At 38.5% G+C, this 72,089-nt stretch overlaps 1 long non-coding RNA gene and 1 pseudogene across 2 annotated transcripts; both read left to right on the top strand.

The window, feature by feature from the left end:
• LOC133290127 (uncharacterized) overlaps positions 1-3,229 on the top strand; it is an 11,939-nt pseudogene extending 8,710 nt beyond the window's left edge.
• A 42,121-nt stretch (positions 3,230-45,350) lies between these two features.
• LOC133290128 (uncharacterized) lies at positions 45,351-48,390 on the top strand. 2 transcript variants are annotated; one of them, XR_009748598.1, is made up of 3 exons: positions 45,351-45,638; positions 47,398-47,491; positions 48,073-48,390. It is a non-coding gene; the product is annotated as an uncharacterized LOC133290128 (long non-coding RNA). The 2 variants fall into 2 exon arrangements; XR_009748599.1 differs by having other exon boundaries at positions 47,986-48,390.
• Positions 48,391-72,089: the final 23,699 nt, after the last annotated feature.

Genomic DNA, 72,089 nt, shown 5'->3' with positions numbered 1-72,089 from the left:
GTGATCAGAAGATGTATTCCAGAGGAGGAGCAGAAGGATGTATTGTGGCATTGTCATGGTTCTGCTTATGGTGGACATTTTGCAGGAGAGAGAACCGCAGCAAAGGTGTTGATGAGCGGTTTTTACTGGCCAACTCTATACAAGGATGCCAAAAAGTATGTGGAGGCATGTGACAATTGCCAAAGGACTGGTAATATCTCCAGGAGACATGAAATGCCCTTGAACAATATACAGGAGGTGGAGATATTTGATGTTTGGGGTATGGATTTTATGGGATCTTTCCCTTCTTCCTAATCTAACAAGTACATATTGGTGGCAGTTGATTATGTTTCAAAATGGGTTGAGGCCATAGCCACACCAACCAATGATTCTAGGGTTGTGATTGCTTTTCTGAGGAAGAACATATTTTCGCGATTTGGAGTCCCGAGAGCTATAATTAGTGATGGGGGAACTCATTTTGATAATAGGATGGTGGAATATGCCCTTGCAAAGTATGGAGTGAGGCACAAGATTAGTACTCCGTACCACCCACAGACTTGTGGTCAGGTTGAGATTTCCAACAGAGAGTTGAAAAGAATATTGGAGAAGACTGTTGGGAATGCTAGGACTCAATGGTCCAAGAAACTTGATGACACTCTGTGGGCGTACCGGACAGCATTCAAGACTCCTATTGGAATGTCCCCATTTCAACTGTTGTTTGGGAAAGCATGCCATTTGCCAGTAGGGTTGGAGCACAGGGCATTGTGGGCTGTGAGGTTTCTGAACTTCGATGCAAAAGCAGCAGGAGAGAAAAGATTACTACAGTTGGATGAATTGGATGAGTTCCGTCTCTCTGCATATGAAAGTGCAAGCCTATATAAAGAGAAGACAAAGTTATGGCATGATAGGAAGATCACACCTAGGGATTTCAAGGTGGGGGATCAAGTTCTTCTGTTCAATTCCAGGTTGAAGCTATTTCCAGGGAAGTTAAAGTCTAGATGGTCTGGACCCTTTGTGGTGAAAGACATGAAACCTTATGGGGCCGTGGAAATTAGTTCTTTGGATTCAGACAGAAGTTTTACAGTAAATGGTCAGCGGTTGAAGTTATATGTTGGAAGTGCTGTGGATAGGCAACTACTGACAGTTGCCTTATTAGAGGTAAAATAGATCATACCCGTCAGGCTCGTGACGTTAAACACGCGCTGAGTGGGAGGCAACCCACTGTACCAGGTATGTAATTTCAGTGTTCATACCCCATTAGTAAAGTGAAGAAGGAAGGAGGGAAAAGTTTTGAAAATTTTAAGAGAAATTTTTGACAAGTGCTGGGCGCTAAAACCTCCGTTCTGGACGTTTTAGCGGTCTAGGAGTTGCATCACTATGAAACTCTCTGGCCATGAGCGCTAAAACGTCCATACTGACCGTTTTAGCGTTCACCCAATAACTCATTTACACACACTCTGGTCCAGCGCGCTAAGCCATCCCTGGTGACCGTTTTAGCGTGGTGCTACACACGAAGTGTGAACATTCTCTGGACCTGGGCGCTAAAACGCTTGGTTTCACCGTTTTAGCGCCTCATCACTTAACAGCGCGCTAAGACGTCCCTGGTGACCGTTTTAGCGTGGTGCTACACACGAAGTGTGCACATTCTCTGGACCTGGGCGCTAAAACGCTTGGTTTCACAGCAACTATTTTCTCTCTCTTATTCACATTCTCTACTCTTTCTCTCACTTTCTCTCACACTCAATCTTCCATTGTTCCATTGTTTGCACCGAAGACTATCATTTGATACCAAAGGTACGTTTTCTTTCTCTAACCATACATGTTCTCGCGTTTTTGTTTTCATGTTGCATCCACATGCTGCCATTTCATCTTGGGTTTCATCCTTTTTCGTTTCTTACACTACTCATGTAATTTATGCTCGAAAATGAGTGATCATGATATAAGATATTCTGTGTTTTCTGATTTTTGGGTTGGGAAGAAATCCCCATTAGCATAACACTTGCTGCTGCACACACGCACATAAGGTGTTTGCTAAAATGCCTGACCCAGAAAAGCCAGGACGCTAAAACGCTGGTCACCCAACGTTTTAGCGCTTGGCCAGTTTCTTACACGTTTAAGGCCAGGACTCTAAAACGCTCAGTGTGAACGTTTTAGCGCCCAGGCCCTGTTGCATGCATATTTAAAAGGGTCTACTCATGGGCATTGTGGGGGTGTTTGCTTGAATGTTTTGGAGCCAATTCCACCACTAATTCCATTCTAAATCTGGGAATTGGATCCACTAATTCAAATGCCATACTGACTCTTTATGTTGATTTTCAGGATTATGTCTACACCTCCCCCCAAGAAGTCTGGAAAGAAGAGTTCCAGGGAACCTCGGGCTTCTGCACCTACATCTCCACCTCCTACTTATGATGCGCATTTTTGGAGGAGTGCTGAGCATGAGGCTCGTTACACTGCCAAAACCTCTTCCAGACCATTCGTGAGGGAGAGGAAGTTCATCCTGGAGAAGGATGAATATCCTGAGTTCCAGTCCCAGTTGATAAAAAGGGACTGGGTTACTTTTTGTGAGATCCTGGTGAACAGCAGCCCTAATATAGCAAGGGAATTCTTTGCTAATGCATATAATGGTGATCAGGGTGGTAAGAGGACTTTCGCCAGCTGGGTGAGGGGCAAGAAAGTGAAATATGATGCCCACACCATACAGAAGCTTCTGAAGATCAGGCACTGTGATTATATTAACCATGCCAGCTGTGATTTCAAGAAGAACTGGCAGCAAATTGAAATACCACCTAGGAGAAAGGACCCAGAATTTGAAACTTGGACCAAGATGGGGGCAGCTGAGCCTATTTTGCAGACAATAGCTAAGCCTGGTGAAACATGGGATACAACCAAAGATAAGGTCAATCCTAAATTGTTGTGGTTGAGGCATCTAAATGGTTAGGCTCGAGTCTGGTTCCATTTTGTGGTTTCCAATGTCATGCCCTCTTCTAACCAGGCGGAGGTAATTTTGATGAGAGCTGTTTTAATCCATACCATCATGACTAAAGGGAAGGTGGAGCTACCCATTCTTCTTCAAGATAGTATATATGATATGGCCCATTCTGATAGCAGCACTTCTGCTTTGGGTCACTATTCTCTGATTCAGCTTCTGTGCCAGAAAGCTGGAGTGGATGTAACTGATAATGTCATGATTTGTAAGGTAGAGTTGATTGAGGCATTCTCTTTTGAACCAAATGTTCCCATTGCATGAAAACCTTGAGCCTAAGTTTGTTGTTGATAAAATCAAGAGCCTGTATCTATCCCAGTTTTCAAAATACATGATTCAGATAAAGGGTTAATGGATGAAAGTTCTGTATGGAGAAAGGTGTTTCTGCAATGTATAAAAATACAAAGTGTTGGAAATTTGGAGGAAAAGTAGAAGAAAAAGGGAAAAAGAAAGTAAAGGCACAAAGTGCTTGTTTGAGGAAAGGGAAAGAAAAGGAAACAAGGGAAAGGGAGAATTAAAATCACAAAGTGTTTGGAAGAAAAGGAGGAAGAAAGTTTAAGAAAAAGAAAAGTTGTAGAAAAGGTGGTGAAAAGAATGAATGAAAAGGAATAAGAGAATGAGAAGGATTAAGGAGCACATAGATAAATTCAATTGTGATCCTCCTCTTATCTGAATCTGATTCATCTAATCTGAACCCTTCTGCAACATTAAATCCTACCTTTAGCCAAACCACATGCCAAGACATTTCCCTCCTCTTATACAGAATCCTATTCCTAGCCAAGCCATACCACCAAAGTCTCTTTTGATCTACTTTATGGATCAGTGTCACTGTGGAAAGTGATAAGATGGGCAAGCTTATGGTAGTTTAAGTGCAGTAAAGGTCGAGTTATGAGTACACCCTTAGACACTAGAGTGCAAGAGAGTTTAATTCTCACAATTTTTGAGAAGTTCTGTAACATCTCGTTACGTACCGGTATTGTTAACATTAATATGATATTAAGCGCAGTTACAATCACAGCAATTCATTTATAAAAATACGAGTAAACTTTTTCCGATTATTACGCGTGTATTTAAAACAATAAAAGGCGTAATAATTAAAAGTTGTGACCATAACTGTAAACTCTTACGGAATATTTGTTTAACTACTTTTTACAACTCACTTTACTTATTATAAGTTACTAAGGGGTTCCCATAAACTCACTTAGCCTATTACTCAATTTTACGCTTTTACCTCTTTGAAAATGGTTCACTAATTAATTTTATGCGAACAAAGAGCTCACCACCAGGCCTTTTCCTCAGTATATATTTTTTTCTTACTTAATTCCCTTTCTAATAAACTATCACACGCTTTAATCGGAGCTCATTTGCTTCGGTTATCACTGTTTGAAGTTGGACAAGCAAAACAGCCAACCAACCCCAAAACCGCTCAAAACCACTCACACTTCTCGAATTACTGCACCCAATCCACTCATCCAATTGCTCTCAATTTTTTATCCTACAAACTAGACATCTCAAACTTCATTTTTATGTATCACACGCTCCATTTGACTGAGAGATGAAGAGGGAATCAATTTCCCAAAAACTGGCCAGAACAGCCCCTGCATCAGAGGTCCCTGGACAGTCCGAACTAAATAAATTCCACAGGGCTTCGTGCAGCCCAGAACTGGCTCATATTTTAACACCATAAAGGGGACATCTCAAGCTTCAAAATGGCGTATGGAACGTCCCTATCGGCAATCTGTGGACGGAGATATGTTCTTCCGAAGTTCACCTAAAATCTGCCAATTCTACAGAAATTTCGCCAGAGTTTCCTTTGTTTTTCCTTAAATCCCTAAATTTGTACAAGATCATTTAAGCCTCAAATGTACCTAATAATCACATAATGATACGGTAATAACCCAATGGGTGGCACACACAAGGACCAACAATGCCTTGAGGCACTTACAACCCAATCCAGTTTATAGTTATTAGACATATAGCTCATCTTAATCATTCTTAATTAGTTGCAATCACTAACACCATTTTCATGCACATTATCTTCATACATATAATCATAACCTACAATAGGCCTAAGGCCCTTCCATCATAAATAGACATGCATCAAGATACGATTACAATATTGCTTTACAACTTACAACTCCAAATGAAACTTAATTACAATCTTCCACTATTACAACATAAATACAAATGGTAAAATAAACTAAATGGCAAGACCACTAGACTTAGGCAAAATGACATGAACAAGATGCTAATGAAGCTCCTACTAAATACAAATGAGATGTCCATGCCCTAAGTCTAGCCTAGGCCGCATGGCCAACAAAATGCAAAATGCTAAAACTCCACTGAATCACTCTGCGGGCCTCTTGCCCGCTGCTCCAGCTCCGCTGCTACCTCTTGAAATAAATGCCCCGAGACGGGGTGAGATATACGAATATATCTCAGTAACCCAGAGGTTCTGGAGAAAACTCCGCCCAATGGTTCACTTTGATGCATATAAGCAGAATAAAACAACCACTTTGAAAAAACGGGATATAGCAAGGGATTTAGAGAAACTGGGGAATATTGGGATACAAAATACGACGATGCGGGATGGTAGCTACCAATACCACGCATGCCCTAGGCATATATAAGCCTATGGGTCCATCCAAGGTGTGTTCAAATAACCACCACCAAGGTACCCTTTCCATCCATAACACCCGAGATATTCCTAGTGTGCTCCTATCAGGATCAAACACTATGACCCTCGGTCAACTGGAACTCCCTCTCGGAGACCTATCCAGTGGAAGTCCGCACTGCTCGAAGGCTACACTATCTACTGGCCAGTGATCTGGTACATATAGTACCCTCATAAATGCTAATGCATGCTCATTGTAATAACCCAAAAATCTTGTACTCGAAATTAGCCTAATGAAATAAAATGAAAAGGGATCGAGTCCATATTCGGTGAACGAGTAGCTTTGAATAAGCAACATTAGTCCTAAGCTAAAACCCACTTTAAATAAGATAATTAATAACTTAGCCAATGTGGGTTAAAGCCCAAATAAAGTTAAAGCCCAACCTACTAAGAATATGACTAAGTTAAAGGATTTAAGCCCAAAGCAATGCAAGGCCATTTTATAAGAAATGGCCCAATTAGTATCTAGACCAAGATCCAAGCCCACACCACCTAGCCTTGACCCAATTACAAATGGTCCAACACTTATTAACTTAATGGGCCAAGACACTCACCAAGCCCAACCCAATTCAAAGGAACAACCCTAGATGAGGTGTCATCACATGATTGGAGGAATTTGAATGAGCTCCACCTCCCCTACAATAGCAAACTCGGCCATGACAAGAAGAAAAGGGAGTGGTGTTGCTTTCCACACTCCCTAGGCGCCACTTAAGGAAGGAATGGACAAGTAAGAGCTTGAGTAAGACACACTCCAAGCCTTAACCATGCATGTGATTTCCTTTCTCCAAAAGCAACTCTACTTTCCATACCCACCTTGGATGACGCAAAATGATGGAGAAAGGAAGATTGCTTCTTCCACACTCCAAGCCTTAACCATGCATGTGATCTTCTCCAAAAAGCAACTCACCTTTTCTCCTTACACACCTTGAAGGGCGCACTCATGACAAGGAAAAGGGAAACTTTCTTCTTACACACTCAAGCCATGCATGCCATCTTACAAGGTCAAATCTTCCTCCTCCCTAGGCATACACGGTCACCAAGGGAAGTCACATGACCAAATCCCTCTCACTCCTCACGGCCACATCACTCAAGGAGCCAAGAAACCCTAGTGCAAATTCACACTCAAACCCTCCTTGAATCAAGTGCCAAGTGGAACACATGCATCACCTCTCCTCCTTACACATTCGGCCATCAACAAAGAACAAGGAAAGATTGTTCACACTCCACACCCAAACACCATTCACCACCAATGCATGTAGATAACTTCCCCCACATTCACAAGTTACACTCAAGTACCCTTCACCCAATGCATGTAGATAGCTTTCTATACACTCACAAGTCATAACCTAATATCTCAAGGAAATGATTGCAAGACTTGAATAAAAGATCAAGCAAGGAGCTTCCTCCTCCCCCCTAAGGCCGTGAAGCACCAAGCAACAAGATAAAGGACTTCTTCCCTCTCCTTATTCCCTTAGCTTCAACCATCTCTCTCCTCATCAAGCCAAGCAAGTAAACACTCAAACACTTCATCTCCTTTACTCCTAAGCTCGGCCATAACAAGTAATAGGACCTAAGATCACCTTAAAAAATTTTCTGAGCTCTTCAAACACTCTTTCCATCACCCACATAGGTAAGGTAAAAGCTTCATCTCATTTTCGTTTGGAAGAAAGTAGAGATCTCTAAGTTCCCACTCTCTTCGTGTAGAGAGAAACCAAGAGGTTGTTGGAAGCCACTCCCAACCCTAGAGGACTCCTTGAAGATCAAGTTGGAGTTATATTTTAGACATCATCTTTGAGGTAAGATTTCATGAGCCCTTCATCCCTTCAAGTGAGTAGAATGAACTCTAACTAATTTATATGACTAGATCTTGGACTAATAAAGCCATGCATGCATCTTTCATCTTTAAAATCACCTCTTAAGTATATCATCTCTAAGTGGCCGAACCTCAATGGTATGCATGCACCCTCTAAATATTCACAATATTTACTAAGCAACCTAACCCTAAATGGCCGAATCTATATGTACCCTACTAGATATTGAATATGTTCTTTAAGGTAATATGAAAAGTGTTGAAGTAAATGTTTTTAAACAACATGTAGGAAAGCATTACTTGAAGAATCACCACCTAAATGGCATTAACCCTAAATGGCTGAACTTGATGAGTATTAAACCCATGAACATGTTATCAAAATTATCCCTAGGTATGCACCTTCTAAATGGCCGAACCCTAATAAGCCTAAAAGGGAAATATGTGAATGTTTTCTTAATACCATGATGTATGGCCGAAATGTATGCCATAGAATATGACTTATGCATGAAAACAATTAGTAAAAATTATCTCCTAGGCATTTTCATCCTTAGAGAGCCGAACCTATGACATGAAGGATATTAAAGTTTAGATCTTTTAATTTTAGAAACATGTACTAAGGTTGAATATGTGACTAGGACAAACCAAAGCTTGAAAAGAGATCCAAGATACTAGGACCTTCATTTGGCCGAATCCATCACCTACGGGAAGAATTTACAAAGCGAAAAAGTGTAAGTGATTTATGGTTGTTGAAGCGGCTACCCTATGGTTGCCACCCCTTTATGTTAAAGTGAGGTTTGGCTGCAATATGTTATATGATGCATTACATGATATGTTTGGTTGTTTGGAACTAATGTTTATTCATGCAAGTTTTGTAAGATGGCTTGTGCACTAATACCACAGAGGCAACCTGACGAGGACCCTGGGTATTCGTCCATAAGACCATGGAGAGTAATTGCCATGGCAGGATTGGTATGATGATATGAAAGCATGATTATTTTCCAAACTATGTTTCCAATGTTTTGCCATTCTATTATTGTACATGTTATTATGTGACTATTGCAGGAGTAAGCATCATGGTTTGGAGGTTGCTCCAACTGTGAGTCCTTACTGAGACCCCCAATCTCACCCCTTTTTGGGGAACCCACTTTCAGGAAAAAATGACTAAATGGGTAAGGCAGGGAAAGAGGTTGATACGAGTTGAAGAGGAACCTGCTCAGCCACGTGCAGTTCATGATGACTCCAAGCTATTGGAGAGATTTATGAACTTACTATCGGAAGGAAAACTTTTGGAGGAAGACTATATTATATCTGCTCTAGCTGGGCCCATGTGGCTTGAAGGTGCACCTTACTAAGGGTGTACCTAAATTCTAATTTGGGATGACTGTAATAGACTATTCCACTTAGACTATTTTAAACATTTTATATGCCTTTGAAGTACGATATTTTGGGATGTTTATGTTTTATGGACTATGAATTTAGTAGGAAAGATTAAGTAACATAAGTCATTATCCGCATAAGACACTTAAGTAACTACCTACTGGGTAGTAGTCAACACTAAAATTATGATCATGTAAGTGAGTCCCTAAAATAGCGCATAAGTATAAGCAGGGTAACCAAGTAGAGATTAACTTGTAAGTAGGCCGTAGACAAAGAAAAAGAGAAACTCATGACTAGAGGAATAGATAAGTTAGGGAAAAGAACGAAATTAATTCCCATTAGTAAATCTGAAGTTGACCACGCTTAAGTACATGGATTCCGCGCATTGAATGTCAAGCAATGTTACACCTTTGATGACCTTATTAAGGGTGTTACACTCATGCTGTTCTACACTACTCATACACACTTCCTACCGTTATCATCAACTGGCAAGGTGGAACAGAAAAGGGGAACAAGCCCCAGTACCAAGAGGTTACCTTAATTCGTTTTACCACTAGCTCCGCAGCAGCTTATCCCACAACTTGGTACACAGCAGAATGCCTACACAGAGGACATTCCCAATCACTTATAGTTCAACCAATACATGTTAATTTACAATTATACATGCATTGAACCAATTACTTACCTCAATCCACTTGGTCTCGGACCAAGGGCAACTCACTGATTCAAGATTCGGGATTCAGGTCGACGTACGGCAACCTATACAATCACGTACAGCCATCAGTACGCGTCAAATAGCATCAAAACGCAAAAACCACGAAATCTCCTCACCCACACATGGTAGGTTCGGCCATCCTAGGCTTAATCCAAATTTTATTTTTCTAAATTTTCTTTCTCATTTTATTACGCCTCAATAGGTTGCCAAGAGGCCAGTTCAAGTGCCGTTTCGCCATTTTCGCGTCGAATTACATCAGAACGCGAAAACCGCAAAATTCCTCCCTTCCTCCTTGAAGGTTCGGCCCTACATGTGTTAATTGAAGATTTATTTTTGTAAATTTTATTTCTCATTTTAGTACCCATCCTTGGGTTGCCATAAGTCCATTTCAACTGTCGTTTCGCCGTTTTACGTCTTTTAACCATCGTTTCGCTCAATAGTTCGCTCTAGGTTCATTTAGGTCCCTAAACACAATTCATTTTTTTCCATTGATTCAAACACTTTCCAACCACCACACAACCCATCTAATTACCTTTTTAACACATAATTCATCACTCAAACAATTTTCAACAACATCAATTCCCTAATTTTCCTTTAAAGGCCAAGTTGCAACCTAGGGCAATTCTAGGATTTCAATTCACTTTTAATCACTCCACACCTCACACAACCACATTATATCATCATATAATCATACCAAAATTCATCAAACAATGCCTCAACACAAAATTCCAAAATCCCAAAATCATGACCTCAAATCCACTAAGTTAAAAATCATCACTTTTCACTTAAAATTTTCATTGCATTTCTAACATTAATACATCATTCTAAGGCATTATCATCTAATAGACATTTTCCATTTGAGCTCTCTAACACAACACATCATAAAATCCCTCTTTAGGGTTCATAAACACAATTCAAAAATCAACCATTGAAATGTTGAAATAACTCACCCAAATGCAAGGTAAATGACTCATCCTAGGTATACTCCACCATTGGAGCATTTGAAAACACCATGGTCACTCTTTTTCCCAAGAAAACCGCAGCCTAAAATGGGAAGGATCTCAAAATCCACTCACTTTCAAGGTTAAACAAGGCCACCAATGGCTTTAGAAGACAATTTCCAACAAATTTCAAGTTAAACTTTGTTGGATTTGGTTAGGATTTGAGTGATTAAAGGAGAGAAGAAAAACATGCATGGAGAAGGGGGGAGGGGGGCTGATGCTCGGGTTTTAGGAAGAGGAGGGAGTGAGGAGATGATGAATAGTGGAGAGGATGAGGTGGCTTAAGTGACATGTGAGTGGGTGGGTCCCACGCGATTTAAAACTCATCCGAATTTCCCTCCGATTTCCACTAAACGTCCGTAAATTCAAAACCTATTTAGAAACTCTAATTTTTAACATTAACTATTCTCCTTTAATTATACTTGATCAGATGAATCCAGAGTTTTGCGGTCGTTAGGAGAAAACACTGTTTTAAGCTATTGCGCGCGCTGTTGGCACGCTTCCCCAAACTGTCTTAATTCCATCAAATATTATCACAAATCATATTTCCTAGCTCTATAGACCATTTTTAACTCATATTTGAAACCTAGAGCTCAAAACTCCACTGGCACGTTTTACGGTGCAATCGTATCGCGGTAGTTTTACCCGTGAAAAACACTATTCACTGATTTTTCTGAAACTTGCCTGTCCACTCAATTTTTCAGTGTGATTCCATTTCCAGGGTTATTTCTATCATTTGAGACATTCTACTCACTTTTTATCTTCCTAGGGTTGTGTGTTGGCTAATTACCGTTTTGCCCTTTCTTTGTATTTTGGCTTAATCTTTAGGATTTTCACTAATCCTTCACTTGATTGCTCACTTAATATTTTAATTACTTGATTTAAAATTGTGAAGTGTTATAAGTTCCTAGCGAGGGGGTGTTTTGTGTTGAAAGTATATGTATTTCATCTTTACTGATCTGTTGAAAGTCATATGATGAGGTTGGGCAAGTCATGGGAAATGATAGATTGCTTGGTTGTAAGATTGTATCATGGAATGTTGATCTGTCATAATTCAAATCCATCCTCATAAGTTTCATTTGTAAGGAATCTTAAGTCCTTCTCTATTTTTTTAAAGTTATTGCTGAGGACAGCAATATTCAAATCTGGGAATTGTGATAAACCCTTAGTTCATCAGGTTTTTCAGCATGAATTAGTATCAATTTGTGTGATTAAATGATGGAAAAAGAGGTTAATGTCCTAGAATGTCCTCAACTACAAGTTCAAGAAGCTTTATTGAAAATTTGCATTATTCTTGTAGGAAAAGGAAGTTGGGAGAAGGAAGAAGATTATGAAGAAGAGAAAAATTCTAAGTGTTGAGCGCTAAAATGTTTATCCAGAACGTTTTAGCTCCCTGCTGCAGAAAGAAGCCAAAACTTGCTGGTGCTGAGCAATAAAACATCCACACAGAACGTTTTAGCGCTCTGCTGCAATCCGAGGACAAAAAGTTGCTGGTCTTGGGCGCTAAAACTTCCTGATCAAGCATTTTAGCGCCCTGCTGTTGGAAAAGACTCTGGTCTGCAACGCTAAAACGTCCAAACCAAGTGTTTTAGTGCTGGAGTCAGTTTGAAGCAGTTGGGCATCCGTCAAGCATGGACGCTAAAACACTCCCTCCTGAACGTTTTAGCGCCCATGTTAGTTTTTCTGTTTGAATTTGTAAAACTATATAAGGCAAGGGCCTTCACTTTTTCAAAAAAAAGCTGGATTCTCTCTCTCTCTCTCTTACATCAGATTCTCTGATCTGACTTCTCTCTAAATTTCTTTAGGACTTAGTTTCTTATGTAATTGTACTTGGAGATTGAAGATTCACTGCATGGCAATGGAGTTTGATCTTTCTTCTCTTGTGTATTCTTTAGTTATGTCCGAGTAGAGTCATTGTGGTCTGAATTCAATGGAACTTAATTATAATCTTATGTATGTTTGATTAATATGACAACCAACACCAAAACATTGGTGAATGCCACTGCTGGTGGTTCATTGACCACCAAGACTCCTCAAGAGGCTTTGGATATTTTTGAATCATTGGCATCTCAGGAATTTGATAATGCCCCAGTGACTGACAGAAAGACAGGGATCGTTAAGCTGGATGGGTATGATGCTTTGTTGGCAAAGAATGACCAGTTAATGCAGACACAGAAACAGCAACAACAACAGTTGGATGCTCTCACTAAGCAACTATCCTCACAAAAGTTTGCTTCTGTGGATACCAATTGTGTGTGTGCTATCTGTGGCAAAGACCATGTGACAGAGGAATGTTACTATGGGGGATCACCAGAACATGCAGAAGTTAATGGAGTGTGTTATGACCATCACAACCAGAGGAATTACAACAACCAGGGGCGAAATTTGTATGTGCCACCATGGAAGAACAAGAATCAGCATCCAGGGTTTTGTTATAGTTCCAACCATCAGTTGAATCCTCCACTGCATCCTCCTCCAACATACTCATCACAGCCAAGTGATACTGCTGCATGGGAAAAAGCCTTTGCTCAGTTATCCAAGACTACTTAAGATTACATTCAGGGGTCTAATTCATTCAGAGAGGAAACATCTGTATTCATGCAATAGACAAAGACTTCATTCAGAAATCAGGAAGCATCTATCAGGAATCTGGAGACCCAGATTGGTCAGCTATCAAGACAGATATCTGAGAGACCACAGGGGAAGTTTCCTGGTGATACAATGGTGAATCCTAAGGAGCACTGCAAAGCAATCATGACAAGAAGTGGGTTGGTGCTTCAACAGGTGAAAACGAATGTGGAAGATAAGAAGAATGAAGAAGAGGTTGTGGTTGAAGATGTAGTCTCTGATGACGGAGTAGAAAAGGTGAGGGAAGTTGTTTTCTGACTACTTGTTTTAGTAAATCTTAATTCATATTTTAGCATTATATTCTGTTACTTCAAATCAATTTTCTGGTGACAAAACACTCATGATTTTTACAAACTCTTGTTTGATTCAAATTAGTTTTCTATGTTTAATTGGTGTTTGAATACAAATGTCTGTGGGAACGATCTTTACTCATCATTTTATTACTTGTACGACTAGTACACTTGCTAGATCCGCAACAACTTGGTATAAAGATCTATAGAGATAGATCCAAGAGGCTGCTGGGTATATCTCAATCCACGTTTGTTGACAAGATGCTAAAGAGGTTTAGCATGGAAGGGTCGAAAAAAGGTTTTCTCCCAGTCAGTCATGGGGTACATCTTTCCAAGGCTATGTGTCCTAAGTCACAGCCTGAGAAGGATCGCATGAGTGGAATTCCATACGCTTCGGCTATAGGATCCACCATCTATGCCATGATATGTACGAGACCAGATGTCTCATATGCTTTGAGCATTATGAGCAGATACCAGTCTGACCCTAGAGAGGGTCACTGGACAGCAGTCAAGACTATTCTTAAGTACTTGAGAAGAACTAAGGATGTGTTTCTCGTCTATGGTGGGGTAGTTGAACTATCAGTGAAAGGATTCACTGATGCCAGCTTTCAGAGTGACAAAGATGACTGCAAGGCACAGTCAGGATTCGTATTCACCTTAAATGGTGGGGAAGTGTCTTGGAAGAGTTCCAAGCAGGAGACTACAGCAGATTCAACGACAGAAGCTGAATACATAGCTGCTTCAGAAGCGGCTAAGGAGGCCGTGTGGATCAAGAAGTTTATATCTGAACTAAGGGTGGTTCCAAGCGTGGATGAGCCCATACAGTTGCTTTGCGACAACACAGGAGCCATTGCACAGTCAAAGGAACCTAGGTCTCATCAAAGATCTAAGCACGTGCTCCGCAGATATCACTTGATTAGAGAAATCATTGATAGAATGGATGTAAAGATGGATTATGTTCCCACAGATGATAACCTAGCCGATTCTTTGATGAAGGCTGTTTCTCAGAGAAAACATGATAGTAATTATGAGGCTTTAGGTATACGACTTAGGTCAGATTGGCTTTAGGCCAAGTGGGAGCTTGTTAGTATATGGATGTCCTAGAGACAATCTTTTGATTAGATTAGGACATATGTGGTCCTTTTTATATTGTTGCAAATAAATAATAAGCACTCATTATCCTATTTCATATTTTGTCTCAATATTATTGTTAATATATTATATGAGTAACTGGATAAACTCCTTGGAATAAAATAGGTATCTCTTGAGTATCTGTGATGAGATCACGATCATGAGGATTTAAGGATATCGGATGTTCATTCCTAATTTTATGTTCCTAGTCTAGAGACACTGAGAATGGGGATCAGTAATCTCGGGTAAGACTAGCACGACTTATCTACTTGTATTCGGATATAAGGTAAAGACCTCATGAGCTACAGATATGGAGATGTTTTAGCTAAAGTCGTGGGTGGACCTATAAGGGTATAGCTCGCACTGAACAGACCCACAAAGAGACCCTATGAGGAAATCTTACAAAAGTATCATTAGAGCAGTCTCTTAGTATTTGGGTATGTCTTTCCTTAGACCATAAGTTGTCACCCAGACTGTGTTCTAGAAGGCATGTTTTGATTGTATACCTCGTCTGCTTGAAACATGGAGACTCATAGGTACACTTTTGGGCATATCCTGAAAGAGCACAGGCCTAGAGTGATAAGCTGAAGGAATTCGTCAAATCTATGTAAGGGATTAGGTTATCTGTAAACCGGAGAAATCGGGATGACATTTACAGGACTCGGGAATCTATGCATAGTAAAAGAGATCATGAGATGATCTGCCTTTAGAGTCAGTAAATTAAAGATTCCCTATTTTGAATTAAAGCTTACCCTAAACCGCAAGGGTTGATACATTTCCTCACCCTAGGTTTAAAGGGAAGGTAACCATAACGAAAGCAAATACATACGGTAACAAAATATATGTGATAGGATGATCATGTCATTAACCTAACTAGCTCTGGGGCAACAAAGCATTGCTAGTGCTCTGTGTTGTCATTAAATGGGTTGTGGGCTTGTTGGGCCCAAGCCCATTTATGTCAGTGGCTATGTTGGGCCTAATGGGTCACACACTAACACCTTATTGTCTTGATGATATATAATTAAGGGTATTGGGCCTAATAATGGTTGTTAGCCGAAGAAGAAGTTTGGAAGCCCACCTAAGAGGGAAAGGGCGCATGGTAATTGTAATGGGCTTGGATGGTCCAAGACATTATTAATTAATTTAATTAGTTAAATTAATTATCAAATATTTAAATTTAGAATTTAAATTTTGAATTTGAATTTTGAACTTAAATGTTTGAACGTTTGAATTTAAATGTTTGAATTCGAATTTGAAATGACTATGAAAAGTTGTTTCATAACAAAAGGATAAGATAAGATCTTGTTGGAACAAATCCCTAGTATCAAGAGGAGATATTTGAGCATCATCCAAGTTTGTTTGGGGCGCTGATTTGGGTTGTTATGAGTGTTATTTAGTCAACCAAATAAGCTCCAAATAATATTTGGTCTGTTGAGAGATTAAGTGAGTAAGTTGGTTCAGATTTGAATGCAACTACTCAATGTATTTGGACTGCATTGTGGACCAAAGGGGCGCACCATATGGCTTGCCATATGATGGTCATTAGGTCAGAATTTTGACAAGGTTTAGACCTAGTCTCATGAGGATTAAAAGATAGGTTGTTGGGGAAATTTGAATTGCAACAACTCCATCTTTTTCTCCCTTGGTGTGCGCCACTTTGATCAGATTTTTAAGTGAAAAATCTGACTTGAATGCTTAGACTCTCTCATCTCCTTTGGTCATCCTTTTGTTAGGTTTTTCTTAAGAGAGTTTTGAAGAATATCCTAGCCACTTCTCATCAATTCCATGAGCCACTTTTGGGAAGTTTTAATTTGAAAATTTCACTCATCTAAACACATTAACCTTGCGTCCTCCTTCATCTATTGAACGCCTAGCCAGCCTTCTTTGTGGAGTTTAATTGGTGGCTTTTCAAGAAGGGTTCTTGCATCTGGACGTAGGGTGGTGTGGATCAACATTAGAGGGTTTGAACCCTTTCAAACCTTACATTGATCACCTTGGAGTTTTAATCATAAACAAGGTATATCATTACGTCCTAAAGTACATATCTTGATTGGCATGTGTGTTTCCGCTTTTGAAAAATTTTGTTTTCATCCTCACATGCCTACGACCTTCAAGGCCATTTTCTTTCACGTTGAAATGAAGGAAGAAGAGTGTGTAATGAAGAGAGGGTTGATAACAACCTAGGAAGAATCAAGATGAAGATTCCATCCTTCCAAGGAAGAAATGATCCAGAAGCTTACTCGGAGTGGGAAAGAAAGATGGAGTTGGTGTTTGATTGTCATAATTACTCAGAATTGAAAAAGGTAAAATTGGCCACTATAGAATTTTTTGATTATGCTATTGTTTGGTGGGATCAATTTGTGTCAAAGAGGAGGAAACATGATGAAAGACCCATTGAAACATGGGAGGAAATGAAAGCTGTCATGAGAAGACGATTTATTCTAAGTCACTACCATATGGACTTGTTTCAGAAATTACAAAGTCTCACACAAGGTTCTAAAAGTGTTGAAGACTATTTCAAGGAGATGAAGACAGCCATAATTCGAGCCAATGTAGATGAAGATCTTGAAGCTACTGTGGCTAGATTTTTGCTTGGCTTAAATCGAGATATTCCAAATGTGGTAGAATTACAACATAATATGGAGTTAGATGACATGGTGCATATGGCTATAAAGGTTGATAGGCAACTCATAGGGAAGGGTACCTAGTGTATGGGGCAGAATTCAACTTCATCTTCAAGACCAACATGGAATAAAAAAGAAGAGAAGCCTCATTTCTAATCTCGAAGTAGTTCCTCTAAAACCAACCAAGTTATAAACACTTCCGGCCAAGGTAAAATTGAATCTCAATCCTCAAGAAATAGAGACATAAAATGCTTTAAGTGTTTGGGAGGGGGTCATATTGCTTCTCAATGTCCAAATAATAAAGTCATGATTTTGAAAGATAATGGTGAAATTGAAAGTGAAGGTGAATTTGATAATGAATCCATGCCCTCTTTAGAAGATGCAAGTGATATTTAGTTACCAGTTGAAGGAGAGCTTTTAGTGGCTAGAAGAGCTTTTAATATGCAAGTTAAAGAAGATAAGGAGTTGCAGCAACAAAATATTTTTCATACTAGATGCAATGTAAGGGACAAGGTGTGTGCCATGGTTATTGATGGGGGAAGTTGTACAAATGTTGCTAGCACTAGTTTGGTGGAGAAGTTAAATTTAGCAACACCGAAGCATCCTACACTGTATAAACTACAATGGTTGAATGATTGTGGAGAAATCAAGGTGAACAAGCAAGTGGTAGTTCTATTTTCAATTGGAAAGTATAAGGATGAGGTTTTATGTAATATTGTGCCAATGCAAGCTTAGCATATTCTCTTAGGGCATCCATGGCAGTTTGATAGTCGTGTAATGCATGATGGGTACACCAATAGATACTCATTGGTTATGAATAACAAAATCATTACTCTTGCTCCTATAAGTCCAACATAAGTGTATGAGGATCAAGTAAGGTTGAAAAAAAAGAGTGACAAAAAAAAGAAAGAGAAAATCAAAGAGAAACAGAGAGTGAAAAACAAGTCTCAAGTGGTGAGCAATGAAAAGAGAAAAAAAAAAGAGAACTTCTTTGTGAAAGTTGGTGAGATTAATAAACCATTGGTCCTAAAACAACCTATGATTGTACTATTGTATAAGTAGGCTTGCTTTAACACTAATGACCACGCATGACCACTTGGTGCTCCAGGGTTGCCATGCAGAATTCTTACGATGACCACGCATGTAACACAAAGGAATGGGTTGATCAGACCCACACTAAGGAATCACATATGCAGTAATCGATAAGAATCTACATACAACTTTGCAGCACATAACACAACTATACATTATCAGAGTTCCCTAACAAAACTGCTCTGATACCATAAAATGTAACAGCCCGTTGTACACTGGTATTGTTAACATTAATTATGATATTAAGCGCAGTTACAATCACAACAATTCATTTATAAAAATGCTAATAAACTTTCTGATTATTACGCGAGCATTTAAAACAATAAAAACGTAATAATTAAAAGTTGTGACCATAACTGTAAATTCTTGCAGAATACTTATTTAAACTATTTTTACATCTTACTTTACTTATTATAAGTCACTAAGGGGTTCCCATAAACCCACTTAGCCAATTTGTCAATCTTACGTTTTTACCTATCCGAACATGGTTCACTAATTATTTTTCTGCGAACACACCGGACCAAATCAGACCTTCCTCTCTAGTTATCTTTTATTCTTATTTAATTTCCTTTCTAAAAAGCTATCACACTTTAATCGGAGCTCGTTTGCTCCGGTTATCGCCGTTTGAAGTTGGACAAGCAAAACTGCCAACCAACCCCAAAAGAGCTCAAAACCACACTCACCCCACGAATTACAGCAGAGAATACACTCATCCAATTTCTCTCAAATTTTTATGCTACAAACTAGAAACCTCAACCTTCAATTTGATATATTATATGCTTAATTTTCTTGAGACACGAAGCGAGATTTAATTTCCCAAAAACTGCTAGAAACAGCCCCTACATAAGAGGGTTATTGACAGTCAGTTTTCACTGGCTTCTGCAGGGCTGCTTGCAACCCAGAATGTTTTCATATTTTGACACATGTAGGGGACATCTCAAGCTTTAAAGTGGCGTATGGAACGTCCCTATCGGACCTCTGTGGAGGGAGATATACTCTCCCGAAATTCGTCTAAAATCTGCCAATTCTACAGAAAATTCGCCAGAGTTTCCTTTGTTTTTCCTAAAATCCCCAAATTTGCATAAGCTCACTAGTACCTCAAATGTACCTAATAATCCAATGGGTGGCACACACAAGGACCAACAATGCCTTGGGGCACTTACAACCCAACTCAGTTTATATTTATTACACAATATAGCTCACTTTAAATCCTTAAATGGTTTCAATCAACAAGGTCCCTTTTCATGCATATTTCCAACATACAAGTAATCATAAACCTACAATAGGCCTAAAGCCCTTCCATCATAGTATATCATGCATTTCTTGTACATTTACAACATTTAACTTACATATTACAACTTACAACTTCAACTTCAAATTACAACTTATAAGTATTACAACTTTAATTACAAATCGAAACATAAGCTTAAATGACACAAACTACTAGACTTAGGAAAAATGACATGAACAAATATGCTAATGAACTCATCCTACATACATATGAGATGTTCATGCCCTAAGTCTAGCCTAGGCCACATGGCCAACAAAATGCAAAATGGTAAAGGTGCTCCCACTAGTCATCCTACGGGCTTCTCTCTCGCCGCTCCATTGTCACTGCTACCTCCTGAAATAGTGCCCCAAGACGGGGTGAGATATACAGATATATCTCAGTAACCCAGAGGTTCTAGAGAAAACTCCGCCCAATGGTTCACTTCGATGCATATAAATAATATAAAACAACCACTTTCAAAAGGGATAAAGCAAGGTATTTAGAGAAACTGGGGAATATCGGGATATAAAATATGACGAAGCTGGAATGGTAGCTACCAATACCACGCAACGTCCTCGGCATATAAGCCTACGGGTCTCATCTAAGGTGTGTTCCAAGAACCACAACCAAGGTACCCCTTCCATACATATACACCCGAGACTTCCTAGTGTGCTCCTACCCGGATGACACACCACGACCCTAGGTCAACTGGAACTCCCTCTCGAAGACCTATCCAGTGGAAGTCCGCACTGCCCGAAGGCTACACTGTCTACTGGCCAGAGACTCGGTACATAAGTACCCTCATAAATACTACATGCATGCTCATGCTGTTCTACACTACTCATATACATTTCCTACCAATACCATCAACTGGCATGGTGGAACACACAAGGGGAACAAGCCCCAGTACCAAGAGGTTACCTTAATCTGTTCCTCCACTTAGCTCCACAGCAGTTTATTTCCCAAACTTGTTACTCAACAGAATGCCTACACAGAGGACATTCCCAATTACTCAAAATTCACACAACACATGCTAATTCATAATTATACATGCATTGATCCAATCACTTACCTCAATCCACTTGGTCCAGGACCAAGGGCAATCCACCGATTCACGGTCCGGGATTCAAATCGACGTACGGCAACCTACATAACCATGCACAGCCATCAGTATACGTCAATTCTATCAAAACACGAAAAACGTTAAAATCACTCCCCTCCCCTTGGAAGGTTCGACCAAACAAGGCAAATTATCAATTTTATTTTTCTACATTTTCTTTCTCATTTTATTACACATCCTTAGGTTGCCAAGAGGCTAATTCAAGTGTCGTTTTTCCGTTTTACGTCTTTTAAGCATAGTTTTGCTAAATAATTCACTCTAGGTTCTTTTTTGTCCCTAAATACAATTTATTTTTTCCACTGATTCTACCACTTTCCAACCAGCATACAACCCATTTTAATACCATTCAACACTTGATATATCATCCAATCAACACAAACAACCTCAACTCCCTAATGCTCCCTTTATGGCCGAATTACATACATGGAATTTCCAAAGGATTCTCACTCAATTTTCATCATTCCACACCTCTTACAACACCATTATATTAACATATAATCATCTTACAACTCACCAATAACATCTTAAAACATTTTTCCAAAATCCAAGTCATGACACTTCAAAAATATTCTAAAGTTACAAAATCACATTTTTCACCTAAAATTTTCATTGCATCTATAGTTAATACACATTATTCTAAGACACTTTCACGTACAAACTTTTCCCAATTGAGCTCTTTAACATCGCACATCAAAAAATCAAGGTTTAGGGTTCATGAATATCAACTACAATCAAACCATGTAAATGGGATGGAAATATACTCACAACCAAGGCTTGATGCTACCCCAAGACTCCTCCAAGCAATGGAAGCTCAAATGACTCCATGAACCTCCATTTTTTCCCAAAATTTGAAACTGAAAATTTCTTGGATCTCCCCTAATACACGGTTTCAAGGCTCAAGAGTGGTACCAATGTGTTTAGAAGGTGTTTCCCATCAAGATTCAAGACAAAAATCGATGGATTCGGTTGAGAAACGGCTAAGTTGTGATCAAATGAAATTTTGGATGCAAATGGTGATGGAGGGGCTTTATGGTGCGGCCAAGGAGAGAGAGAGGAGTGAAGGTGATGAGTGAATAGTGAGGGGTGAGGTGGCTTAAGTGAGGTTTAAGTGGGAGGGTCCCATGCCACGTCACGCGATTGAAATTTCATTCGAACTGTCACTAAACGTCCAATAATTCACCACTATGTAGAAACTCTAATTTTTAACATTAACTATTCTCCTGAGTTTTTTATTATACTTGATCAGATGAATCCTGAGTTTTCCAGTCGTTCGGAGAAAACACTGTTTTAATCTGTTGCGTGCGTCGTTGGCACGCTTCCCCAAACAGACTTATTTCCATCAATTTTTATCAGAAATCATATTTCCTAGTTCTATAGACCATTTATAACTCATTTTTGAAACCTAGAGCTCAAAACTCAATCAGCACGTTTTACGGTGCAATCGTACCGCGATATTTTGACCCGGTAAAACACTATTCACTGATTTTTCTTAAACTTGCCTATCCACTCAATTTTTCGTTCTGAATCCATTTCCAGGGTTATTTTTACCATCTGAGACCTTCTACTTAGTTTTTATCTTCCTAGGGTTGCGTGTTGGCTAATTACCGTTTTGCCCTTTCTTTGTATTTTGGCCTAATTTTCAGGAGTTTCACTAATCCATCACTTAATTATTCATTTAATATTTTAATACTTAATTTAGAATTGGGAGGTGTTATAGTAATCAGATTGAAGTTATAATATAATAGAGAGGTTTTTTCTCTTTGGTTCTTATCTAGAACTCTGAACTTATCAAGAAGCTTATTCTTGTGGCGTTCATAACAGAGTTAGCACCCACCTTCTTCTTTATTGAATGTGGCGTCTTTATCCTTCTTATACTTTTGGTTCTTATCTTCCATAGATAACGGGACAAAGTTCTTTATTTCTTGATTTAGAATCCTGATTGTAGAAACAATCCTATCTAAATTTGTCTTGGGTCTCACTATTCTTGGTGAAGTTCATATAATTTGGTATCAGGGCTTTATTTCTAAATCAGGTTTGATCTATCCTTATTTTATTTTTAACCATTTTTTTTCTATTTCATTCTCCTTCTTGTGTCAATCACTCCCATTGGTGTTGTTCAAAAAAAAAATCTTAGTATCTCCAGAAGCAAAAAAAAAAGGGAAGAAAAAAAATGAAAAAAAAAAACCGATCCAAATTCATTGAGGTAAAACTTGTCTCTTTGAATTCTTTTTAGTTTTGTTCTTTTCTGTTCCAGTGCGTACTCCTCTTCTTACTTAATTATAATTATTAGTGCTTAAATTTATTGTCATTCCAACCTTTCTTCACCCCTAATTCTTCATATATATAAAAAATATTCTCTTGTTCTCTTGTATCTTATTATTACATCTTGTGATCTGGTTGAATTTTTTCAAAAAAAACTTCAATTGAGTTCAGCAAAGAACTAAAAAGAGGGAATTCAAAAAGGGGGAAAAAGGCAAGAGTGTGTGAGCTTATAAGAGGGCAAAAGTCTACTTTTAAAACACGAGCGTGAGAGCTATTAATTGGGAGAGAAACATGTTAGGGTGTGTTTGTGAGAATATTTCAACTTTTGTTTTTTTGCAGATTAAAAAAAATGTCTCAAGAAGGTGATGCTCAAATTCCTAAAGATTTTAAATTCTACTTTGATGTCATGGCACAGAGATTTGAAAGATTAAACTTCAGGTTCGATGAAATGCAAGATAGAATAGAAAGAGTTGCACAAAGAGAGCAACAACCTAGAACACCAGAACATCAAAATGAAGATGAAACCAATTCTACGGTTGATATGAGGCAGAATGAGCGTCAAAACGAAAGAAGAAGAGTACGTAATGAAGAAAGGGTTGATAACAACCTAGGAAGTATCAAGATGAAGATTCCATCCTTCCAAGGCAGAAATGATTCAGAAGCTTACTTGGAGTGGGAAAGAAAGATGGAGTTGGTGTTAGATTGTCATAACTACTCGGAATTGAAAAAGGTAAAATTGGCCGCCATAGAATTTTTTGATTATGCTATTGTTTGGTGGGATCAATTTGTGTCAAACAGGAAGAGACATGGAGAAAGACCCATTGAAACATGGGAGGAAATGAAAACTATCATGAGGAGGCTATTTGCTCCAAGTCACTACCACGGGGACTTGTTTCAAAAATTACAAAGTCTTACACAAGGTTCTAAAAGTGTTAAAGACTATTTCAAGGAGATGGAGACAGACATGATTCGAGCCAATGTAGATGAAGATCGTGAAGCTAGATTTTTGCTTGGTTAAATTTAGACATTGCAAATGTCATATAATTACAACATTCTGTGGAGTTAGATGACATGGTGCACATGGCCATAAAGGTGGAGAGGAAACTCAAAAGGAAGGATACCATGTGTATGAGGCAGAATTCAACTTTATCTTCAAGACCAACATGGAATAAAAATGAAGAGAAACCTCATTTCAAATCTCTAGTTGGTTCCACTAAAACCAACCAAGTTGTAAACACTTCTAGCCAAGGTAAAATTGAATCTCAATCCTAAAGAAATAGAGACAAAATGTTTTAAGTGTTTGGGAAGGGTGACCTTCTTAATGTCCAATCAGCAAAGTCTTGATTTTGAAAGATAATGGTGATATTGAAAGTGAAGTTGAATTTGATAATGAATCCATGCCTTCTTTAGAAGATGCAAGTGATATTGAATTACCAGTTGAAGGAGAGCTTTTAGTGGCTAGAAGAGCTCTTAATGTGCAAGTTAAAGAAGATAAGGAGTTGCAGCGAGAAAATATTTTTCATACTAGATGCAATGTAAATGATAAGGTGTGTTCTATGATTATTGATGGGGGAAGTTGTACAAATGTTGCTATTACAAGTTTGGTAGAGAAGTTAAACTTAGCAACTCTGAAACATCCTAGACCATATAAACTACAATGGTTGAATGATTGTGGAGAAATCAAGGTGAATAAGCAAGTGGTAGTTCCATTTTCAATTGAAAAGTATATAGATGAGGTGTTATGAGATGTTGTGCCAATGCAAGCTGGGCATATTCTCTTAGGGCGTCCATGGCAGTTTGAAAGATGTGTAATTTATGATGGGTACACCAATAGATACTCATTGGTAATGAATAACAAAACCATTACTTTAAGTCCAATGCAAGTGTATGAGGATCAAGTAAGGTTGAAAAAAGAGAATGACCAGAAAGAAAAAGAGGAAACCAGAGAGAAAAATAGAGTGAAAAACAAGTTTCAGGTAGTGAGAAAAGAAAATAGAGAAAAAAAGGAGAATTTATTTGTGAAAGTTGGTGAGATTAACAAAACATTGGTACTAAAACAGCCTATGATTGTATTATTGTATAAGGAGGCTTGCTTTAACATAATGAAGTTGATTCTTCTTTGCCTAATGCAATTATTTCTATTTTGCAGGATTTTTAGGATGTGTTCCCTAAAGAAATACTTGATGGTTTACCACCAATAAAGGGTATAGAGCACCAAATTAATTTCATACAAGGGGCAAAAATTCCAAATAGGCCAGCATATACAACCAACCTTGAAGATACAAAGGAGCTCTAAATGCAAGTTAATGAGCTTATGCAAAAGGGGCATGTGCGTGAGAGCATGAGACAATGTGTTATTCCAGTATTGCTTGTGCTTAAGAAAGATGGTTCTTGGAGGATGTGCGTTGACTGTCGTGCCATCAACAATATCACTATGTAGATGTGAGGAGAAATCCTTTTGAAGTGTAAGAGAATGATATGAACAAGGAGACAACACCCAGTGATCCATTACAATATCCAAATGGACCAATCACAAGGTCAAGGACCAAGAAGTTTAAAGAAGCTCTTAGTGGGTTAATCCAGCAAATGTGGGCTAATCATGAAGACATCAAATCCAAATTAAATTATAATTAGAATTTAGTTAATGACATCAATGTAAGGGAGGTGGAATGAAATAATTAGCAATTTTCAATGTCACTAATGCTTAGTGAGGCTGATAGCATTTTCAATGTCATTAATGCTTAGTAGGGTTAATTAGCAATTTTGATGTGATTAATGTTTAGTGGGCTGATTAGAGTCTTTTCCTTTTTCCAAGTTGTCAACTTTAAATTAGTGTCTTTTCATTTGTTATTCTTTTGCTATTCTTGGAGGGATATTCCAAGTATAAATAAGGGAGGACACAACTCTAGTAATCAGATTTTGAAGTTATAATATAATAGAGAGGTTTCTTCTCTGTGGTTCTTATCTAGAACTCTGAACTTATCAAGAAGCTTATTCTTGTGGTGTTCAAAACAGACATATCACTCATATTCTTCTTTCTTGAGTGTGGAGTCTTCATCCTTCTTATACCTTTGGTTCTTTTATCTTCCATAGATAACGAGACAAGGTTCTTTATTTCTTGTTTTAAATTTCTAATTGTAGAAATGATCCTAAGTTGGTCTTGGGTCTCACTATTTTTGGTGAGGTTTATATCAATGTGATAATCTTAATCAATTCAATGGAACCTAAACAATCTCTGCACAACTTGCCATAGCTGCCAATATGGAACTTGCCTCCTTTCGAGCTCATCTTTCAATTTTTCAATCTTATTATTGATTATACATAAGAAAACTTGAAGGGTTATTCGAATATAATTATGTATTGACCATTCACCTCCTCTCAAGAAAATTTTTCTAGCTCTGCTGTAACGCCCGACCACTTGCAAGAATCAATGACTGTCCCCATACACTAACACGAGACTTTTCAGTGTGCTTTGTCCTCACTCGCACACTTCCCGGGAAAACTTCCCAAGAGGTCACCCATCCCAGAATTGCTCCAACTCAAGCACGCTTAACTGTGGAGTTCTTCCGACGGGCTACCGAAAAGTAGATGCATCTTGTTAGTATAGGTAGTACCAATTAATTCTTATAAGTCATTCCTAACTGTACTGTCCCATACCAGCACAGTCTCTGGAATCCCTCTCTTTCGGGTGTTGATTCGATTCATTCATGAACCCCCAAGCTGCAAGATTTGGCATGAGCCGCTCATTGTCCGTGCCCTTTCGCACCGGCGATCACTCCCTGCCCTTGCCAGCTCTTGGGATGTTACATCTGCTATTTGCTTGATCTGTTTCTAAGAGGGAAGATTATTGTCTACCTTAAGACATATTAAAATGCAAACAACTCCATATTTTCAAAGCTAAGTTGTGACTTTGATCCAAGCCAAGATCAAAAGCAGGGAACAAATTAATAATATTCTGGCAAGAGTATATATATAAGTTAACTCTAGCTGAACAAGCATATACAAGTATATAAATAATGTTCTTCTTTCTATTCTTTGTCCCTCCTATTTTTTATTGTAGCAAATCTCGCCATTTCTCTTCCTTTATTGCTTGCAGGCATAATAGTAACAGAATGATAACTTAGTCCAACTTCCATCTATGTATCCTCATTGTAAAAGTACTCCAAGAATAGGCACTTGAAATAAATAAGTAAATATATAAATATTTTTATCTCTCCCAAGGATTTACACATCAATATTATCATTAATCTGAGACATCATCTCCACCAAATCCAACTCCTTCTTAACTTCAATTCCCACCATGGGTGCTGTAACACTACGTTCACGACTGGCTTGTTAACATCACATATGTTATTAAGCCAAGTTACAATCACAATAGTTAAATTAATTCACGGATAAATTGTTCCTTTTCGTTTACTATCAATAATTAAATCCTTATACAATTTATTCAATTACAGTAATTATAACCAATATATGACTAGGAAGCGCTAATATTTATTTTTACAATCCCTTATTTGTTAATACCACAAACCCAAGGGCACGCTCCAACGCACTTAAACGCGCCCAGGCAGGGCCAAATGACCTTTTTCGACCACCAAGAGCGTTTTAGCGCCCTCTAGAGCGCTTAAGCGCGCTCTAACAGACAGAAACAAGTTTTTTTTTTTTGCCTAATTAAGGTACTAGGGATGTCAATTCCCACTTCTCTAACCTTCTTGATACCTAATGGACTTGAATGGCTATCACATGCCCAACAAGCATGGTTGCACTTACATCATCTCATATATGTCATCAAATCTATATTCTTTGTACATCGAGTTATTCATTCCTCATTATCTTTTCTTTCATGCATAACCTTGACACGTTCTCATTCCATATCTTACTGATATTGCATTAATGCATTTTAACCATGTATCCTACTATCAAGTAGGCTTACAAGCCACTTTCTCCAATTGATTCATACTTAGTATATCAAAATCCATAATGTCCAAAGTTCACATAAACACTTGCATATACATCAATGTATCAATATTATGAATTACATCACATGAAACTTAATTACAAAACATGATGAAAGTTTATCAACATGAACTATAACATTGCTCATAACTTAAGTCCCTCCATGCATGATCTATGCAAAGTAATCCATGTTCCAAGATACATAGCATCCTCATCAATATGATTGCAACATGTTATCAACAAAATGATCTATCTCTCCAGCATATAATCTCATGCAACTAGGTGGCTCCCTGGCCAATGGATGCAATCTTGCATCACTCGTGCCTGTACCTGAAAGGAGATCCCCACAACATGGGGTGAGATGAAAATCTCAGTAAACCAGGGCTCCTTAGAGAATTCCTCCACCCCAGAGTTCACTTACAACATAATAGCAATAAAAGTAAATAATTTAATACATACATATCCATGTAGTGTGTAAAAATCTCCAGGAGACATCCCTCGAGCTCTCTTACCGTCGTCCTAAGGATACTCAGATGCAAATAGTCCTACTAGCCAACTAAACTACCAAGTATGAATTGCGCATTATAACACCTCAGATTTCTAAATCATATATTAATATATTAAATGAGAATTAAAGGGATGGATTAGTGAAAATCTTGGAAATTAGGCTAAAATACAAAGAAAGGGTAAAACGGTAAATAGTCAAACACACAACCCTAGGAAGGTAAGATTGAGTAGAAGGTCTTAGATGATAAAAATAACCCTGGAAAAGGATTCATAACCAAAAATTGAGTGGATAGGCAAGTTTCAGAAAATTCAATGAATAGTGTTTTTACCGGGTAAAAATACCTTAGTACGATTGCACCGAAAAATGTGCGATTGGGTTTTGAGCTCTAGGTTTTGAATACAAGTTATAAATGGTTTATAGAACTAGGAAATATGATTTCTGATGAAATTTGACGGAAATTAGTAAGTTTGGGGAAGCGTGCCTACGGCGCACATAACAAGTAAAGGACAATGATTAATGTTAAAATTAGATTTTCTAAATAGGTTATTAATTCATGGACGTTTAGTGGAATCGGAGGGAAATTCGAATTAGCTTGAAATCGCGTGAGGTGGCGGAGGGGTCCACCTCACTTAAAATCCCTTAAGATACCTAAGCACTAGGAACTATTCATTATTTTCTCTCTTCCTCTCCATCACAAATCCGCGCCAGCCCCCCCCCCCCCCTGGACCATTTGTGTTTCAATTTTCTTCCTTACTAACTCCATCAAATCTTAACTGAATCAAGTGATTCTTGTCTTAAAATTTGTTGAAAATCACCTTCCAAACACATTGGTGGTATCTATTAGCCTTGAAGCCCTTTTATTTGTGAGAAAACTAACAAACACAGCCACCAATATCTTGGAGTTTTTGTGATTTTGGGATTGATTTCTTAAACCATTGCTTGTGGGGTGCTAAGAGGAGCCTTGTGACTTAATTGTGGGTAATTTTCAACACCTCTCATGGATTAATTTGATGATTTATTTTCATGAAAACCTAGAGCTTGTTTGGTTGATTTGTGTTGTTAGAGAGCTCAAATGGAAAATGTGTATTAGATGATTATGTCTTAGAATGATGTGTTAGAGCAATAAATGCAATAAAAATTATTGGTGAAAATATGATTTTAACTTGGGAAATTTTGGATGATGCCATGACTTTGTGATTTGGAAATTTGTTAGGATTGTGTTGGTGAGTTGTTGTATGATTGTATGATGTTATAATAGGATTGTATGAGGTTTGGAATAATTGAATTGGAATAAAAATCCCTTGGAGTTTGTCTATGTAGAATTCGGCCAAGAGAGCAAATGAGAGGTTGTAAAATTATTTGGATGATGTGTTGTGTATTGTATTGGATAGTGTAAAATTGTGGAATTGGACCTAGAGAAAATTATTAGGTAAAATGATGTTTGAATGATGTAGGATGCAAAGTGGAACCTAATATGGCATTTTGGTAACCTTGGGGTGCCTAAGAAAAATGAAAAGAAAATTTAGAAAAATAAATTGTAAAAATGCACTGTGATGGCCGAACCTCACTATGTGGGGGGAGGGAAAATTGTCGTTTTGTGAATTTGATGGTTTGTCGTATTCTGACGATCCGTATATGGTCGTGTAGGTTGTCGTACGTGGAGTTGAACCCCGAACCGTGAGCTCGGTGGGTTGCCCTTGGTCCCGGACCAAGTGGGATTGTGGTGAGTATTATGGAACCAGGCTTATAGAGTTAATCTCTTGCATATGTTTGTATGAATGGTGATTAATTGGGAATGTCCTCTGTGTAGGCTGTAACAGCCCGTTACGTACCGGTATTGTTAACATTAATTATGATATTAAGCGCAGTTACAATCACAGCAATTCATTTATAAAAATACGAATAAACTTTTCTGATTATTACGCGAACATTTAAAACAATAAAACGCGTAATAATTAAAAGCTGTGACAATAACTGTTAACTCTTGCGGAATATTTATTTTATCTATTTTTACATCACAATATACTTATTATAAGTTACTAAGGGGTTCCCATAAACCCGCTTAGCCAATTTCCAAACTTTACGTTTTTACCTATTCGAACATGGTTCACTCCTAAATTTTCTGCGACCACACTGCTCGCAACCAAACCTTCTTCTTAGATTATATCTTTGCCTTACTTAATTCCTTTTTCAACAAGTTATCACACGCTCAATTCGGAGCTCATTTGCTCCGGCTATCGCCGTTTGAAGTTGGATAAGCAAAATAGCCAACCAACCCCAAAACAACTCTAAACCTCTCTTACTCCACGAATTACTGCACTCAATCCACTGATTCAATTGCTCTCAAATTTTTACACCATAAACTAGACACCTCAATCTTCGATTTGATATATAATGCGCTTAATTTGACTGAGAAACGAAGCAGAAATTAATTTCCCAAAACTGGACCAGAACTGCCACAGATGCAGTGGGCACATGAGCAGTCTGCGTTCCTCTAATTTTTCCAGGTGGAATACCAACCCAGATTTTTTCCAAATTTTGACACAAGGTAGAGGAAATCTCAACCTTCAAAATGGCGTATGGCACGTCCCTATTGGACCTCTATGGAGGGAGATATACTCTCCCGAAGTTCGCCTAAAATCTTCCAATTCTACAGAAAATTCGCCAGAGTTTCCTTTGTTTTTCCAACAATCCCAAATTTGTACAAGATCATTTAAGCCTCAAGGGTACCTAATAATCACATGATAATACAATAATAATCCAATGGGTGGCACACACAAGGACCAACAACGCATTGGGGCACTTACAACCCAATCCAGTTTATAGTTATTACACAGTTTATACTATAGAGCTCACATTATTTTCCTTACTTGTTTCAATCACACAGGTCTCATTTACATGTAGTTTCACAATATAAGCATATAACCATAACTCTAACATAGGAATAAAATCCTTCCATCTTAGTACATCATGCATCTCTTTTACATTTACAACATATACTTAAATATTACAACTTACGACTTCAACTTCAAGTTACCCATTTACAATATTACGACTTCAATTACAATTTAAACATAAATTCAAATTATACAAACTACTAGACTTAGGCATGCCAACATGAACAATATGCCAAATACTGAAAATGTTCCTCTATCACTCTGCGGGCCTCTTGCCCGTTGCTCCAACGCCACTGGTACATCCTGAAATAAATGCCCCGAGACGGGGTGGGATATACGAATATATCTCAGTAACCCAGAGGTTCTGGAGAAAACTCCGCCCAATGGTTCACTTCGATGCATATGAATAGAATACAACAACCAATTTTTAAAATGGGATATAGCAAGGATTTTAGAGAAATAGGGAATATAAAGATACAAACTACGACGATACGGGATGGTAACCCCAATTCCACGTACGCCCTGGGCATATATAAGCCTATGGGTATCATCCAAGGTGCGTTCAAAAAACCACAACCATGATGCCCCAACCATCCAAAACGCCAAAGACATTCCTAGTGTGCTCCTACCCGGATCACACACCATGACCCACGGTCAACTGGAACTCCCTCTCGGAGACCTATCCAGCGAAAGTCCGAAACTGCCCGAAGGCTAAGACAAACTGTCTACTGGCCAGAGACTCGGTACATAAGTACCCACTGTAATAATGCATGCATGCTCATGTGTTCTACACTACTCATATACACTTCCTACCGTTGCCATCAACTGGCAAGGTGGAACAGAAAAGGGGAACAAGCCCCAGTACCAAGAGGTTACCTTAAATATTTTTCTCACAAGCTCCGCAGCAGCTTATCCCTCAACTTGGTACACAGCAGAATGTCTACACAGAGGACATTCCCAATCACTCAGAATTCAAACAATACATGCTAATTTACAATTATACATGCATTGAACCAATTACTTACCTCAATCCACTTGGTCCAGGACCAAGGGCAACTCACTGTTTCAAGGTTCGGGATTCAAGTCGACGTACGACAACCTATACAATCACGTACAGCCATCAGTACGCGTCAAATAACGTTAAAACGAAAAATTCGCAAAATCCTCCCCATCCTCCCTTGATGGTTCGGCCATTCAAGTGTTATTTGAAGATTTATTTTTCTAAATTTTCTTTCTCATTTTATTACCCATCCTTAGGTTGCCATAAGACCAATTCAAGTGCCGTTTTTACGTTTTACGTCTTTTACTCATCGTTTTGCGTAATAATTCACTCTGGGTTCATTTATGTCCCTAACACAAGTTATTATTTTTCCATTGATTCTAACGCTTTCCAACCACCACACAACCCATCTAAGTACCATATTACTACACAAATCATCATCCAAATCATTTTTCAACATCAATTCACTCATTTTTCCTCAAAGGGTCGAATTGTGTCCTATGACACTCCAAGGGGTTTCCAATCAATTTCAACCATTCAACACCTCAACCAATCACACTATATCATCATATAATCATACCACAACTCACCAATCAAAGCCCAACAAAATTTCAAAACTCAAAGTCATGACATTCCTCAAAATTTCTAAGTTAAATTTTCATAATTTTCATCAATAATTTTCATGGCATTTCTAGCTCTAACACATCATTCTAAGACATTATCATCTAATACACATTTTTCAATTGAGCTCCCTAACATCACCAATCATGAAATTAAGGTGTAGGGTTCATGAAAATAAACTACAATCAAACCATGTAAATGGGATGGAAATACACTCACAATCAAGGCTAGATGCTAACCCAAGACTCCTCCAAGCAATGGAAGCTCAAATGACTCCATGAACCTCCATTTTTCCTCACAAATTCGGAACTGAAAATGCCAAGGATCTCCCCAAATACACGGTTTCAAGGCTCAAGAGTGGTACCAATGTGTTTAGAAGGTTGTTTCCAACAAATTTCAACACAAAAATCACTTGATTTGGTTAAGAAATGATCAAGTTATGGTGAAATGAAATTTTGAATGCAAATGGGGTTTTTGGGGGAGGGGGCTGCGGGTTTCGTGAAGAAGGAGGGAATAGAAGATGATGAATAGTGTCCTAGGATGATGTGGCTTAAGTGGGGTGGGTCTCACCGCTACCTCACGCAATTTCAAACTCATTTGAATTTCCCTCCGATTCCACTAAACGTCCATAAATTCAAAACCTATTTAGAAACTCTAATTTTTAACATTAACCATTGTCCTTTAATTATACTTGATCAGATGGATCTGGAGTTTTCCGGTCGTTCGGAGAAAACACTGTTTTAAGGTATTGCGCGAGCCGTTGGCACGCTTCCCCAAAATGACTTACTTTCATCAAATTTTATCAACAATCACATTTCCTAACTCAATAGACCATTTGTAACTCATATTTGAAACTTAGAGTTCAAAACTCAATCGGCACATTTTACGGTGCAATCGTACCGCGCTATTTTTACCCTCGAAAAACACTATTCACTGATTTTTTTTGAAACTTGCCTACCCACTCAATTTTTCGTTCTAAATCCATTTCCAGGGTTATTTTTACCATCTGAGATCTTTTACTCAATTTTTATCTTCCTAGGGTTGCGTGTTGGCTAATTACCGTTTTGCCCTTTCTTTGTATTTTGGCCTAATCTTTAGGATTTTCACTACTCCTTCACTTAAATACTCACTTAATATTTTAAATATTTAACTTAGAAATGTGAGGTGTTATATAGGCATTTCTGTTGTGTAAGAAGCTCGAAATATATATTGCAGTGGAGGTACGTTGAGAGGATTATACATGTATCCTCTTGGTATTGGGGCTTGATCCCTTTGTGTGTTTCACCATGCCCGTTGAGGGTGATGGTAGGAAGTGTATGTAAGTAATGTAGGATAACATGATCATGCATATAGTATGTGTGTTGGTACATAGGATGTACCGTGAGGGACTTCCACTGGATAGGTCTTCGTGATGGAGTTCCAGTTGACCTGGGATCGTGGTGTGTGATCCGGATAGGAGCACACTAGGAAGTCTTGGGTGGTATTGGATGGAGGGTGCCTTGGTTTGATGTTCTGGGAACACGCCTTGGTTGAGACCCGTAGGCTTATATGCCGAGGCCAATAGGCTGGACGTTGCGTGGTTTTGGCATTGACCATTTCAGCTTCGTCGTATTTTGTATCCCTATGTTCCCCTATTGGGCGGAGTATTCTCCAAAACCTCTTGGTTACTGAGATATATACGTATATCTCACCCCGTCTTGGGGGATTTATTTCAGGAGGTAGTAGTGGTGCAGAAGCGGTGGGCAAGAAGCCCATGGGATGACCGAGACATAGGAGTATTTATTTTGCATTTTGGTGGCCATTGGGCTTAGGCTAGACTTAGGGCATGAACATTGCATATGTATGTAGGAGGAGATTTATTGTCATATTTGTTCATGCCATTTTTGCCTAAGTCTAGTTATATATGTCATTTTGAGGTTTATTCATTATGTTGTATTTCAAGATTATGGTTTGTAAAGTGTAATATTTCATTTGGAAGTTGTAATTTATACATGAATACTTGATGTAATTTGGAAGCATGTAATATGATGAAAGGGCAATAGGCCTATTTTAGGATTATGATTATGTGTATGTTTAGAAAATGCATGCAAATGGACCTTGATGATTGAAAAGTGTTAAGTATTAACAAAGTAAGCAATGTGATATGATTTAAGTAATTTAATATAAATTGTGATGGGTTGTAAGAGCCCCAAGGCATTGCTGGTCCTTGTGTGTGCCACCCAATGATTATTAGGTACAATTTGAGGTCATTGAACACTTGTACAAATTTGGGGATTATTGGAAAAACAAAGGAAACTCTAGCAAATTTTCTAGAAATTGGCATAATTTAGGCGAACTTCGGGAGAGCATATCTCCCTCCATAAAAGTTAGATAGGGACGTGCCATACGCCATTTTGAAACCCGAGATGTCCTCTATCTCGTGTTAAAATTTGAGAAAAATTCTGGATTGGGTGTCTGCCTGTAGGAGGTAGAGAACACGGACTGTTCAGTGGGCTACTGCACATTGGGCAGTCCTGGACCGAATTTGGGGAATTTATTCCCGCTTCGTTTCTTGGTCAAATTAAGTGTATGATATATAAAATTGAATCTTGAGATGTCTAGTTTATTGTATAAAAATGTGAGAGGAATTGGTTGAGTGGATTTTCTGCAGTAATTGATTGAGTGAAGGATGTTTGGAGCTGTTTTGGGGTTGACTGGCAGATTTGTTTGTCCAACTTCAAACGGAGATATCCGAAGCAAACAAGAACTTTATGACTCGTGTGATAGCTTCCTAGAAACATAATTGAGTCTAGGATAACATACTAAATGATGGGAGACTTTTTATATGCGGTTTGTCCGTAAAAAATTAAAGAGTGAACCATGTTCGGATAGGTAGAAAACGTAAAAGTGAGGTTTTGGCTAAGTGGGTTTATGGGAACCCTAGTGATTGAGAGATGTAATGTAAGTTATAAAAGTATTTTAATTAATTATTCCACAAATAGTTTACAGTTACGGTCACAGCTTTTATTTATTACGCTTTTTATTGTTTTAAACGCTCGCTTAATAAACGAAAAAAGTTTACTCATTTTTATAAATGAACTGCTGTGATTGTAACTGCGCTTGATATCATAATTAATGTTAACAATACCGGTGTACAACGGGCTATTACATTTTATAGTATCAGAGCAGTTTTGGTTAGGGAACTCTGATAATGCATAACTGTATTTTGTGTTGCATAGCTATCTGTGAACTGTTTATGATTAATGTATATGTGATTCCTCAGTGTGGGTCTGATCAGCTCATTCATGTGTGTTACATGTACAGATATCATGAGTAGGGCACGAGGTCGCCGTGGAACTCGAGGTGCAGATCGTCTAGCAGCACCAGATCCTATTTCTGTATTTCTTAATGCTCTGCAGGAAGAGACAGCTGCGAATATAACAATGACCGAGAACCTGATGAAAAATAATCAGGATATGATGCATGCCTTCATGAATGAGATGAGGGCAGATAGGACTCGACACAGGAGGGATGATTCTCCTCCGCATACGGCTAGAGTGACTCCTACCCGTACGCCATCTGTTACTCCTCATCAGGAGGGGAGTGGGCTAGTCGACATTTTGAGGAGGCTACTCGCCACACTACTGATCCTACTTATATCCCAGAGCCTTCTGTAGATCCTTCTGTTGTTGATCAGTCTTCTGGGGTTGCTGGGCAGGTATTTGCTGGTACTGATGAGCAGAGGCTCATTTCTTTTAGAAATCATAAACCGCCAGCATTTCAGGGGTCAAGGGACCCGAAGGTAGTGACTATCTGGTTGATGGGGATGGAGAAAATATTCCAAGTTATGGGATGTCAGGATCCCCAGAGACTACTTTATTCTGTTTACATGCTTGAGGGGGATGCCCATGAGTGGTGGTACAATGCATCTCGCCCTTTTACTATTCAGGGAGAAGAACTGACATGGGCATTATTTGAAAGGCTATTTCATGAAGAGTATTTTTCCAGGGATGTTCGGGAGGCTAAGCAGGGTGAGTTTGATAAATTGGTACAGGGAACAATGCTTGTTGATGCTTATGTGGCGAAATTTAATGAGTTGGTCAAATTTGCGAACTACATGGGTATGCTGCTGACTCCTGAGTTTTTATCTGCTAAATTTCAGAGAGGTCTGAATGAGAAAATTGCTAAGAGGATGTCTAATATGGCTGCGATAAACTTTGTTGATCTAGTGACCTAGTGCAAAAGGGTTGAAACTGTTTATGGCAGGTATCCGAAGTCTAGTTCTTCGAGAAAATAGGATAATAGGAGGACATCTGGTCCTTCTGGTAATAATAAAAGGGGTGGCTACCATAAGAATAATAATAGAGGTAAGGGGTTGCAGGTAAGGCAACCTCCAGGTCAATTCAAGAGGGGTGGTGGTCAGAGAAATGGGTTCAATGATAGAAATTCTCCTCCACAGTGCGATAAATGTAAAAGTTTCCATCGGGGTCAATGTACTGTGGCTCTAAATTCTTGTTTTAAATGTGGTAAGGTTGGGCATTTTTCCAGAGAATGTTACAGTAATATTAGGCAGGCTGCGAATCTGCAGGCCTTGCCATCTGCTCCTACGGTTGGGCGTGTTTATACTACTAATGCGCAGCAGACAGATAAGGCACCTAATATGGTTAAAGGTACAATTTTTATCTCAAATATTGATTTGTCTTTTTTATTTGATTCGGGAGCGACGCATTCGTTCGTGGCTGAATATGTTGCAAAAGGGATGAGGTTAAGAGTATCACGGATGATTCCCCCTATGCGTATTACTACTGCTACAAGAGAGGTTAGTGATTCCTTCATTATTTGTAAAGGGGTTGGATTTATCTACGAAGGCAGGGGTTACACTATTGATTTGATTATCTTGCCCTTGGCCTCTGTTAATTTGATATTGGGCATAGATTGGTTGTCTCAAAACTGCACAATGATTGATTGTTGCGACAAGAGGTTGATTTTATCTCACGAGAAGCCCTCGGTTTGTCCGTCTCCTTTTCTGTCTATATGTCAAACAATTAAAGTCTTAAAGGCTGGTGATCTAGGTTATGTTTTCTTAAGTGGATTGGTGGGTGATAAGGAGTAGAGATTTCTAGTATTCCGGTGGTTAATGAATTTGTGGATGTGTTTCCTGAGGAGATACCAGAATTTCCACCTGACAGAGAGATTGAGTTCTCTATTGAATTGTTTCCTGGTGTGGGGCCTATTTCTTTGGCTCCATATCGAATGTCGCCACTGGAGTTGGCTGAGTTGAAGAAACATATTGATGAGCTATCTGCAAAGGATTTTATCAGACCGAGTGTGTCTCCACGGGGAGCACCGGTAATATTTGTGAAAAAGAAGGATGAAAGCATAAGGTTTTGTACTGACTATCGGCAGTTGAATAAAGTTACGGTTAAGAACAGGCACCCATTTCCGCGTATTGATGATTTGTTGGATCAATTGAGGGGTGCCTGTGTGTTTTCCAAGATTGATCTTCGGTCCGGATACCACCAGATCCGGATTAATCCTGAGGATGTTCCTAAAACGGCCTTCTGTTCTAGATACGGACACTACGAGTATCAGGTGATTCCTTTCGGGCTTACTAATGCCCCTGCGGTGTTCATGGACTATATGAATCACATTTTTAAACCGTATTTGGACCAGTTTGTAATTGTGTTTATTGATGACATCTTAATCTATTCTAAAAGTGAAGAGGAGCATACAGAGCATCCGAGGACTGTGTTGCAGATATTAAAGGATAAAAAGTTGTATGCGAAGCCGTCTAAGTGTGACTTTTGGTTATCTTAGGCGCAATTTATGGGTCATGTTATTTCTGCTGGAGGAGTTGCAGTGGATCCAAACAAAATCGATGTAGTAATTGACTGGGAACGACCAAAGACTGTGACTGAGATCCGAAGCTTTCTGGGTCTTGCCGGGTATTATCGTAGATTTATAGAAGGGTTTTCCACAATGGTACTGCCGTTGACCCGGTTGACACGAAAGGATACTCCTTTTGTGTGGACCCAGGAATGTGAGAAATGTTTTCTGGCTCTTAAAGAAAAATTGACTACTGCTCCTGTGTTGATCCTCCCCGATCCGGAAGGTGAGTTTGAATTATACTGTGATGCTTCCAAGAAAGGTTTGGAGTGTGTGTTGATGCAAGAAAGGAGAGTGGTTGCGTATGCTTATAGACAATTGAAGCCTCATGAGGAAAAATTATCCGACGCATGACTTCGAGCTTGCTGCTATTGTATTTGCCTTGAAAATCGAGAGGCATTTTTTGTATGGGATGAAATTTTTTGTGTTCAGTGATCACAAGAGTTTGAAATATTTGTTTGATCAGAAAGAGTTGAATATGAGACAGCGAAGATGGGTGGAATTCTTGAAGGATTATGATTTTGAACTGAAATACCATCTGGGTAAAGCTAATGTGGTAGCGGATGCCTTGAGTAGGAAGTCTGTAAGCGTGTCCCAGCTAATGTTATGGGATAACGAAGTGATTGTGCAGTTCTAGAATTTGAGATTGACGAATGTCTTTGCAAGTAGGATGGACGAATTTGAGTGTTTACGGGTTGAAAATGAATTGCACGAGAAAATTAAAGAAAAGCAGGTACAGAATGACAGTATCAAGTATTTGAAAGGGCAGAGTGGAATATTTTTGAATGAACAAGGGTTATTATTGTATCAGGGCAGGATTGTTGTGCCCAAGGAGTTAGCAGAGGAGGTAATGACTGAAGCCCATAAGGGTCAGTATGCTGTCCACCCAGGTGCCACAAAAATGTATCAAGATCTGAAAGCTAAGTTCTGGTGGCCTGGGATGAAGAAGGATGTTGCTGAGTATGTATCAAGGTGCTTAATTTGTCAAAAAATCAAGAATGAACAACAGAAACCTGCTGGTTTACTTCAGCCATTGGATATACCAAAGTGGAAATGGGAGAGCATCTCTATAGATTTCGTTGTTGGTTTGCGTCGGACTCAGGCTGGTCACGATTCAATTTGGGTTATAGTGGACAGGCTTACGAAGTCTGCACAATTTCTGCCAGTGCGAGTGGATTTCGCTGCGGAGAAGTTAGCAAAGTTATATGTGAAGGAGATTGTAAGGCTCAACAGGATACCAGTTAGTATTGTTAGTGTTCGGGACCCGAAATTTACTTGTCGCTTTTGGGGAGCCTTGCAACAGGCTTTTGGCACTCAGCTCAGGCTGAGCTCTGCGTATCACCCGCAAACTGGTGGTCAGACTGAGAGGACCATACAGACACTTAAGGATATGCTGAGAGCTTGCACATTGGAGCAGGGCACTGCTTGGGACAGGTATTTATCACTGGTGGAATTCTCGTATAATAATAGTTTTCACTCCAGTCTGGGCATAGCACCGTATGAGGCATTGTATGGACGGAGATGTCGTACTCCTACTTGTTGGACTGAGGTAGGTGATAAAGAGAGATTTGGGCCAGATTTTGTGCAAGAAACTACAACACATATTGAAATGATCAGAGAGAAACTTAAACAGGCACATAATCGGTAGAAAAGTTATTATGATAATAGACATAGACCGCTAGAATTTGAAGAAGGTGATCATATATTTGTGGGGTTATCTCCAGTTACGGGTGTTGGTCGTGCATTGGGTGTGAGGAAGCTGAGTCCTCTGTTCATTGGGTCGTATTAGATAATGAAAAGAGTAGGATGAAGGTTCGAAAATTGCACCATGGTCATACTATGGAGTGCATACATGGGTTGAAAAACAAAAATTTTCGCAGCGGAAGCATAGACCATCTATACACTCCATGTATGAATGCTTTACATTGAAATAATATGGGGTTTCAGAATTTCCTTTTCACTTGTAGGCGCAAAAGGATAACGCCCTCCAACGGTGATCCACACGGTTATCTCCTTCTTGCTAGCAAGAACTCTTTCTCCTTGATCACTCCTTATCCTCGGTGGCTGGCTAGGCGCATGCAAGGAAGATGCTACCAAGTGTTTGGATTATTTTTCTCAAGACTGTAATGGTGTCTTGAGGCTAGGTGATGGTGCAAAAAGGAGAGAGAAGAAGAAAGGTTGGAACTTTTCCTAGAACCCTAAGAGGAGAGAGGGAGCATCAGGTTTTTCTTATTTTCTGATCAACTGCATCAGCCCCCATTTAGTTAGGCGCAAATTTGAATGGTGATAGGATTTTTCTTTGCTTAATACTCTCACTTAACAACTGACCAGACTGTTGGGAGCCTTTGGAAGTATAACACCTCGCAATTCTAAATTATATATTAAAATATTAAACATGGATTAAAAGGGAAGGATTAGTGAAAATCCTGGAAATTAGGTCAAAATACAAAGGAAGGGTAAAACGGTAATTGGCCAACACACAACCCTAGGAAGATAAAAATTGAGTAGAAGGTCTCAGATGATAAAAATAACCCTAGAAATGGATTCAGAACGAAAAATTGAGTGGTTAGGCAAGTTTTAGAAAATTCAGTGAATAGTGTTTTTACCGGGTCAAAATACCGCAGTACAGTTGCACCGTAAAGCGTGTCGATTGAGTTTTGAGCTCTAGGTTTTGAATACAAGTTATAAATGGTATATAGGACTAGGAAATATGATTTCTGATGAAAATTGAGGGAAATGAATAAGTTTGGGGAAGCGTGCCAACAGAGTGGGTAACAGCTTAAAACAACATTTTCTCCGAACGAACGGAAAACTCAGGATTCATCTGATCAAGGGTAATTAAAGGAAAATGGTTAATGTTAAAAATTAGAGTTTCTAAATAGGTTATGAAACTATGGTGGTTTAGTGGAATCGGAGGGAGTTTTGAATTAGTTTGAAATCGCGTGAGGTGGCGGTGGGGCCCACCTCACTTAAGTTACTTAAGACACATGTGCATATACACTATTCATCATCTCCCACCTTCACTCTCTCTCAAAATCGTGACTTTCTCTCTCCTCACACCATTTCTCTTTGAAAATTTCTTTCTTCCATTACTCACTCCATACAACTCCGAATCAAGAAAAGTTTGTGAGCAAAGTTGTTGGAAATCATCATCCGAACACAACCCATATATTAGTTTTTCTTGAAACCCTCTCATTTGAGAGATGTGGGGAAAAACCAGCCACAAAAATTGAGAGGATTTTTGTGATTTTAGAGTTGTTTGCTTAAGCTATTGCTTGGAGATCACTTGGAGGAGTCTTGTGACTTGATTGTGGGTAAAATTCAACACCTTTCATGGATTGATTTGATGATTTAATTTCATGAAAACCTAGAGCTTGTATGCTTGATTTATGGAGTTAGAGAGCTCAAATGGAAAATGTTTGTACATGAATATGTCTTAGAATGATGTGTAGGAGCCATAAATGCAATAAAAATTATTGGTGAAAAATATGATTTTTAACTTAGGAAAATTTTGATGGTGTCATGACTTTGTGTTTGGAATTGTTGTTAGGATTGTGTAATTGGATTGTTGGAGGTGTATATGAGTTAATAATGGGATGATAGGATGTATTACATTTCTAAATTGAATTGAATGGTCCTTGGTGTGGGCATTTGTTGATTTCGGCCAAGAAGGAAAAATAAGAGAAATGATGTTGTTGAAATTATTTGGATGATGTGTTGTGTATTTTATGGTAATTAGATGGGTTGTGTGGTGGATGGAAGGTTGGAAAACCAATGGAAAAATAATTGATAGTGTTGAGAGGTGAAATGGAACCTAGAGTAAAATATTAGGCAAAACATAACATACATCAACATAATGACATCAGTTGTCTAATAGGTATTATTACATGATTAATGAAATTAAAAATGTCTTTTTATCTGAACTATGACAATATTAAAAAACAACCAATTACATAGACCATAATTTGAAGAATTGCATCAAACATGTCCCTTCCACATGTCAAACATCTCCCGCGCCATATCATCCCTCCATTATGTCCAGGCATTAGATGCCTCTATGTAACATCCTCATCTCGAACCAGTTCAATTAACATACATATGATATTTAAACATGCATCAGCGGAAGTACGAGCTAACTTTTTTCTTCTTCTTTTCTTTCCTTTAATTCACATGATATATTACAACACATACATCTTTTCTTACTTGTTCATAACATACTTTCCTTTTATCCTTTCATTCTCTAATACATATCAGATAAATGACCATAGCTAAAGATCGCATACCATTAGGATATGACCACAAGTTTCACTCCAAACAGAGTCTCGAATCGGACAGAGTTCCATTTGTTTCTCGGATAAACGGGGATATGATCCCACTTTCATAACGCCCTAATAAAATATATCAAATATATATATATATATATATATATATATATATATATATATATATATATATATATATCACATATGACTATAAAGCCATCCATGGGCGCATGCATACAAGGTTTCGTGCCTCTAAATCTAACAACATGCAATCATATCTCAGAATATACCTCATCTCATAATAACGCCTGAATATTAAAATGTACATGCATAAAAAGCGGAAAGCATGTACAACACCTATACAGGCCATATACATAACTCTGGATCAGACATCACGATCCCTAAATAAATAGAGCACAAATATAACAGTATATGCTCTCCAAAAATAACATCTATAGTAAATAGTAGCCTCCGGCTACCCAAAACTCCATATCCTCATGCTAGCACCTCTAGCCATGAGTAAGGTCCTTGCCCCGTGATATGAATAAGAAGACAATACCTAGTGATCCATTGCAATTGCCAAATGGGCCAATCACAAGATCAAGGACCAAGAAGTTTAAAGAAGCTCTTAGTGGGTTGATCCAACAAATGTGGGCTAATCATGAAAACATCAAGTCCAAATTTATTCATAATCAGAATTTAGTTAATTCCATCAATGCAAGGGAGGTTGAGTGGAATGAGCAGCAATTTCCAATGTCAATTAATGCATAGTGGGGCTGATAGCAATTTCAATGTTATTAATGCTTAGTGTGGCTGATTAACATTTTCAATGTCATTAATGTTTAGGGGCTGATTAGAGTCTTTTCCTTTTTTTCAAGTTGTCAACTTTAAATTAGTGTCTTTTCATTTGCTAGTCTTTTCCTATTCTTGGAAAGATGTTCCAAGTAAAAATAAGGGAGGATATAACTCTTGTAATTAGATTTGGAAGTTATAATATAATAGAGAGGTTTCTTCTCTTTGGTTCTTATCTAGAACTCTGAACTTATCAAGAAGCTTACTCTTGTGGCGTTCAACATAGACTTATCACTCGCCTTCTTCTTTCTTGAGTGTGGCGTCTTTATCCTTCTTATACCTTTGGTTCTTATCTTCCATAGATAACGGGTCAAGATTCTTTATTTCTTGTTTTAAATTCCTGATTGTAGAAACGATCCTAACTAAATTGGTCTTGGGTCTCACTATTCTAGGTGAGGTACATATCACCCCGTGAGAGCTCTCCAGTTAACTGTGTACCTGAAATCATATCCCCAAATGGGGTGAGAGACGAATCTCCAGTAAGTTCCAAGTTTATAGAGAACTCTCCATACTCTGGGCCCACTTCCTGCATGACAGCCAGATACAAAATATACAAAACATCATATACATCATATATCATATTATACTGAACATATCTCATATAACATCTCTGAAGTACACAGTCATTCCCCAAGGACTTCTCTCCATGTGAAAATCAACTCACTTATTCCCAAGGGTTTCTCTCCTACATGGAATATCTCATATCTCATATCTCATTGGTGCATATAACAACCCTCATTAGTAAATTAAGGGAAATGAATTAATTAGGTGGTTAACTAGATTAAATACTTATGCAATGAAATTGTGAGAGTTAAATTGATAGACTCATGTGATAAATAATAAGAGAATATAGTCTAATGGATCCAAAAATAATTATTAGATATGATTAAAAATATCAATGTCATGATGGTGTAAGTTAGAGTTATTTTGGTAATTAGACAAAATAAGCCTAAACATGGATTATAATGTATAATTAAATAGTTTAGAAAAATTAGTGACTTCAAAGTATCTTAAAATTAATTAAATGATGATTAGATTAATAAATTAAAATTAAGTAAAAGATGTATTAAAAATGAACCTATAACATTTAATTTAAAAGTTACAAAGTTGATTAAGTAAACTAACATAGTCACTTGGTTAATTGTAACATCAAAGTGGGTAACTTTCTTTTGATTTCAAAATTTACGTTAGTTGTTATTTTTCTTGCTTTTAAGTGAGCCAATGGAAGTGTAGGTTGAAAAGTCAATTAGGTGAATATGTAAGTTACATGATCTTTCCTTTTTTTTCTTCCAAAAGTCGGTTGATGGTGTGTGCCTCACATATCCCACGTCATTTTCTTTCTTAAGCATGTTAAGAAGTCAATTAGGTAACCAATAGAATTTAAGCATAAAGGTTACACGTCGGCAGCCCCTTGGGATTGGTCTCTCACGCTCATCTTTTCTTTCCTTTCTTCTCATGAAGGCCGAAGCTTGCTAAGGAAAAAGGGCAAGGAAGTTCTTGAAGATTTAGGCAAAACTAGTAAAATTCTATCATACAAAACTTATAGCTTTAGGTCTTGTAATCCTAAATCTCCATTCTTTTCACCTTGGAAAGTTTTATATCTTGAGTTAGCCTTCTATAAAGCGGGCTGCTACTGTTCATCCAAGGTGTAGAAGTTGGGTTTTCTTCAAGTCCTTAAGTTGGAATATGCTGTTTATGTTCAAGTGAAGCTATTTAAGGTAATACACCTAAATTATAATGGCTGGAAATTTTGTTATAAGCAAGTGTTTTTTTCTATGATGAGGGCTGATTAGGGATGCATGATATCATAATTATTTAAGGGGTTTTGTGCATGGTTATTGGTTGTTTGTTGATTCTATGTTAAACTAAACATGGAAATGCTTAAAATGAGTAAAAGGATTTGATATACGTACAAAGACCTAATCAGCCAAGTGAGGGAAAATAGTGCAGACTAAGTGTTTGTTAAAATGCATAAATGGAACTATGATTTAAATGGACCAAATGATTATTGGTTTAATATATATTAAGCGAAGGTTGAAAGAAAATTCATATACCCCTTTATATAGGCCATTCGGCCATGAGTGGTAAAATAGGAGGGGTAAATCTCTAAGTCTTGAAAAATATGTTTAAAAGATGTTTGGAACATATATGGTTGATGAACAAAGTAATCTATAATGATAGGAAAGGAAAAAAACAGAACTTGCAACTAGAAAGCTAATTAGGTGCTTCAAAAGCCGCATTATTGAAAAAAAAGAAAGATGCAATTTGGTTGTTATCTCAGATGATTATTTATTACTTGTGCTTTCAAAAATAGTTGAGAAGACTTCCAAGTGTAATTTTTAATAAGTAGAAAGAGGACACGTAAAAAAAAGTAGGTGTAATAGGAAGCTAATCAATTTGGTGCTTTGGATATACTGTTTGTTATAAAGTTGGGGAAGCCAAAGAAGAAAATAATGGTATACTTGTCAATAAGAATTGACACAGCTGATCTTCTATTCACGTTAGTTATGATGTGGGTTTGATTCTTGTCTTTATCATATATAATTCCACTTTAAATTCTCAATGTAGTTGATAATGGATGGCATGAATGTGAGTGCTGTTGTTTTAGTGTAGTTTAGGGTCCACTTGATATAATAAATCAAGATGGAATATGGTTTAATTTGTGAAAAGGTCATTAGACCTATTTTATGTCAAATCTGTTAAGTAAGATACTGGTGATTAAGTTGATGCTTGAAAGACATCAATGTTGATTATTAGTAATGATTTTATAATTGGATTATGAGTATAGTATGTTAAGTGAAGGCATAACCTAATGAGTTAAGATTAGGTTAATAAGTGGTGGTTGTGTTAAAAAAAGAAAAAAGAAAGAAAAGTTAAATATAATCTAAAGTAACTTGGAGTAGTTACAATTACACAACGAAGGGTGGTAAAGACTTTGTCAAGATTAAAGGAAAATATATATGTATATGATCATTGAAGATGTTTTTTTTAGGTTATGTGAGGTTCAATATTATGATGTTAGTTATGTGAAGTTAACAAAAATTTTATGTAATAAATATTTGTATGAGAATCAAGTTTATTGGTTAACTATGGCAACGAAAGAATTGTATATATGTTTATATATTGAGTTCGGCCATGAAGGAAAGAATGGGCATAAATTGGGTGTTTTTAATTCAAGTAATTGATTTATAGCATTTTTCTAGAATAAGTAAGTATGATTCAAATGGTTTAAGATACGTGAAGCTTTGTTAAAAGCGTATGAAATGTTAACTATAAATTAGTAAATTAATTAACTAGTTGGGAGTCTAAGTTATGAAGTATAAGTTACGTTGTAAACTTATGGGATGGCATGAACTGTCAAGGGAAATAAAGTTGTCAAGTTGGTTATGAAATTAACATATGAAATATAATTATTCGGATTTCAAGTAATGTATATTTCATTGGAAATTAATGGTACTTTTATATGTACGGTAACAGAGTGTAATCGGACGAAGTAGGTGGACGAACAACTTGTAGACAACCAAGTTACGGTGTATTAAATAGCAAGTTAGCAGCAGGAAAGATGTGACAGGTAAGCTTTCGGTTTAGGAGTTTTCTCAGCCTTTGGTTCCGCCATGATCAGTGGCGATTATGGTTTCCGTATGGATATAATTGTTGTTAATATTGATACTTTGCGTAGTTGCATTCATATAGTGCATGCATATGATATTATTTTTGTTATGATAAGTTAATATGATATGATCTTCAATGAAATAAAGCCTTGGAAGTGTGAGTTATGGTTTCTGAACAGAGGAAGCATTTATGGATATGATCACGTTGTACATAAGGTATAGCCGAGGAAATTTTAGTTCTCTGATCATTATGAGTATGCTATTGATTATGATACGATATTACGAATATAAGATGAAAGCCTTATTTATACATAAGACATGAACATACTTAAGATTTATAAGAAGGTACGTTATAAGAATAAATGAGAATTATCAGAAAAGATATATGATACGAAAATTCTAATATGGACTATATGGTGTTATCTATGTCTTGGTACTTGATATTTTCTTGCAGGAAGTGGACTCTTGGGTGGAGACTGCTCTATAAACCCCAAGTTTATTGAGATTCATTCTCACCCCGCGTTATGGGGACATATTTCAGGTATCGCAGCAGTTGACGATCGTTCTCGGGGCAAGAGGCCCGTGGTTGATGAGTAGATCTGAGCATAGAGGTTGCCTGCTTATTTTGGGAGTCTGTAGTATTTATATGTTACACTGTAATCTGGTTATTTGATATTTTGCCGATGCATGGTTATTAGCTGGGCTTTCTAAGAGGCTATACGCCTGTGTACAGATGTTATTTGTGATACTGTGATGTATTATGTTTATGTAGGTTGATGTAGGATGTTGTAGTTAGGGCACAAAGCCACCTTTTTGATGTGATATATATAGTGTTATGGATCATTTCTGCATGCTACTGTATATGATATGGAATTGCTGTATATTGTTGGGTTGTAAGTGCCCCAAGGCATTGCTGGTTCTTGTGTGTGCCACCCATTGGATTATTAGGTATATTTGTGGCATTAGTGAGCTTGTACAAATTTGGGGATTTAAGGAAAAACAAAGGAAATTCTGGCGAATTTTCTGTAGAATTGGCATATTTGGACGAACTTCGGGAGAACATATCTCCCTCCATAGAGGTCCGATAGGGACGTTCCATACGCCATTTTGAAGCTTGAGATGTCCCCTACATTGTGTCAAAATATTAGAATTTTATGGGTTGTGCGCAGCCCTGTGGAAGTCAGTGAACACAACTGCCCTGTTTTGCCCTGCACTTGGGGGCTGTTCTGGTCCAGTTTTGGGAATTTTATTCTCGCTTCGTTTCTTGGTCAAATTAAGCGTATGATATATCAAATCGAAGATTGAGGTGTCTAGTTTATGGTGTAAAATTTTGAGAGCAATTGGATGAGTGGATTCTGTGCAGTAATTCAGAGAGTGAGGGATGTTTAGAGCTGTTTTGGGGTTGGAGGGCAATTTTGCTTGTCCAACTTTAAACGGCGATATCCGGAGCAAACGTACTCCGATCATAGCATGTGATAGCATTTTAGAAAGGGAATTAAGTAAGAAAAAATATAACCTGAGTGGAAGGACTGAATTTTGTTGTGCGTTCGCAGTAATTTAATTAGTGAACCATGATCCGGTAAGTAAAAACGTAAAAGTTAGTAATTGGCTAAGTGGGTTTATGGGAACCTCTTAGTAACTTATAATAAGTAAAGTAAGTTATAAAAATAGTTTAAATAAGTCTTCCGCAAGAGTTTACCGTTACGGTCACAGCTTTTAATTATTACGCCTTTTATGTTTTAAAGGCTCGCGTAATAATCGGAAAAAGTTTATTCGCGTTTTTATAAATTAATTGCTGTGATTGTAACTGCGTTTAATATCATAATTAATGTTAACAATACAGGTGTACAACGGGCTGTTACAGTGCACACTGTTATTCCTAAGGGTCTCTTCCCTACACGGAGTTTATGCACACCGATTCAATGGCCAAGAATCATCACACATATCATATAAAACATGTCATATCACATCATCATAAAGCTCTATATGAATGAATCTATATCATATATTTCATACATATCATACAACCCGACCATAGTTCGTACACTATGGCGGAACACAAAGTAGAAGAAAACTCCTTAAACATAGAGCTTACCTCTCGAAGCTGTATAACTAGCCTACCCGAAATACGAGTTACCTAGCCTTCTCTGATGTTGGATCCTCAACCAGACTCCTACGTGCACCTAGAATATGGAATCCACACAAATATCAATAAAATGGTTCAAAGCCAAGTAATTAACCAGACACACCATTTTTTTGATTTTATCTATTATTTACCAATTCTTATGTTAATATTATGTCATACACATATGTAAGAGAACCCGCACCGCTAAGTTAGGAATTTAATAAGTTAGATACGATTTTAATAAATAATTCCATAATTTACTTTGGATAAATATAGAAAGATTATAATAATTATATTTAGTCACTTTTCAGAAGAAAAGTGCAAACATTGGGTATTTCACGGTATAAATGGATACCGGTGAAGTAACTCAAAAAATAGTGATAAAAATATTAATATTTCTAGAAAAATATATCGGTCAAGAATATCAAATTTGAGATGAAAATAATAAGCAGTGATGTCAGAACTAATACCGGCTATTTCGCAGTAGAAAATGCATACCATCAAAGTGTCTCGAAAAATTAATATAAAAATATGATAATTCCTACAAAATTGTCTAGGTTAAGAATATAAAATTTTAAAGTTAAACGAAGAGCGAAACTAATTAAACTAAGACTGTTAGTTTAAGTGAGGGCACCTATAAATGGTTAATGGGCACTAAAACCTAGGTTATTTTAGAAAATCTGTGCAGCCCTATTTTTTCTCAAACCTTGAATATTCTCTCCACCACTCCCAAGAAAGATTGTGCCTTTCTCCATAGAAGTTCACAAAGAACACATTTTTATGTTTTATTCTTCTTTTTAATATTCTAAACCCTTGAGAGCTTGTGATTAGTGAAAGAAAGACCCACTTTTGGGGCATTCAAGGTTTTGTTTTGGGGTGTTGTGGGGCTATCCACTTGGGCTTAGGGTGTAGAAGCAATTGTTACAATCTTGGAAGCTTCAAGAACCAATTTTTGTGAAGAAAAGACCTACCATTGAATGTGATTTTCGTGCACCACCAAGTCAGTATCTTGGAGCATTTTCAAAGTCCTCAAAGTTCCCTCATTTTTTTGTTTTCAAAGGCCCTTAGGTAACCCTTCACCATTTTCTTTGTAAATTCATGAACAAAGCTTGTTTTGAGTCTTTAAAAAGGGAAACTTTGATGATTCAAGTTAAAAGTTGTTAATTTAAGGGTAATATGGTAGTTTAAACTTTTGTTTGTGGGTAAATCGAAGGTTGGAACCTTGGGAGGTCATCGGAGCTCGAATTATGCATAAAAATATGCATTTTCGTGTTTCTGCGCAGGTGGTAATCGATTACCAGTAAACGATTACAATCGTTTACCATCAAGGGTAATCGATTACCCCCTGTATGGTAATCGATTACCTAGTGCAAATATGACAACAGCACACTAGTTTGGTAAAATCGTGATATCTCGAGCTATAGAGCTTTAAATTGAGTGAGGTTTAGACCTATCTTAAGCTAAAACATAGGGCTACAACCTTGTAAAATTTCATAGCCATTAGATAAATGGATTCATCGCAGTGTTAGTTTGAAGTCACGACTTGGTTGCTGGAAATTCAGTTTGCAGTAGAAACCTTGCGAAAAACATAACCGGAGTTACACAACTCCGCTTGAGACATAAAGTATTTCGTTTGAAAGCTTAGGATGTCTAGTTTAACATATTAAAATATTATAATTTTTGGTGTAGATTTGCTGTAACACCCCGTTACCGGACCGGTGTGTTATCGACAATTATGATATTAAGCGCAGTCACAATCATAGCAGTTATTTGAAATTACGGAAAAAATTTTTCTTTTTAATAACGTTCGCACTTTTAAAATAATCATATCAGACAATATACTAACTGTGATCACTACTCAAAACTTAAAGCGGAATTATGAAGGTGGCTAAGTGGTTCCCATAAACCAACAAAGCTAAAAACTCATTCTATCCATGTTTAACACTAAATGCCTTCGCCTTTTTATTTACTCTAATAATTTTATATCTCTCAAAGGCTTCTCATTCCTTAATATGTTATATATTTTTTCGTTAGCTTCACATGGGTTCAAACCTCGCTCAATTTGGAGTACTGTAGCTCAAGTTATGAATTTTCTAAGAATGTGATGCTGAACCCGCAGATTACAACGCGAACAGCGCCAAACCGGCGCGATTAAAGGTTTCCAGAATTTCGGCGCGAGTAGCGCCAACTTGGCGCGATCAGCGCAAGAATTTTATCTCTTCTATGTATGTTGGCGCGATTAGCGCCACCACGGCGCTAATAGCGCCAGGGGTCTGGAGATAGACACCAAAATAGGACAATTCGACCTACTTTTGTATTTTACCCTTAACTTGAGTTATACTAATCCAATTTACACAATCTTGGTCTCATTGGAAAGCTAATAAAAAGATATATAACTTCCAAGTAGGCCAAGAGGTCCAATTCTATCATATATGAGACAAAAATTGGGCAGTACCTTGTTTGTATTTTCAACATTTTCCAATTCTTCAATTATGTACCTAATTCAATTTCATCAAAATCTACACTTAACTAGTTCCCAGCTCAACCAATCCATAAACTCATAAATAATTCATCAATTGAAACTTCCATAAAACATCATTTACAACAATTGGTTCTTAAGCATAAACCAGGTGGCATGGACAATCCCCATGCTCACCATATCCAAAACATACAACATTAGAGATATACAATTTCATATTCAAAGTACAACCCATGATAAAATGACTTAGGACAATATATGAACAACCAAAGCATGGCCATATAGTCACATGCAATCCAATGTTCATACCCTAAGTCCAAGATGCAAAGTAATGCTAGTATGTGCAATCCTAGATACTCCCAAAAAAACTATGCTATCCACATGCACTCCATGATCCAATCCTCATCTAGGCAGCCTCTTGCCTGAATATCCTCCACGCTCATTTTGACCTGAAATGATGTCCCCAAACGCGGGGTGAGATATACAAATATATCTCAGTAAACCAAGGGTACTAGGGGATCACTCCACCCCATGGCTCACTCAATGTGCACAAATAACATTATGTAAAGATGCATGACATACAATATCACAAACAACTGGGGACAAATCTAAGAACATCCACATCAGGATTCCGTTCAAGGACCCCATCATATAACTCCCGGAATCTTCCTGGTGCCTCTCCCATGGATTAGACGACCCCATGGCAAAACCCAACTGGAACTCCTCATGAGCCCTATCCAGCGGAAGTCACACGTTTGGATCATCATAGTACCGCTTCCAGAGTCGGCCCCACGGCAAAACCCGACCGGAATTCTCAAAGGATATCTCCAGCGGAAGTCCAAACCAACACACATCTACTGGCCAGAGATCAAACAATTCACACACAACATGCTCCAAGCATGTCACACAATCAAGCAATAATGCATGAACATACATATTCACACAATGTCCAAAGGCACAAAATCCAACCACAACCTTCCACTAGGTGTGGTGGAGCACACAAGGGATTAAAACCCAAGTTCCAAAGGTTTACCTCAACTCCACAAATTTTCTCTCCCACGTAAGCTTCAAGCTTAATCCACTTTTATTGATTCCGTGCGAGGCAACCTATATTGATCAAACAACGATGATCAACAACCAATTGCATATAATCAATTAACTTCACAATAATACTAACCAACATAACCACTTAAGCCTAAAGGCTATTTTTCATTTCTTCAACTATCTCAATCATTTCCATCATCAAACTAACTCACCCATTATGCACCAAGGTATTAACCATTGATCACACAACATTCATCACCTCATTTTTCCTTAAACCAAACTATAGGTCGAATTCTACATGGAATCATGCTTCAAGGTTTTCAATCCATTCCAACACTTCTACACATCATACAATCTTATAATTCACTCATACAATTACTCCACAACTCAATTACCCAATCCTATCATCATGCCATTTCACAAAGTATTGGAATTCAACTCCAAATTTCACTAAGTTACAACTTTACAAATCACTATAAATTTTATTGCATCAATCATCATCATTTATCATTCTAAAAATTTAATTCCAAAGGAGCAACATCATTAAAAACCCCTAACCACATCAACCAATCAACATATAATCAAACACTCATACATTTTATGATCTCAATAAAAACTCCATGAGAGTGTGAAAACTTACCACCAATCAACTCCTAGGCAACCCAAGAACAAGTTTCAACACTTGAACGGTCCAAAACCGCCACCCACCATAGGAAAATGATCTCCCTGTACACTCAATTTCATGGCTCACTCAACGAAGGAAAGATGTTCACAAGGTGATTTGGAACAACTTTGATGTTTTAGACTTTTGAATTTGAGTAGGTTTTGATGGAGTTTTTGTTGAATGAAGTTCTTGAACAAAACTTGTCCAAGCTCCATTGGTGGCCACGATGAAGGAGAGGGAGAGGAGAGAGAGTGTGCAAAATTTTCTTCCAAAAAAGCTCTCTCACATGTGTTTAAATTGCTCACTTAAGTGGGAGTGGGTCTCACTTGTCACTTAACTTTCTTAAATCACCCAATTTAACCCACAAATTCATAACCTACGTATTTTTCTCATTCACGTCATATTTTTACTTTCTAAAAATACTGATCATATTTTCACGCTTATCGGAACAATTATACCACAATATTTTTACACTGGTAAAATCACTATTCATCAAATTTTCCGAAACTTGCCTGTCCACTCGATTTTTCGTCCTGAATCCATTTCCTGCATTATTTTTACCATTTGAGACCTTCTACTCAATTTTTCATGTCTAGGATTGTGTGTTTGGTAAATTACCATTTTGCCCTTTTTACTTATTTGGGCCTTAAATTCTGAATTTTCACTAATCCTTCGCCTTTAATCCACATTAACACATATAATTATAAGTTTAGAAATATGAAGTGTTATATTCACCCTTCCTTTTTGAAATTTTGTCCGCAAAATTAAGTCGTGCTGGTCCGCTAACTCAGGATACAGCCGGAGAATCTCATTCTCCCGTTCTCAAGTAGCCTCATCAGGTGTACGTCCTTCCCACTGAATCTTTAACATCAGAGTTACTTTTCTTCCTAACCTATTTTCACCATGGTCCAGCATTTCAATATGACCAATGGGATCTTCAGGTTCTCCCAAATTTCAATGTAATCCGGTATAACCACAAGTGATCAACCGGAGCATACTTCGCAGTTGCGAACTTTCTCTGATTGACCAATTTCATTTTTACTAGTTGGATTATCTTACCCATAAAGCCCATGATTTCTTTTGTAAGTGTGTTAACCTAGCTAGTTTATCAACAAATATCCACATAAGATCATATCCAGTCTAGATATAAGGCAATTCAATTCATCACTTCCTAATTTTCAATCCTTGCCTCACATGCACATATCACACTGACACATTTCAACCAGTAATTATCCTTCGATTGAGTTTTATACCCGCGAACTCTAGAACTTTCGTCATTAAATCATTTTCAGTACCACTTATAACATAGTCTTACTTTGTAATACAATCAAGTTTTCTGAACATCTTAGTCCACATTAAATACCATTTCGGTATCTCAACTCTTCCTCGACGCAATTTCACCGAATTAATCATATGGTTTACTTTCATGGTAAATTCAGCCTCAGAGGGAATAATCCTCATCCACGGCCTTTAGCCACAAGTTATACATACATATATCTTTACTCATGTTCTTAATCTAAGAACGTGCAATTCCACTTCTGCACACGATATAAAACAGGAACCTTTTCTGTGCCCAAATTTCGAATCTGACCTTACAGGTTCACTACCTTCCATCAAAGAACACTGGCGAATCAATTTCCCAACACATTTCACTATTACCTAATGGACCACTCATTATAGTTTACATATCACATTTGCCATTTCAAAGCCTTCAACAACAAGTCCACTCATGAAATTTTATATACAAGGTCATACCTATACTTCCCATCAATTGTTCATTTCTTTATCAACTTAGCCATCTCAAGGCTTAACATACAACCCATCAACGATTTTCACATTAAAGGCACCATGCCTATGATTTCCACCAACAACTATGTTTACACATCATTCCATACTCAAGTAATAAATTCCACATATATATTACATTCATGTATACCTCAATTTCATAATCATTACATTTACCATTGATGTACCGTTCGAATGTATCACATCATCTCTCTTGCATACAAGTCCCATCATATATAGGGATTTTCAAAACCTATTTATTCTATCATATGAAACTAATTCCATCATTATCATTACTTTTATAAATCAACATCAGTGGGTATACAAGTCTCTCAGAATATTTCAGGTTACTACAAGCACATGACCATATATCATGGTACCTAGCCAATAACAACATAAACATTGTGCATTTTCAACACATCTCCCACCATAAGTTGCATATGCAATATACAATACTCCATAAGTAACTCTACTACCAGGGCAGAGATATCAACCCTTTATTTAACCCAACACAATTCTAGTTACCAGCCATTATTAGACATTGGTATTTCACTCCATCACAATTAATTTTTTATTAAAGGATAACAGGTCACTGCCTTAACTTAAAATCTCGATCATCACTAGCCTTCCTAGAAGGACATTTAATCAATCTGTCGACTCTTAATCAAGCTATTATCTCTTTTCACATAAGGCGAGCATCCCAACAAACTTCACAACATCACTTGAAGCTGAAAGTTACCTCATCATACTTAATTTACACCCACAACAGTGTGCTTCAACATCACACTTCAGAAACTCCTACACATTATGCCTCACATCATATACCCAATTTGAAAACTTATTGTCCACTTACGAGTACATGGCATCACATCCTGCACTATTCACATGGCACACTCTCAGTTGTGCATCAACATACAACATTTCTCTTATACCAGTCATCTCATCAATTTAGGATGCTTCCAAGGATCATAGTCCATATAGAAGATAACAATAGTCTTCGGGAACATAATCCGCGCAGAGATAACAAGAGTCTCCGGGAACATAATCCGCACAGAGATAGCCATACACTCCGGGCACATAAGCCGCACAGAGGTAACCATTTTCTCCGGGAACATAAGCCGCACAAAGATGACAATATTCTTCGAGCACATAAGCCGCACAGAGATAACAATATCCCTATCATATCTGTATATAACGGCAAAATGTGTTTTGTATAAACATATGAGGCTGCCCTTATTATAGGATTAGTGGTATAATAATTATATCTAATACTTGCACAATTCACTGTGACCTCCTGGGTTAATTCCTTTCCATAGATGGTCCACATATTTATCTTGACTAGTCCTTCAAACTAGTTCATAACACAACCACCATCACATGATTCCATGATTCTTCTCATAATTATGCACACCTGTCACAACTATTATTAATTCATGTATCCTGTTACAGTTCTAATCCATTGTCTATTATAGTTCATATAACCCATGCACAACACTGAAGAGCAACCCATCATTTTTTTTTTCGATCACCCCTCCTCTTGGTCAATGTATAATGTCTATCTCATTGAAATACCACCACTTGGTCTGTCAATACTTCTTCACTATGACACGAAGAGTGCCATCACTTACTAGTTTCCCGTAGTCAGCGCACAAAGATCACCAGATGAGTCTCACTCCGAGCGGTGTCCACCTGGGACCTCCAAGAGTTACACCTCTTAGGATTCAATCCCCAAAAGGGAGGCCCAGGACAATCTCATTAATCACATTATTACCAACATGTATGTCATCGTGTAACTTGTACACCAAGACTTTTTAATGAATCCAATACCAGTTGAGTGTCTAATGACACTCCCAAGAGACAATCTCTTCAGATACTTCCCATCATAGGGTATTCCATGGACATCATTGTCCTATAACCAAAGAATTCAATAATTATTACTACATGGATATAAAGGTGCTCAGGCCATCCCAAAGTATATATATATATGTTGGCACTTCGGCCATCACTGGATTATTACCCACTCTCCTTTACAACTACCCATTGGCAATTTAGCCATTTCAAAATACAATATGCATTCCTTGAGATTTCCAAGAGACATCCATCATGGATCAATTCTCTTATGCATCATACCACCTAAACCTCTACAAATGAGCCATTTCCAAGAAAATCCCACACATTAATGCACGCCTATAAGCATGTTACATCATAACAAAATCATAAACTATCTGACCTCATAAAAGCATACTACTACTCTTAGTACATAACATTTCGTCATACTTTCTTATATCTCATTTGTTTTCTTCATGGCATATCCTTTCAGTTAAACCAGTATGTCATTATTGACAATCGTACTTTCAAGGAACCTTGTCCAATGCCATCCATGGCAATTCTCTCAACTTACTCCATTGTACTCACAGTACATTATGATTTCCCCACTTATGTCCACTCAATATCAAATCATCATGAACTAAAATTCCATGTTCCAACATTGAAGTACCTAACACATCACTATCATAGTTTTTCCAAGGTACTCACATTCCTCAACTCAGATTTCAACGATTCAAATTATGTCTACATCCACACATCTTAGTTCATTCAAGGGTATGCCCTTCACAAGGGACTTATAACCTTCTTATTTGACCTTAATGTATCTAAGCTTTACATATAGGCATACCTATTCAAATTTTCAAGATTTCATCGGGGTTCCAAGTCACCCACCATGTCAAAGTTATACCACTAAATTCATATATACTCAATTATTTTAACTACTCCATACATATAGGGAATATTCACCAACACTATCATCATAATATCAACTCATTTCAATCATACTTACTAACCATGAGACCACACATTCAACTATGGTAGCATTATACCTACAAGGGTTAGACATACTTCCAATTTGTTCTCACTAAGTCCTCAACTACATATAATTTACTTACAACCATCTCTGTCTGTGAATCAATCAACACTGCAGCCACAAAATCAGGCTAAGGACAGGCATTAGGTGCTCTAGGGTTGCCAGGCAGGCGTCTTATAATGACCACACATATAACACAAAGAAATGGGCTGATCAGACCCATACTAAGGAATCACATATGCAGTATAAATAAGAGTCTGCGTACAACTATACAGCACTTAACACTAGCATACAATACTCAGAGTTCCCTAAGAAACTGATCTGATACCATAAATGTAACACCCTGTTACCGGACCGGTGTGTTATCGACAATTATGATATTAAGCGCAGTCACAATCACAACAGTTATTTGAAATTACGGAAAAACTTTTTCTTTTTAATAACATTCGCACTTTTAAAATAATTGTATCAGACAATATACTAACTGCGATCACTACTCAAAACTCAAAGCAGAATTATGAATACATTAGCTTAATACCATACAGTTTACATTTGAAGGTGGCTAAGTGGTTCCCAAAAACCAACAAAGCTAAAAACTCATTCTATCCATGTTTAACACTAAATGCCTTCGCCTTTTTATTTACTCTAATAATTTTATATCTCTCAAAGGCTTCTCATTCCTTAAAATGTTATATATTTCTTCTTTATCTTTACATGGGTTCAAACCGCGCTCAATTTGGAGTATTGTAGCTCAAGTTATGAATTTTCTAAGAATGTGATGCTGAACCCGCAGATTACGGCGCGAACAGCGCCAAACCGACGTGATTAGCTCCGCGAAATAGAAGGTTTCTGGAATTTCGGCGCGAGTAGCGCCAACTTGGCGCGATCAGCGCAAGAATTTATCTCTTCTCTGTATGTTGGCGCGATTAGCGCCACCACGGCGCTAATAGCGCCAAGGGTCTGGAGATAAACACCAAAATAGGATAATTCGACCTACTTTCGTATTTTACCCGTAACATGAGCTATACTAATCCAATTTACACAATCTTGGTCTCATTGGAAAGCTAATAGAAAGCTCTATAACTTCCAAGAAGGCCAAGAGGTCCAATTCCATCATATATGAGACGAAAATTGGGCAGTACCTTGTTTGTATTTTCAACATTTTCCAATTCTTCAATTATGTACCTAATTCAATTTCATCAAAATCTACACTTAACTAGTTCCCAGCTCAACCAATCCATAAACTCATAAATAATTCATCAATTGAAACTTCCATAAAACATCATTTACAACAATTGGTTCTTAAGCATAAACCAGGTGGCATGGACAATCCCCATGCTCACCATATCCAAAACATACAACATTAGAGATATACAATTTCATATTCAAAGTACAACCCATGATAAAATGACTTAGGAAAATATATGAACAACCAAAGCATGGCCATATATAATCACATGCAATCCAATGTTTGTACCCTAAGTCCAAGATGCAAAGTAATGCTAGTATGTGTAATCCTAGATACTCCCAAAAAAACTATGCTATCCACATGCACTCCATGATCCAATCCTCATCTAGGCAGGCCTCTTGCCTGAAGATCCTCCACGCTCATTTTGACCTGAAATGATGTCCCCAAATGCGGGGTGAGATATACAAATATATCTCAGTAAACCAAGGGTACTAGAGGATCACTCCACCCCATGGCTCACTCAATGTGCACAAATAACATTATGTAAAGATGCATGACATACAAAATCACAAACAACTGGGGACAAATCCAAGAACATCCACATCAGGATTCCGTTCAAGGACCCCATCATATAACTCCCGGAATCTTCCTGGTGCCTCTTGTAAGAACCCGCACCGTTAATTAAGGAAGTTAATTAATTAATTATGCGAAATTAGGAAATAATTTCATAATTGACCCTAATAATTATTATGAGGCTTAAATAAATATAGAAAGTGATTAATAATGCTGAAAGTCACTTTTCTGACGAAAAGTGAAGATACCGGTTTTGCTACTCGGTGTAAATGCGTAACGGTGAAGTATCCCGGAAAATTATAATAAGTGCATGAACATTCTTAGAATAATATATAAGACTTGTAAAACAAGTTTGAAGTCAAAATAATGAGATTTGATGCCAGAACTAATACTATCAGTGTTAAAACGCGTACCGAAAAAGTGTTGCAAAAAATTAATATAAAAATATGACAAATCTTAGAAAAATGCCTAGGTTCAGAATATGAAGTTTGAGATTAAAATGATAAGTGTAGCTATTAACGCTAATACTGCGCGATCAACTTAAGTGGCCTATACATAGGACTTTGAGCCCAAAACCCTAGGCACTCTTTTCTCCTACTTGAATAGTGGTTGATCAGCTCCTACTCCCACTATTCCATTGCCTCCCTCTACCATTCCTTAGCCATTTCTTCTTGAACTCCACCAAAGTGACCTCCTTTGTTTCATGGTTCCTTCACCAAAATAGTTGAGTATTGTGAGGACAAGCCTTGTGTGAGTTAAAGATCTTGATTTTTTGAGTTTAGGCTACTGTGTGAGGGGTTTTGTGGGCTGAGTTGGTGTTCCCATTGGTGTGAGCCTTTGTTCATGCCATTGGAAGCTTCAAGGAGCCATCTTAGAAGGTAAAAGTCCAACCTTGTGGTGTATTTTCGTGCTCTTGCAAAGTCAGAATCTTTGAGCCTTGTTGGAGAGCTCCAAGAGCCTTCTTTGTTGCTGAGTTTGGACCCCATTGGTATACCTTGAACTTCCTTTTAATTTTTCATGAAAATAGCTTGTTTATGTTATGAAATGAGATAACTTTAATCATTCAAGCTTAGGGTTGTTAATATGAGACTAATAAGTGTTAATGAACTTCTGTTTTGGGTCAAAACCGAACCTTGGGTCATTGGGCGACATTTTGGCTTCGGATTATGCAAAAAAAATCTGCAGAAAACTGTTCTGCCCCCGTGGTAATCGATTACTTTTGGTTGGTAATCGATTACCATGTGCAGTAATCGATTACCTTGCTGGTGGTAATCGATTACCAGGTCGTTGGTAATCGATTACCACCTGTGAAAATGACCAGAAACCAGTTTTGTGCGTGGGTTAGTCCCCTTTTGGGCTTAATGGCCTAGGAAGTTTGTATTACTGTTGAAAAACAATGATACCTTTAATTGAGGGACTTAATGCTTGATAATTATGAACTAGAAACGACGTAATCGAATAAGGAAATGTTGTCATAATGAAATGAACCTTTAAAGTATGGTTATTGATGATATTTCTCACATAAACAGATTGTGATTGTGCTGTTTGTGGGTCTTGAGCTTGTGCGGACTCTTGGCTTGGATAGTTAGCTTGCAAGGTAAGCTTTCGTGTCCTTAGCTATTGTTGGTTCCACCATTTCCCATGGGGGGATGGTTATATGCATGATGTGTTTTCATGTACTGTTTTATTGAAATGCTATGGAGCTGTTAAGTGCAATTGTTGTATGATATTTATGTGGTGTTTGCCTTAAGGGAAGCCATGGGGTGGTCCCTTGGGGGTAGGTACAGCATGGGCTGGTATTGTGTGGGTAATAGACATATTCCTTCACTTCTTTGATCAGTAGAATAGTTATAACCTACATAACATGATTATCTACTGCATTGCACTATTTTGGAAATTATACTGTTAAACTACTTTTGAACTTCTATTGCACATGTAAGTGAGCTTGGGGTGGAAGATCCTTGAGGACCCCTTGTCTTACTGAGATTTCTGTTTAGAGATCTCACTCCACGTTTGGGGCACCATTTCAGGTTCAGGTAATGCTGGGGTTGAGACCTTAGGCGGCAGGAGGCTAGAGCTGAGTTAGATATGGCTGATTATATGCTGACATGTTGATTGCTGGATATGTCTGTTGCTATTATGCTTTTAGTTACATTTAGTATTATGGATTATCTTGTTGAGACGCTGTTGTTATTTGGTGAGCATGGGGATTGTCCATGCCACGTCGACTTGACTATGTCATAGTTTGGATTGGAGTTGTAATAATGTATCAGGATATTGTCCGGACTACAGGTTGTAGATCCGTGATTTTAGATACTCACTGTTATTATATATTATGAGGTATTTCAGTTAGTTGTCTTTGCAATTACATACAGGAAATGTTTTGAAAAATAATTAAGTATTCAACTTGGCTAAGTATAATGACGTCATAATTGAAAAGAAAAAGATATTCTGCAATTTTAATTAAGCGCAGCTTAATACGACGATATGATAACATTACCGGATATATACGGGGTGTTACACCTCTCCCAAGGATGAGAAGACCCTATGGCAAAACCCAACTGGAACTCCTCATGAGCCCTATCCAGCGAAAGTCCCAAGTTTGGATCATCCTAGTACCGCTCCCAGAATCGGCCCCACGGCAAAACCCGACCGGAATCCCCAAAGGATATCTCCAGCGAGAGTTCCAAAGGCTTACCTCAACTCCACAAATTTGCTCTCCCACGTAAGCTCCAAGCTTAATCCACTTATATTGATTCCGTGCGAGGCAACCTATATTGATCAAACAACGATGATCAACAACCAATTGCATATAATCAATTAACTTCACAATAATACTAACCAACATAACCACTTAAACCTAAAGGCTATTTTTCATTTCTTCAACTATCTCAATCATTTCCATCATCAAACTAACTCACCCATTATGCACCAAGGTATTAACCATTGATCACACAACATTCATCACCTCATTTTTCCTTAAACCAAACTATAGGTTGAATTCTACATGGAATCATGCTTCAAGGTTTTCAATTCATTCCAACACTTCTACACATCATACAATCTTATAATTCACTCATACAATTACTCCACAACTCAATTACCCAATCCTATCATCATGCCATTTCACAAAGTATTGGAATTCAACTCCAAATTTCACTAAGTTACAACATTACAAATCACCATAAATTTTATTGCATCAATCATCATCATTTATCATTCTAAGCATTTAATTCCAAAGGAGCAACATCATTAAAAGCCCCTAACCACATCAACCAATCAACACATAATCAAACACTCATCCATTTTATGATCTCAATAAAAACTCCATGAGAGTGTGAAAACTTACCACCAATCAACTCCTAGGAAACCCAAGAACAAGTTTCAAAACTTGAACAGTCCAAAACCGCCACCAACCGCCACCAATTTCATCAAAACCGCCACCCACCATAGGAAAATTATCTCCTTGTACACTCAATTTCGTGGCTCACTCAAGGAAGGAAATATGTTCACAAGGTGATTTGGAACAACTTTAATGTTTTACACTTTTGGATTTGAGTAGGTTTTGATGGAGTTTTTGTTGAATGAAGTTCTTGAACAAAACTTGTCCAAGCTCCAATTGTGGCCACGATGAAGGAGAGGGAGAGGAGAGAGTGTGTGCAGAATTTTCTTCCAAAAAAGTTCTCTCACATGTGTTTAAATCACTCACTTAAGTGGGAGTGGGTCTCACTTGTCACTTAACTTTCTTAAATCACCCAATTTAACCCATAAATTCATAACCTACGTATTTTCCTCATTCACATCATATTTTTACTTTCTAAAAATACTGATCATATTTTCACGCTTATCGGTACAATTATACCGCAATATTTTTACACTGGTAAAATCATTATTCATCAAATTTTCTGAAACTTGCTTGTCCACTCGATTTTTCGTCCTGAATCCATTTCCGGCATTATTTTTACCATTTGAGACCTTCTACTCAATTTTTCATGCCTAGGATTGCGTGTTTGGTAAATTATTATTTTGCCCTTTTTTACTTATTTGGGCCTTAAATTCCGAATTTTCACTAATCCTTCCCCTTTAATTCACATTATCACATATAATTATACGTTTAGAAATACGAAGTGTTATAGTTGCAGTTAAAATTTTAAAAAGAGTAAATGCAATTTTACGCTTGGGGGCTTTGGGAGAAGCCTGCAGTTACTAAACGAAAAAGAAAACATGGTTCATTTGACTTGAAATTTTGGGATATGTATATTAATAATTTTTTTGGCATAAACAACTATGATTTTGTTGTTTGGTGATCCGTGGATTGCTGTTTGGACTTTTGAGCTTGAGTACACTACTTGACAGGTAAGTTTCATGTTCTCAGGGTTAATCCTCATTTGTTCCACCATACTCCAAGAAGGGGATGGTAGATTTATATAGCATATGTGCTTATCTGTTATTTGAGATGATGAAATGATGCGCTTTTATATATGTATATTATGTGTTGTATTACACACAAGATGATAATACATAAGTGTAGTGTGGAGCTGCACAAGAGTGGTATTCCCTGAGTATGGGATAGGGTTGGTGCCCTATGCTTTATGCGTGTAGCAAACGTTCATAAATTATGCGTTCTCTGGCCAATAGACTTGTTAGCACACATGCATGATATATATATATATATATATATATATATATATATATATGTTGTTGCATCATGTGATTATATTTTTACTGTTAAATTTTTATTTTTGAACTATTATACTAAAGTGAGTTTGGGGAAAAGGAACTCTTCGAGAACCTTTGCTTACTGAGTTTTCTGTTTAGAGATCTCACCCCGTGTGGGCATATTTTGAGGTGTAGACATCCATGAGATGGATGTTTTCCAAGGCAAAAGGCCGGAGCAGAGTTGATTTATATGCATGCTTTATTTATATCATTTGGACATGATTATTGTACTTGAGATATGTCTATTATGCTTATGTTATATTTATTGTGAGCATGGAGGTTGTCCATGCCTTATTTGATATTTGTATTTTGTTGGACATGTATGTCTTGTATATGCCATGAGATATGGACGTTGGTAATGACTACGTGATGTACTGATGTAGCTTCATGACTTAGTATTTATTTATGATATGGAGGCATTTCAGGATTTATATTGTGGTTTTGCAATTACATAAGGATATAGATGAATTGTTATTTTGTCATGTTAATAAGGAAAAAAATATTCTTGCATGCCTAATAACTGGTTTTATTTTAGCTTCCACATTTATTTGAGCTGCTCTTAATACCATAATATGATAACAAATCTGGATGCATATGGGGTGTTACAACACAAGTCATAACCAATTTTCTTTTAATTTAACCATATTAGACCATGGGTGGGTGGTTCTTTGTTCAGCAAAACCCCACATAATTTCACATATTTACCTAGTCTTAGGATAGTCTCAAAAGGCCTTCAAAACACTCATTACTCCTCTTAGTACCTTAAAGTCTATTTTTCTCAATTTAAGGCAGAGTGCCCATTACAAAGGAGCTATGAAATATCTCTTTGTCTTGTGCCTAATCCTAAGCTTAGACATCTATATAAATTATTTTATGCATAAAAGTGTTCTCACTTTGCGAAATAGTATCTCTGAACGTATTGAAAATGGCCAAAACTCATTTTAAGGCCATACAAAGGAGCGACCTTATTTTCTTTTGTATTTCACCAAAGCGAAGGTTCACACACCTTAGAACATTATTCTATACATAAAAGTGTGCCCGCTTTGAAAAATAGTAACTCCTAGCACATACCTCCTTTGAAAATGTAAGCCCAAAGAAGAAATGTATTCATTTTTATTTTTATCTAACCCAACCAAAGGTTTAAACATCTAATCATATAGCCCTTAGAATAAGTGCTCACTAGCACAAATAGTCTCTTAAAACATACTTCCTTTGTAAATGGCTAATAGGCACCTAAAGAAAACCATGTCAATTTCATGATTCCAATGCTTTAGTCCATCAAATTGAAGTTATCACACACATCTAATCCAAGATTCATTAACATATTCATGATTTCCCAAGGTTCTAAAATTAAAGCACATAGGCCTCAAAGTGGCATTTTCACAACTAAGGAATTTTTCAACCATTTAACTCCTACACTCTCTTATACATACATACATATATTCCAAGGCCTACACACATGTTCAAAATTTAATTTGCATTTCAAACTCCTATTTAGACCCTAAAGGTCGAACCCTAAATGGAGAGGTTTACAAGGGATTTTTTTTTCTTCATACATTCAATTACTCACTTAATGCATGACATACTCACACTTATCAACCTTCATAAAGTGTACAATTTAATTTTTGCACAACCCACCCTATATGGCACACTATTGCCAAAATCCAAGGGAGGAAATTCAATGGAATTTTTCACACTTATCAACTCTTCGTAAGCAGTTCCCCTGGGTGACCGAGGAGGTGCTTAGCTTTCGGTCATACATGACGACTGAGGAGATATCCGGGCTTCCCATAGGCAACCCAGTGGGATTTGATACTTTCTGCCCCGCCGAAGACGAACCCGTCTGCTCGGGCCGGAATCCCGAAGAACCTCCGTTTTTCTTCTGCTATCGTGACTTAATCACCCAAATTGGTATCCGCTTTCCTTTTTCTGCTTTCAAAATTCAACTACTGAATCATCTTCTCCTTGCCCCTACACAAATTCATCCCAATGGTTGGGCTTATATTGTTGCCTTCGAACAATTATGCACCTCGCTGTCCGTATCCAGCACGGTGCCTCTTTTTTTCTACTTTTTTGATATATACACCCCCCGAACTGGGTCTGAACCTGCCGAGCTCAAGGGGTGGACCAGCATCCGGGGACGTGGTGGAAAGAAGCCGGAGTCCAGAAGATTGTTTTCAGTATTCAGTGACTCCTTTAAGGACTTTAAAGGTGCATTCTTTAAAGTCGTTGCCGAGGTCGGTGCCAAGCCGTGGTTTCTCCATGAGAACGGGGAAGGGAGATTCCCCCTGTACTGGTCATATGATCATCACTTGCGGAAGCCGGCAGACTACCGGCTGGGGTTGTCAGCAGAGGAAAAGGTACATGCGAAGGCCTTGCTGGCTCACATCGTGGCTCAAGGGCATCTGAGCGCTGCTTCATTAGTGGCAAAGTCTGCAACCGACCTTCCTGAGACTAGTATGGATTTATACGTAATGTTCAAATTTTGTTTTGTAGGTATGTGTTGCTTGCTAACCCCGGGTTGCGTTCTCCTGTATGCAGGTTCCTAAATGAATCCTTCCGCGGACAAGGTTCCGGATTACGTTCTAGCCCGGCGAGGGAAGTCTTCTGCTCGGACGCAATCCCATGTCCTGAAGCGTCCACGGACCACCAGTCCTTCTGCTGGGACGAGCAATGTTCCTCCGGCGACCACCGCTGCCTCCGTGCTGGATTTAACCAGTGATGACAGTTGGCTTGATATTGGGAATTACCAAGCACCCGCCCCCGCCGGTTCGACTGGGGTTCCCAGGGCTGTGACATCTACGGAGCACGGTAGTCCGGATCCCTCACCCCTTCCTATCGGGCTCAGGAGAGGAGCTCTGTGGGCAACTGGAGTGGCCACAGAATTGCGTGGAGTGACTCGTCCACCGCCAGAATTTTACGGGACTGGCATTTTGTCACAGGCCTAAGTAAAAGAGCTGGAGATGGCCGAACTATACGCTTACAAAATGGCTTCTTTGGTGAAACCGTACTCGGTTCTGCTGGAGAAGCACTCCGAGCTTCATGCCGAAAAGGATGCCCTCCAGACCGACAGGGATATCCTCTGAGCTGAGCACGACAAATTGGTTGAGGATAACAAGAATTTGACCCTATCTGCTGCTGCTTCAACAGCGTCGTTGGAGCAATACCAGGCTGACATGAAGCTTATCTCGGACTTCTTCAGACTCGAGGTAGATAAGGAGGCCATCATAAACTTTGTCAAAGGGAAACTGTCGTCCCTATCCGAGTTGGAGAGGAACAACGCTGTCTTGAGTCAGCAGGTCCAGAAACTGGAGACTGATGTCCAGAATTTGCAAGCTGATTATGACAATAGTCAATCCGCGTTGGAGAACGCTGCTGAAACTGCGTTCAACAATGCCGTCAATCAGATCAAGCACTTCAATCCAGATGCGACCTTGAACACGGACCAACTGGATTGCTTCGGATATGTCTTGGGCGGCGCGTTCTTCCCGTCAGCTATGGAGACCGAAACCGCCAACGATGTACCGCCATCTGGGAATTTGGTGATGGAAGTCGCAGCACAGCAATTCGAGCAAGAAATAAGAGAAATTTGTCCCCTCATCTCGGATCAACCTTGAAGACCCGGGATGCCGGGGTATTTTGTAATCTTGATTTTCGAATTAACATTCACGAATTCCAGGCCGCATATTGGTCGCTGTTTTTTGCTTTTGATGATATTTGATGAATTTGGATATATTGTTGCGGAATATTTCTACTCTGTATATATTATTTCCTTCGTTCACTTTTGATCCCTTTTTGGGAGGACGAGTTCAAATACCTCGTCCTGAGCCGCAGGGTTAGAACACTAACCTGAGCTTGAGGCAAGGCAGGCTCAAATACCTCAAATTTGTTACCGCGGCTAGACGGGGCTAGAACACTCTATCCGGGCTCTGGGCTGGACGGGTTCAAGTACTTCATGTCTACTTCCGTGGCTAGAACACTCAAATCCACCCTGTGGGTGAGACGGGTTGAAATCCGACAGATTTTCTTACGGGACTAGAACACTCTATCCTGCCTTTGGGCTGGACGGGTTCAAATACCTCGTGTCTATTTCCGTGGCTAGAACACTCAATCCCACCACCCTTTGGGTAAGATGGGTTCAAATCCGACAGATTTTCTTACGGGGCTAGAACACTCTATCCTGCCTTTGGGCTGGACGGGTTCAAATACCTCGTGTCTATTTCCGTGGCTAGAACACTTAATCCCACCCTTTGGGTAAGACGGGTTCAAGTCCTCTGGATTGCCTTACGGGGCTAGAACACTCAATCCCACCCTTTGGGTAAGACGGGTTCAATTCCTCCGGATTGCCTTATGGGGCTAGAACGCTCTATCCTGCCTTTGGGCTGGACAGGTTCAAATACCCCGGATTCCTTTGCAAGGCTAGAACTCTTAACCCTGTCATTTTGGCGGGTTAGGTTCAAATACCTTGGATTTATCTTTAATGGCAGAAACATTTTAGTTCTACTGCTTCATGATGTATTTTCAATTGCAAAAGGAAACAAACACTTATTCATAATTCAAATTGCATAATACAATAAAAGAAAAGATGAAAGAAAGGCATTAAGGTTCCCGTCAACTGTAATACTTTTTCAGCTTATCTGCGTTCCATGTTCTTGCCAGGCGTTTCCCCTGCAGGGTTTCCAAAACGTAGGCTTCTCTTGATAGTTGTTCCTTTACTCTGAACGGGCCTTCCCATCTTGGAGCCAACTTCCCATCGGCCGCGTTTCGTCCCCCGACATCTTCTCGTCGGAGCACCAAGTCCTTTACTTCAAACGTCATGGGCTTCACCTTCTTATTGAACCTATTAGCCACGAGCTGCTTGGCGCTAACATTTCTGCAGTGTGCCATGACCCGACATTCGTCTATCAAATCCAGTTCTATGGCTATTTTACTGCTGTTGACCTCGTCTGCTTGCGACAGGGCTTGAACCCTTCTCCAAGATGGTTCTCCCAACTCTACCGGAATCATAGCCTCGCACCCGTAAGTTAACCTGAATGGGGATTCCCCAACAGAAGTCTGAGTTGTGGTTCTATACCCCCACAGGACATAACATAACTCCTCCACCCACCTTCCTTTGGCAGATTGCTCAATACGCCTTCGAAGACCTTCCACGATTACTTTGTTTGCAGCCTCTGCTTGGCCATTTGTTTGAGGGTGTTCAACCGAGGCAAAGCGATGCTGGATGTGGAAATTCTCCATCAGGTTCTGAAACCCTTTGCTTGCAAATTGGGTCCCGTTATCGATTACTACCTCGGCCTGAATCCCAAACCGACATATTATGTTCCTCTCCAGAAATCGCTGAATCCGAGCCGAAGTGATGGTTGCGACTGGCTCCGCTTCAATCCACTTTGTGAAATAGTCAACCGCCACCACTAACCATTTAAGCTGGCCTTCAGCTGCTGCGAATGGACCCAAGAGATCCATTCCTCATTTGTAAAACGGCCAGGGAGCCGTGATTATATTCAACTCCTCAGGGGGAGCCAACAGGTTCCTGCCGTGCCTCTGACATTGACCACACTTCTGTACATGCTCCTTCGCATCGTAGACCATGGACGGCCAAAAGTATCCAGCTCGGAGAGCCTTCCGGGCCAACGCCTTACCCCCAACATGTTGCCCATTGATTCCCTCATGGATTTCCGCTAGAATATACTGGGCCCTATCCGAGTTCAAACACTTTAACAGAGGGGTGAAAATACCTTTCTTATAAAGTTGTCCCTCTATTATGGTGTATGACGCCGCATCTCGGATTAGCTTCTTGGCCTCTGCTCTCTCAACAGGAAAATTTCCATTTTCGACGTACTCAATAATGGGAGTACGCCAATCATTCCCATGGGAGATCTGATATGATGCACGTCGGAGCCGGGATACTTTGCTCAATCACGGTCCGGTGGTTTCCCCACCCTTTTGTACTTGCCAACTTGGATAGTATGTCTGCTCTGTTGTTCTCACTTCTTAGAATGTGACTAACCTCTGCCTTTTCGAAGCCTGCCATTATTCGTCTTGCACGTTCAAGATACTTGGCCAGTAGGGGTCCTTTGACCTGGTAACTTCCTTCAATTTGTGAGGTGACCAACTGAGAATCACTGTAAACCTTCACTTTTCGGGCTCCGAGCTCTTGTGCCTGCAAAAGCCCGGCTATGAGGGCCTCATACTCATCCTGATTGTTGGAAGTCTCGAAGTCCATTTGCATAGAGTACTCAATTGCAACGCCATCAGGGTTTTCAATAATGACCCCGGCTCCGCTTCCTTTTGCATTAGAGGACCCATCAACATACACATGCCATGTATCCAGGCTAGCAGAATCTTCCGTTTGGACTGAAGTGAGCTCGCGAACAAAGTCGGCCAACGCCTGAGACTTGATCGCTTTACGGCTCTCGAAAGTTATGTCGAATTCCGATAACTCCACCGCCCAACTCATCATCCTTCCTGCCAAATCCGGCTTATGGAGTATTTGTCGGATCGCAGGTCAGATCTCACCAGGATCCTGTGTCCCTGAAAGTACGCTCGGAGCCTCCTTGCCGAGACTAGAAGAGCAAAAGCTACCTTTTCCAGCAGTTGATATCGAAGCTCGGCTCCTTGCAAGAGCCGACTCACGAAGTATATCGGTTGTTGACCCTCTGCATCTCCTGCACCAGAACCGAACTCACTGCCACATCTCCAACGGATAAGTACAAAATTAAGGTTTCCAACTCCCTTGGCTTCGCTAGCACCGGGGGAGAAGCAAGTTGCCTCTTGATCTCCTGGAACGCAGCTTCACATTCCGAGGTCCACCCGTACTGAGCTTCTTTCCTCAGCAGCTTAAAGAAAGGCAGGGTTGTCTCAGCCGACTGGGGTAGGAACCTCGTCAGGGAAGCCAACCTACCTGTTAACTGTTGTATCTCCTTCTTGCTTGTTGGCGCTGCCATACTTAGAACCACCCCACACTTATCCGGATTCGCTTCTATCCCCCTATGCGTGAGCATAAATCCGAGGAATTTCCCTGCAAAGACCCCAAAGGCACATTTCGCCGGGTTTAACCTGATACGATGCTGCCTGAGCTTATCGAAGGTCTGCTTTAAATCACGAACGTGTATTGGCATAT

Source organism: Gastrolobium bilobum, unplaced genomic scaffold (genome assembly GCF_033153095.1).
Source record: "Gastrolobium bilobum isolate Gb01-03AN ecotype WA unplaced genomic scaffold, APGP_CSIRO_Gbil_v1 utg54416, whole genome shotgun sequence".
NCBI lineage: Eukaryota > Viridiplantae > Streptophyta > Magnoliopsida > Fabales > Fabaceae > Gastrolobium > Gastrolobium bilobum.
This window is presented reverse-complemented; position numbering and strand designations above follow the sequence as displayed.